At 45.1% G+C, this 67,464-nt stretch overlaps 1 protein-coding gene across 6 annotated transcripts; it reads left to right on the forward strand.

The window, feature by feature from the left end:
- Positions 1 to 25,074: 25,074 nt before the first annotated feature.
- Positions 25,075 to 56,497, forward strand: PAK1 (p21 (RAC1) activated kinase 1; the record flags this gene model as incomplete). 6 transcript variants are annotated; one of them, XM_081997054.1, is made up of 14 exons in its annotated part: positions 25,075 to 25,264; positions 30,458 to 30,558; positions 31,933 to 32,116; positions 33,835 to 33,872; positions 35,816 to 35,932; positions 36,270 to 36,444; positions 40,574 to 40,637; positions 41,554 to 41,602; positions 44,161 to 44,273; positions 50,224 to 50,341; positions 50,797 to 50,896; positions 52,666 to 52,862; positions 54,385 to 54,522; positions 56,411 to 56,497. In XM_081997054.1, the coding sequence occupies 14 exons, from the start codon at positions 25,075 to 25,077 to the stop codon at positions 56,495 to 56,497; spliced, it is 1,671 nt and encodes a 556-aa protein (XP_081853180.1). The 6 variants fall into 6 exon arrangements, with proteins under 6 accessions (XP_081853180.1, XP_081853181.1, XP_081853183.1 ...); XM_081997055.1 differs by having other exon boundaries at positions 31,969 to 32,116; XM_081997057.1 differs by lacking the exon at positions 54,385 to 54,522 and having other exon boundaries at positions 31,969 to 32,116.
- Positions 56,498 to 67,464: the final 10,967 nt, after the last annotated feature.

Below are 67,464 nucleotides of genomic sequence, written 5' to 3' on the forward strand. Positions count from 1 at the left end.
TTTTCTTTGGCTTCGGAGACAGCCAGTGTCTGGAGCTGAGGCACTCTGGTACTTTACTTAGTGTCCCCGAAAGACCTGCAAACTTAGCCAAGCTTTTGGGCTTGAAAGAGATGAGCTGCGTAGCTTGAATTGCAACTGGGTGCCTCTAGTTCTGGGAGGCTGTAATGACTGAGACCTTTTGAAACCTTGTTCAAACTGTTTTTGTTGCATTCAGACAGGAATGTTATGTTCTTTGTTCCACCTCCTAAAAGGCAAACCTTTTTGTATGGGCCGCTTGCAGCTTTTATAGTTTGATATATATGGGTCAGGGGAAGAAGCAGGCATAGTCTGTTAGATGTTTTCAAGCTGCTGAAAAAGTCCTTCTGAATGCATGAAGGAGGTTTTAAGATCCCAGATGAATTTTTGCAAATAACCTCTGTCTTGATTAGGAACAGAAATAAGCCCCCAAATTTTAATTGCTTCCAGCTTCAGTGCACACAAGTGAGTGGGCCAACTCTTCTCTGAGACAGACCTGTGTAGTAAAAGGTTCCATGTTTAATTCTGAGCTCTTCTTTCCCCTGGAAGGAAGCATCCGACATCTCAGTTACCATTACTTAAATGTCATTGTTTTTCAAGCAGAATGAAAGTGTGCATTTTGTAGTTATAGATAAGGTAGAGGTTTGCAGGGCCTCTTGAAACCTTTGGAAGGGCTCCTCTTGATGCCTGTACACCTTTCGGTATGAGTCCTCACAGAATCACAGAGTGGCTGAGGTTGGAAGGGACCTCCAGAGGTCATCTGGTCCAACACCCTGTGCTCAGGCAGGGCTACTCAGAGCCTGCTGCCCAGGAACGTGTCCAGATGACTTTTGAATATCTCCAAGGATGGAGACTCCATAACCTCCCTGGGCAACCTGTGCCAGTGCTCAGTCACTCGCACATCGAAAAAGTGTCTCCTGATGTTCAGAGGGACCCTCCTGTGTTTCCGTTTGTGCCCGTTGCCTCTGGTCCTGTCACTGGGCACCACTGAGAAGAGCCTGACTCCATCCGCTTTGCAGCCTCTCTGCAGGTATTACATACATTGATGAGACCCCCTGAGCCTTCTCCAGGCTGAACAGTCCCAGCTCTGTCAACCTTTCATGCTAGGAGCGATGCTCCAGTCCCCTCAGCATCTGCATGGCCCTTTGCTGGACTCTCTCCAGTATGTCCATGTCTCTCTTGTACTGGGGAGTCCAGCACTGGACCCAGCACTCCAGGTGTGGCCTCACTAGGGCTGAGCAGGGGGGATGGATCACCTCCCTTGACCTGTTGGCAAGACTTTGTCTAATTCAGCCCAGGATACCATTTGTCTTCTTGGCTGCAAGGCCCCATTGCTGGCTCATGTTCAACCTGGTGTCCACCAGGACCCCCAAGTCCTTTTCTGCCAAGCTGCTTTCCAGCTGGGTGACCCTCAGCATATAAAGGTGCCTGGGGTTGTTCCTGCCCAGGTGCAGGACTTTGCACTTCTCCTTGATGAACTTCATGAGGTTCCTGTGGGACCACCTGTAGTTCCCTGGGTCCTCCTTGAAGATTTGGAGTGATATTTTCTTTCCTCCAGTCTATGGGCACTTCTCCCAGTTGCCACCATTGATCAAAAATTGTCAAGACTGGCCTCACAGTGATATCTGCTCCCTCAGCACTCGTGGGTGCACCCCATCAAGGCCCATGGACTTATTTTGAGTCCCCATATGTAAATGTGAACAGTAACTTCTGGACAAGGACTAAGGCCTTGAAAACTGAGCCTGTTCCGCAGTCCTCCTTCCCCTTCCTTTTCTCCTTCCCTTCCTCCATTGCCTGCTGACCTCAGCGACTCAGTTACTGCAAGAGGCAGTACACTTGTGTGAAAAAGCTGTGGGTTTGGCTTTAGATTTAAAGCCTACTGGTAATGTGGCTTTAAAGCCAGGAGACCTGTTTTTCAAAAGTTCTGCTGTGTGGAGGTTGTCCTGGGGTGGTGGTGTCATGCACATATGCAATTTGTGTGTAGCCTGTGCAATGCGTTTTCTGTTACGCCTGGCTGAGGATGCGAGTCTGCTGCACAGACCGACTGTGCCACTTCATCTCAAACTGCCTTAACTCATGCTATTTGCTTTGGAAATTAGAGTTTCAATTGCTGCTGCTAACCCAGCTGATTGTTATGTTATACATTTAGCAGTCTCTTTTTTTAGCTCTTTCCTTAATTACTTATGTAAATAATTTTAGAAGACTTTGCATTAATTTTGGAGACGCTGGCATATCAAAGACCGTGAGGCTAGCAGCAGGTGCTGTAAGTAATCACTTCTAAATTAAGCAACACTTACCAAGGCAGTAGGTTAATTTCTGGGTAAGCCGCCTGCATATAGATTCTTAGAATCAACTGGATTGTGACCCAGCAAGTGACTTAAGGCTGTGTGTAGCTTTAATCGCATGAATTGTCTCACTGAAGCCTTTCATTTTTAGAGGAAACTAGGGGCTGTTCTCTTGGAATAGTGCTGTCACGTCAAAATCTCTGTCACCTGGCTCTGTGCTTGTCTGCATAGCTCAGTCTGCACTGCCATCGGAGTTGCATTTGGGGCATGGGCAGGCATGTCGGCTGCCTGGAGCCCAGAGTATGTACCTGAGTGGCATTTTGCCAATTTTACCACAGATTTATGCCAAAGCATGTGCTGCTCTGGATTTTCTGTAAGTAGTAAAAGAGCAAGCAAAGTAGTGCTTGAGAGCTTTGTGCCATTTCCACCTTTGTGTGTGCAAAAATATTTCCTCTAATACCTCTAGTGGGGTTTTCTTGGGATCCATAAGCAGTAACTGTTGTCCTGCGTCCTGCTCAAGTGACGCTATCATTAACCCATCACCTTTGCATTAGCCCAACGGCATTCTTGCTTAAGGCTAGGAGGTCACCCGCGAGAGTGTGGCCTGTTTCTCAGAAATCACTCTGAGCCCATGAGGCTGATGGAGTCAGCGGCCCTTGTGACTTGATCACTATGTGGTTTTCACAGGTCTTGCAGGGCTCTGAGGAAATTAGTAAAATCTTTATTTCTGTCACTACAGTGTGACTTTGGAGCACTTCATCTCACTTATGGAGTAGGAAGGTGCAGTTCTTAACAAACTCTTTTTAAAATATATCTTCCTGCATGAAGATCTTGCCAAAAAGTAAGGGGAGAGGGGGAATTTCTACTTACAGGGGATCCCATGCAAAGTGGAATAGAGTAGAAATAATGCCCTTCTCCCAGGGGTTCAAGAAAGCAGAAAACTTCAGAGAGCTGGAGGGAAAAAAAAGGGGGTTTGGTGCCTCCAAGTGATTGTAGACTGAGGCTCATCCCTCCTCTGATTTATAGTTGGTGCCTCCTGTGTCTGTGGATGCTCAACCTAGTTATGAAGCTGGTTCTCGGAATCGTATGCCTGCTAAATAGATCTGAAGCCACTCTTCACATTCCTTAGCTTGATTTTTGCTATGGTCAATCATCTTTGGACAAAAATGCTCTCAGGCTTGAAGCTCGATGTTGGGATACAGCCCTTTCATGTTTAAAAAAAAGATATAATCCAGATGACAGGCTTCTGAAGGTTGAGCTCCATTCTTATTAACAGTGTTACAGAATGACATGGTTCTTGTAATTGGTTTAGGGGTCTGTAATCTCTTTAAATAAATCTCTTTTATCGTCTCACTTTCTAAATTAAAACTTTACTGATTTGTTTGCTCTTAAATTTTGAAGACGCACAGTTCACATGCTAGCGCACAGTGTAACAAACTCAATATTCTACTAAAACAGATTCTTACACTATAAGCAAAAATATTCTTTTGGTCTTTGTTTCTAGAGGTGTCTGCTTTGTTTTAAACGAACACCTTGAACAAATCAAGAGTAGGGGTTGAGTCCCCAGTGATGTTCAAATTCTACATTCAGGAAGCCTTCTCTGGTGGAGAAGGCGCTTTCCTCCAGCTTCAAGAGCCTGATTGAGTTCCCTGCTCTATAATGGAAACAAGATGGATCAGCGACTTGGTTTTTCCATAGCTCAGCTTTATGCCGAAACCTGCTATCTCATGTGGCACTGTGAGCGAAAAGTTCTCTTTAAGTGACATTCCAATTCTGTGGGAATAGGGACCAAAATATCTTTTAAAAGAAATGGTAAAGAGGAAATCATACTAGCTGCTTAACACTGACTCCTCGCTCTGTACAGATATTTGGACAGTGGATGCCTTGTGGGTTTAACAGGTGGTCCACATGCATATTGATGTACTCGGATCATCTGAGTGTATTCTCTGTGATGCTGTGAGATGCCTGCGAGGCTTGGAAACGGAGTGTTGCACTGGGCAAGAGCTGGGTGGACAGTGATTTGGTGACAGGAGCATAGAAACGTACTCATCTTGTACACGTTTTCTGGGCAGCCTTTTCAAAATGAGTCAGAACTTGACCTCTCTGAAATACTGATTGGAGGCAGGGAAATCTTGTTTCCCAGATGATTCGGCTCTGTGTGGGCTGCGAGAATTGAAAGCATCAGGTAACACAGCGACCAGATATTCAGGAAATGTTTTGCAACATTTCCTGGCTTTCTGAATGGAGTCCTGGAAGAGAAAGCAGAGGACCAAACATCCTCTGCTCCGAATTTGTGAGGGAGTAGGTCATTTAAGAATACTGCTTTGCATCTTTCTCACTGACTGTCTTAAATTCAGTCTATCCAAATCTTTTTTCCAGGCTGCACAAAGAATTTGTAATGCTTTCTGTTACCAAAAGCAGAACTTGAAGGAGAAGGAATCCCCTCCCTTACCAAAGATATGAATGCTGCGCTGGGGGACTTGGACATGTTAATAACAACAAAATATTACTCCACCAGTCTGTCCTCTGAAATAAAACATGTCAAGCAAATTGCTGTAACATTAGACTGAAACTTGGCAATTATGTTTGTGTGGCAATTTGATTCTGTTCTCCTAAAATACCCCTGGAGAACATCCAACTGTAGCTCTGCTGTGATTGTGAGACTACACCGTGGATGCCCTGAACACTTGCACGTAAGCAGCAAGCTCTGATGATGTGGTCTACGTAGTTGCTGGAAAGCTTCGAAATTTGGTTTGCTCTCAGAGGGCTTTCCATTTGGGAAAGAGGAACTGATACCATCCCAATTTTAACTCTGGAAGAGGAAGGGAAAATAAAAAGCTTCAGAGAAGCAAGCTTTTGTCTAGGCTGTGGAGCCAGCTGGGTGTCTTGTTCAGGCTTGCCAGCCTGCCTTCTCCTTTGGGGCTCTTTCTGAGCGGTCGACAACTGCATTCCCTCTGTGAAAATAAAACCGCTTTTGCTGTGGCCTATGAACCCAGGTCTCCCTTGACCATCCTCAGTCACAGTTGTCCCGATGAGTGCCTTGCTGAGCACTATAAATGCACAATCTCCCCTCTTTGTCCTTTCACAATCATTGTTTGAAAAGCTTTCTGCTGCTTTTGCCTTAAAAATTACTTTTGAAGTTAAGGGTCCCTTTCGTTTTATTGACTGTAAAGCGTGTATGATAATTACGGGACAATTGCTGTGTTAGCTGAGATACTGCAGTCTTTCTGGAGGACAAAGCCCTGCTCCAAGCAGGAGCAGTTCAACTTCTCTCACTCAGGCTCCAGGGGCCAGGGATGAGGAATTTCCTAGGTTTTCTGCTCAGCGGTGACAGTGGTATGTGTGGCTGCTGTTTATTATGCTGTAAGTAATAGTTTAATGGACTTGCATGCAATAAATTGTTACTTCGTGTTGGTGTGTGGTTTTCAATAGTATGTCAGAGAATTACTTATGCCTTTTAACTTGCATCATTCAGGAAGGCAATATTTTTAAAAATGTGATTATGATATCAAGGGTTTGAGAAGTGGAGAGCAGACAGGCTTTTGGTTGCTCCAAAGATTCCTGTGTAGAGAACGTGTCATAAACATGACAACTATGGGATTTTTTTTGCTGCCTTTTTTTTTCTTCCCTTTTTTTTTTTTTTCCTTTGAGTCAGGCTTCTTTCTTTTTCCTGCATTTGGATCATCTTAAAAATGACTAGTTTCAGGGTAAAATGGAAGCATACCACCTAATCTGTGGAAGTCTTGTCATTTGATAACCAAATGCTACTTTTAGATTGGAACTTGTCTTGCCTCTTCAGCAGCACGTGTGCTTAGTTTGACTCTGGCTCCAAACTGAGTCACATTTCAGTCCCCAAAAGACCCAGAGTCCCTTGGCTGTCTTTTAAAATTTTTGTTTGGTTGGTTGGTTTTTTTTTCTTTTTTCTGTTGGTTGTTGTTAGGGAGCTGCTGTGACAAGTAAAGAGGCTGTACCAAATTCCTACATATTGTGTCCCAGTTACTGTATTGATTATTTACAGGGATGCGATCTGACTTGCACCGTACGTGTTCATCCTGTCATGTGCAAGTCCCTGCTGCCTCCAGGGAACCAAATAAAAGATCCATTTAAGAATTACATGCCGCAGACCCTGTGCTGTTGTCAGTGAAATCAGTGACTTCAGTTTGAGCAGGATCCAGGCCCCCTCTGTTCAGAGCAGCAATACTGTAGGAAGCCCTTGGCTCGTGGAATACATCAACTGGCTGTTGCTTGGCTCTCTACGGGATAAAGGTCAGATTGAGTCGAACAGGGCTGATAGCCACATTTCCCTCAGGGGAAACGTTCAACTCGGGCATATAGTTAACTAAGCAAATACTGACTAGATAAGAGTGTGGTACAGGGATGGGAAAGACCATCAACCAGTAGCAAACTGGTTTTCTGAGCATCCATGCTGTTAGATCTGGGTGCAAAGGCACTGTGTGGGCAGCAATTGGCTCTCAGACCTTGATGCTTCCTAGCTGTAAATCCATCCACCGTGTCCCAGGTTGCGCTGGAGGTGGCAGTAGTTCTTCTAGGGCTGCTCTAGAGGTATCTGTGGGAAAAGATGACAATCTGGGATGTGGTGCTGGAAAGAGGTTTTAGAAAAGCATCTGTCTGTTGTTGGTGTTACTTATCTAATCGCCAGTAACAGCAGGGAACCAAAGGTGGGGGATTATTGCACAAGTTAAGTGATGTCCTGGATGCAACTGCTTTGTGAGTTTTTTGCTTTTAAAAGTCTGGTTTGTTCGGTATTGAGTAGCTTTTGGAGTTGCGTTTTTTAGCCCCTGTGCTTTTAAAATTGGGATGCTAAAAACCCTGTTAAGATAGAATTGTGAGAATATGTGCATATGCAGACATGTATTGGTTGAATTCAATCGTTACACAATACACCCTTGGAAACCTCATCTCGGATGTTGTCGGCATGTCCTTCATATTGTGCCAATTTTCAGAAGCTGTCAGGTAGTACTGTGTGGGAAGTGTTACAGGGCATTATGGGATAAATCCCAAAATCCTAATTTGGGCCGAACTCCCACTGTTTTCAGTGGGTGGCTTGCTGGCATTAAGGCCAGGTACCCCTTAGCTATCACAGATGACCTCTCTGTCTTTTTAAAGTCAAGGAGACTGAGAATTGGTGCCTGTATCTTGTATTAGAGATCAAACTGCAGGATTGCAGCCCTTAAAACTTATACATGCGCTTGGATTTGTGAAGAAGAAGTTGGTTAAATAAAAACATTTCCAGTAACTGTTCTTTTGACTCTTAGTAATGCTGGTGAAATGCCAGAGATCTAGAAACAGAAATTAGCTGGTGATTTAGAGCAGCGCATAAAGTTGTCTCTCATTCTGTAGGTGGAATGCTGATGTTCTGAAAACTCTGCTTTTCATAAATGGAGAAAATATAACCACTTTTAGTTTGAAATGAGAATTTTAAATTCTTTCAGAACATCAGCACAAATTTATTGAAACATTGTTCAGATGATTGGATTTTTTTTTTTTTTTTTTTAAGGAAAATGTTTCTATGAAATGTCTGCAACTTTTGTCAGAATATTGCTTTCCAGTAAGAGATACTGAATTGCATATATCTTAGAAATTAATAGTTTGGAAGTAGGTACCTGAAGGTCCTGACTGTCACCAAATAGTTGGGATCATATGTTGTTCTGGCCTCTTCTTGTCTGGGCAAGAAAGAGGAAAATACTGTGTTTGTGTTGGCAATACTCAGAAAACCAAAACAATATCCTAACAGTAAAAAAATAAAAAGGCCCAAAACCCTTTAAAAGACGTTGTTGTGCAAACCCTATCTGTCAGAAAGTCTTCCCAGCCGAAGAAAGAGCTCCCTTCCTACACCTCAGAGGAGCATCATCATTAAAGTCTGCCTGAACCCGCCTTGGTGCCAGCCTTAGGTGCAAGGGCAGCCTAAGAACTTGCTCACCTGCAGGTGAGGCTCTGAAGCCCACGCTTATTTTCTTCCTTCCCCACTGCCCCTTGGGTGGTCTCTGCCTATCGTACTTCAAGCTACGGAGGGCTCTTCTGTCCCATCATCTGGGCTCTGAGGGGGAGGAAGGGTTTTCTCATCCCTCCATGCCCCCCTTTACCTCTGCTCTTGAGTTACCCATCAGGATTGCATACACAGTTCTCTTTTATTTCTTTTTTTTTTAAACTGAGAATGTGTTTCTTGTGGTAACTGTAGTTGCAGAAGCACCTGGAAGGAATTTTTTGGTGCTCTTTGTTCTGCAACTACCTAAATTGCCTTTCAAGTGATTGACTGATTGGAGGAGGGCAGAGCAGACAAGAACTCCCACTTTTCCCACCCTCTCTTGTTCCTCCGAGATCACAGATGAGTTCCGTGTGAGAACTGGGACAAGAACTGCATCTCCCAAGTACCAGCACTGTACTCCACATGTTAAAACTCAAAATGAGGTTGTTTGTAGTCCCAGTCCCAGCGCTCTCACTGATTTTTCTGCTCATGATTCTCACTTATCACTTGTTTTCATTTGTCTTCATCACTAAACTTGAGCCTTGGATGCTGGTGACTAAAAATCCACTTGTTTCAGATAAGTAGTTAGAGTAATGTAGGGTACCTCTCTCCCTTAGAGGCTCCCTGCCGCTTTTTGTGGCTTGTAATTGCAGAACTGGTAAGGTTGGCTGGAATTTCTGGGGATAGTCTAATCCAACCCCCCACTTAAAGTGGTGGCAGTTGGACCAGTTTGCTCAGGGGCATGTGCAGTGGGGTTTTGAGCACTCCCAAAGGTGGAAACTCCATGATTTTTCTGGGCAACCTGTTTTGTGGCATGGTCTGTGTCCCATCGTCCCCGTCATGTCCGTCCCCGTCCCCCCCCGCCCCCCCGGAAAAAAAGGGTTTGGTTTTGTTTCTTTGTTTTGTGTATGTTTGGGTTTTTTCCCTTCTTCTTACATTTAAATGGAATTTCGTGTATTTCAGTTTGTGTCCATTGCCTGTTGTCCTGTTGCTGGATACTACCAAGAAGAGCCTGGTTCCATCTTCTTTACACTCCCATCAGGTATTTATGCACATTGATAAGATCCCCCTGAGCTTTTCCTTCTGCAGGTTGAACAGCCCCATCTCTCCCAGCCTGTCCTTGTATGTCAGGTGCTCCAGTCCCTTAATCACCTATGTGGCCCTTTGCTGTACTCTCTCCAGTAAGTCCATGTGTCTCTTCTACTGGGGAGGCAAGCACTTGACCCAGCACTCCAGATGTGCCCCCAGGGCTGTGCAGAGGGGAAAGATCACCTCCCTTGACCTGCTGACGGTGTCCTTTCTAATGCAGCCCAGATGCTGTTGACCTTCCTTGCTGCAAAGGCGCTTTGGAGGCTCATGGTCAACTTGATGTTCACCAGAACTCTCAGGTCTTTCTCTGCACAGCTGCTTTTTTGCCGGTTGACTCCCAGTCTGTGCTGGAGTCCTCCTGAATGGCAGGGCTTTGCATTTTCCTTTGTTGAACTTCACGAGGTTGGTGTTGGCCCACTTCTCCAGCCTGTCTATGTCCCTCTGAGCGGCGGCACACCCATCTGGTCTGTCAGCCACATCTCCCAATACTGGATCATCTTCAGGCTTCCTGAAAGTGTACACTCTGTCGTCACCCATAATTTGTCCTTTATGAAGAATCCAGAGCTCTGGGTGAAGCGTTTAATGAATCAAACCTCTCAACAGTTCTTGAAAGTACATTGCTGTTCACTGGGGAAAATCAGACAGAGGGTGAGATAGCTTCCTTAGCACTAAAAGAGCCCTAAATACTGCGCCTTGTAGTGAAGGACTTCATCATTATTATTTAAGACTTTAATTCCTTGAATCTATGATACTTCCCACAATACCAGCTCATGCGCTATGCTAACACCATAGCAACCTGCTGTGTGTCACTATATAACGTTGCTTGTTGGCCAAAAGCTGGACAAGGAATGCTTTTCTAGAGTAGGAAATGCATGGGGTGGGTAGGAGAAGTGCAGTAGAATGAGAGAAAAATCCTACTGTAATTTAACAGTATTGCAGAGTGATTTTTTTTTTTTCCAGCTCCCCATAACTGTGCCCCAGAGGAAATAGGGGCATCAACTGAAATGTTCTCAGTGCTTTTTCTATATCCCCCTCCCCCAAAACCTACATCCTAGGCACAGTTTAAACCTCTGGGCTAACAGATGGTGTTGAGAGGGGGAGGGAGGGGGAACAATTTGCATCTAAATAGCTGAAATAAAAAAGGGTCATGTCCCACAGACCAGCCCCACTCACCTGCTGTTTAAATCCCCCTGAGAAACAGGCAAACGCGCTTAGTTTTTTAATGTCTGTGTCAGCTGTACTTATTTTCTGAAGCATTCTACCCTAGAAAAGCTGCAAGCCCATGTATCTTGCTGGATGGCTTGTGTTCTGGCCCCAACTGATGAACTCTTAAGGATTTGGTTCTCTGAATGTGGTTGACAGCCACAGTCACTTCTGTTCAGCCCTCCCATCAGAGTGACTGCTGCTGTCGGCTGTCGTAATTAGTGCCAGCACTACTGGTATAGAAAAGGTTCAAACCCAGTGTTGCCGCTTCCGTCAGCTTCATACTCGCATGGCTGCTTGAGTCGGTCTTCGGAGGTGCTCTTGCCACATGGTCCTGTGGCCTCATGCCGCAATATTCTGCGCTGGGTTTGTGTGTAGGGGTGAGATGAGGTTTGGCCCGAGCAACCACCAAGCTGCAGCGCCGCGCTGATCCTGATCCTGCAGGCCTGTGGCACGGTTTGGTGTCGGATGGCCGTGCTTAATCCTGCATACGTGTGAAGCCAAATTGCTCTGGCTTTCTGACTCTGTACTGTAAACAAAATTTACCAGGTTAAACTAAGACCTTGCTGCCTGGTCGTGATTTTCTTCTTGAGTGTAAAGGTCTAAAAGTTGTTCTGTTGTTCTTTTGGGGGTGGGGAGGGGAAAAGAAACACTCACCCACCACTGCTATATATTCATGGAGATTGCTCTGGGTCTACCCCTGTCCTAGCAGCAGGCAGTGAGCTTTTGTCTCTTTCGGCAGACTTCCTCAAAGTTTAAGGCTGTGGAAAGCCTGTAAGAAGGAAAATCTTCCCAGTTTTTCATTATCACATGCACTATTGACACACTGAAACCATCCTACCTGATTTCCCACCGGTATTTGAGTGATGCAGGCAGTGGAGGAGGCAAGAGGGTTTCACAGCTGAAGTTCAGTCTTACTACTTCTATTGGGTTTGCGTGGCAAGGCTTTGGGGGGAGGGAGGGGGGCACCTGCAGGGGGGGCTTCTGTGAGAAGCTGCCAGAACCTTCCCCTGTGTCCGTTAGAGCCAGTGCCAGCCAGTTCCAAGACGGACTCGCCGCTGGCCGAGGCCGAGCCCATCAGCAACGGCGGTAGCGCCTCTGGGGGAACACAGTTAAGAAGGGGGAAAAAAACCAGCATGCAGCAGTTTGCAACCAGAGAGGAGAGTGAGAACATGTGACAACAACTCTGCAGACACCCAGCTCAGAGCAGGAGGGGCTCCAGGGGCCAGAGCAGAGGGTCCCCGGCAGCCCCGGGGAAGCCCACAGGGAGGCCGGCTGTGCCCCTGCAGCCATGGAGCTCCACGGGGGAGCAGATCTGCACCCGGGGAGGGCCCCACGCCGGAGCAGGGGGATGTCCGAAGGAGGCCGTGACCCCGTGGGCAGCCCACGCTGGAGCCGGCTCCTGGCAGGGCCTGTGGCCCTGTGGGGAGAGAGAGGAGCCCCGGCTGGAGCAGGTTTGCTGGCCCACCAGTTCCTTGGACTTCTACTCTCAAATGCTAAAAATAAATAAAATGAAGACAGTCCAAGTGGTTATTAGTTTTGTCAGTTGGTACCTTATCCACCTCCCCATAAGCTTGAGAGCTTGCAGGACTTGAGGGCTCAGCAGGATAAGGAGTAGTGAAAGAGATGGCTGGGGATCCACCACTGTATTCTGTGTGTTGACCTGGTAGAATAAAAGTCGTGCAGAGGAGGATTTCTTTTTCTGGAATTGGAAGACCTTGAATCTTTTCTTTCTTCAGCACAAGCCTGAAGGCAAGTTGTGAGGTTAACCTTTCCTGAGCTGCCTGGCCCTCCCTCCCACAAGTGTTTTGGCAGAGGAAATGGACTCAAGAAGTGTTTTCGTCTTCTTTTCTCGTTTAACTCCCAAGTGTGTTTCAATATAGTGAGTGGTGGTGGCTGAATAACCTGTATACATGAAGTCAACATGGATTTGGGCAACAACCTTGTTTATATGCCTCTGGGGAGTTGGTTTATTTATTTTTTAAATTAATATGGATTCCAGTTAGTAGAAACAAGATCTGGTGTGTGCATACTTAGAGAAGTAACTAGGCAATGCGTAATACCAAATTATATTAATTCAGAGCTGTCTGTTGTGCTTTATAACTTTTTACAGCTTTTTTTTTCCTTAGTACTTGGTGTCACTTCAGGGTAATTATGTTTTATAAATGGTCATATGATGCATCCTCACTGTCCAGGAGTAGACAAAAGAAGTGAGTTACTTGGATTGTGCAAGTTACATACACACACACACTCATACACACGTGTGTATGTGCATACATGTGTATATACGTGTGTTTATGTATGCACACTCTCCCCTGTGCTACATACTCTACCTCTGCCCTGCTCCTTCTGCCGTCTTTTCAGACCCCAGTGCAGCGATACGTGCAGGTAACGGGCTCCAGCAGCTGTGCCAGCTTCTGCCGCTCCTGTCTCCCGTGGATAAAATGTGTGTAATGCAGCAGGGCCCCGCAGAGCATGTGAGAGCAAATCCAGAAATGAAAGATGATTTTTGAAATATTTCTTTTATCTTTTTTTTTTTTTTTAAATCATGTAAATTGTGCAGCTGTAGAAGAGGCGCATGTTACTTTTTGATAAAGGAGGCAAAGGGTGGAAATACGAGGAAATAAGAGGTGCCCTTTGAGGCAATGTTTGCAGGTAGTGGGATGAAGAATGGGAAAACTGTATTTATTGGCCTGAGATGTATACTTCTCTTATTTTATTGGTTTTCATTTCTTTTTTTAAGTGGCTTAGCAAGTGGCTGACTGACATTGGGACATTTATTTCTCTATCCTCCTGAGCTCTCCAACTGGGAGAGGAACTTGTACAGAAAGGACCATTCTGGTAGTTTACAGTCTTTTTTGCAATCATTTTCTGGATGTGGAACTAAAATATTAAAAAAAGATGTACTGGATTGGGACCATGCCTAAAGTAATCCTCGGGATAATAGGATTATTTGACTGATTTTTAATTAAACTAGAATTCTAACTAGATTGTTTTGAGCATACATTCAGCTCTGGTTTGTTGTTATTGGTCTAATTGCCTCCTAAATTAGAGATATCAATATTCTGATTCACCTTCCCCCTCAGAGGACACTGACATTAAGAGAGAGTGTGAAATGCTATGTAAATGATAAACAGCATGCAAGATAGAAAATGGTCTTTAAAGACATTAGCCAAAACTTAGGTCTTTTTACCTGTGATGTCTTGACAGAGGGAATGATGAATTGGTATTTTTCTGTATTTATTTATTTGTCTGTCCTGACAGGTCTTTTAAATGCTTAGAAATGGAGTCTGAGAAAAATGCCAATAATCTCAGCCTTTGAGGAAGGAGCAGTTAATGAATCTCCAAGGAAATATCCAGAATACAGATGCTCTGTGGGGGAGAGAAGGTTAGGAGCCAGCAAAGCAGGGGCTAGAGACAGTACATCATCTTGGATCTAAGATGTCAGCTGTCTGCTGATGAGATATTAAAATGGCAGACTTGTGGGCTTATTTGCTCAGGGCTGCTTTTTGAGAGCCCATTTCAAAAAAACATGAACTGGTCAAATCCCAAATCTATTTGAGATATCTTGGTTCTCTTTGTCAGAAACAAAGCGTTAGGTTTTTGCAGATTTTTAATTGTGTTAAGAATTGAAACCCTCAGGGGATGTTTCACCTATGGGGATGTAAATTTAAACCATGTTAGAAGTCTAAAGGATATATATTAGGCTCAAATCCAACTTTTATTTTTAAAGCTAAAAGGGACCTAGCACCATGGCAGGCCACAAATTTGGATGTCTGTTTTGTAATATTTTAATAGAGCAACAGAGACTGATAAAACTTTGAGGCTTTTGTTCAAGTAGAATACTTAAGCTCCTCAGATAAAGCTAGATATACATTGAAGAGCACTCACAGAAAAACAAGAGTTATTTCCAGCCTGAAGGGACTTTTCTTAGAAATAAAAGCAGCCCAGTGTGCGTATCTTGGGAGGCTGTGAATCAGCACCTGCAAATACCAGCAGTATGAGAATAACCAGAAATAGAGGAAAACTCAGCTCAAAGGAAACAACTGGAAAGAAAGAGTGGAAGAAGCAACCTCATTCTTGCAACGGAGACGGTTCGCTTAAGCCATCAGGTCGTGCTCTGTTCTGGATTGATTTGCAGGATCTCCTTCCCGCAGCCAGGGCATTTCACTTCAGCGCATCCCTCTGTGAGGAGTGCAAGAACAGGGAAGGGGGAGTTAGTGCAGGTTGTGCTGCAGTGAGTGTACGAATGTGAGCTTCAGTAAAGAGGGAGGCAGTGCTCACATGAGGCAGGGTATAAATGCCATAAAGTGGATGGGGCAAAATTGGTTTAGGAAGTGCAGCCACATGTATTCTTCCTGGGTATGCTCAGGGACCAGCGCCGAGATTTCTTGAGGGCTGTGAAATACCTGTTTCCAAAACTGACGGCCGTGTTTGCATCTGAGTTTTATAGCGCACAGAGCTGTTACTGTAAAGGCAAGAGGTGAAATTTTAGTGTGCTAGCTATGGGATTTAAAATACCTCATTTTACAGTCTCTTGCCTAGGAGTTACAACAGGAGAGAGCGGGAGTGTGGGCAGGTAACCTGGGGTGGATGCTGAAATGAGAATTTGAGTGCCTGAACACTGAGGAAGCTTTGGGGTTATGGGTAGGTAGCAGGACCCTCTACAAGAGCATGCTGGTAGTGAATGTCCTTGATTCTAAATTACTGGAATTAAGGAAGGGCGATAGAAAACTGCATCTTGATCTGCTGCCTGCAGTGCTCTTATAGGGAGGCTAATTCACATGCTGATGACCTTATTGGGAAGTAGCCATGGGACTTCAGCAAGGTGACTTACAGCAATGGGAGGGAATACTATGCTGGACAAAATGCCTTGACTCATACGGCTTCCTAGAGCATAAGTCTTTGGTTGTTTTCTTCATTTTGGAAATCTGGTGAGTTTTGGCTGGCACTTAGAAAAGGCACAATACTGTCTATAGAGCTTCTTGGCTGCTCAGTAGTGACCATAAAATGATTTTTAGCATTTTAAGGACAGAGGGGAGATGTAACCAACCTGACAAAGCAGTCTTGAGATGAATAAATCATGCATACTGGCAATCCATCCATCAGTGAAATCCAAATTCTGCTGAATTTGCAGTTCTTATTGTTGCTAATTTTATGATGTAGATGCTTGTCCACTGGGAATGGGATTGAAAGAAGCAAGTCAGTTGCTGCAGATGCTGACAGGGCTCAATCAGTCTCCAGCGGATTGGGTTTTGTGGCTGCAGCCGATGTTGCTGCTTCGTGAGAAAGAATGATAGGATAAGAGGAAATGGCCTCAAGTTGTGCCAGGGGAGGCTTAGATTGGATATCGGGAAAAATTTCTTCACTGAGGGAGTGGTCAGACATTGGAACAGGCTGCCCAGGGAGATGGTAGAGTCACCACCACTGGAAGTGTTCAAAAAACGTGTAGACATGGCACTTTGGGACATGGCTTAGTGGGCATGGTGGTGTTGGGTTGACAATTTTCGAGGTCTTTTCCAACCTTAATGATTCTATGATTCTAAAATTAGTTTTAAACAGGTAGCAGTAAAGAACCATGCATCCTACTGAAAGCTGCTTTGGTAATCATAGCAAGAACATAGGATAAGAAGATCCATGCCCCAGAAAGACTTGCACAAAGATGTTGAGGAAAACGTTGCCTATTCTTTCTGGTCCTGTTATTAACTCCCAATTACATAGTGCCTTAAAATGGGCCTGCTACTGTAATAAGTGATGTTCTATTCTATTTAATGCAGTAAAAATAGTACAGTTGGCTCATGAGCTTTCTTTACGTGAGCGCTAATGCAGACTTGTGTCGTAATACATTGCAGAAACAGCAGTTCTTTGTACCAGTCCTGTAGAGTTTTCTTTTCTCTACTGACATACAGTGAGTATGAGTAGATGATGTGATAGAAGGCCTGATGGTACCTCCTAAAAACAAACTGCTGCTCATTAGATTAAACAATGATGATTCTTAATGGACTAGCGAATGCTCTGTAGTTTGTTTGATACAAGTAAGGAAGTTTAGGAATGCGAGACTTTGCCACAGTATGCTCGCTACGCTTACTTCTGTATGTACTGGGCTTATAAACTAGGTACAATAGGGTGTTTTGCCAGATGACATAAAATTATAAACACAGAGCTGATGCTCTACCAGCAAAGAAGGCTCTACTGTGAATGCTCAATGAGGTGGAAACCCTAAGCTGCCTTAGGCTTCTTCATTTTGCCTTTTAAATGAACTGCTTTTAGAACATTACATATATCATAATTGAAGGAGTAAACTTGAAGCAGATTTATGTGCAGTTCTCAAATTGTTTGTCTTTACTGATGCTAAATTAGCTCTTTCAGTTCTGGCTATTTGACCGTGCTTTCCTTAATTCAGTTTGTCTATAAAAAGCTCACGTTTGATGCAGAGCTCATTCTGTCTTGGGAGATTTATTCATTCTTCCTCCTTCCCCAGCTCGAAGAAGAACCAAAACTTTAACAGAGCAATGTGAAACTGAAGCAATCTTTGCGATTTTCTTTAATTGAAAACTACTGCCAGTATGAAAATCCTGGCTAGCGATTAAGAGAATGTGACAGCTTTGCCAGTCGTTACAGAAATACTCCAGAGCACAGAGCTTCCTACTGTCATTAGCTGCAGTGAACACAATGGAGCTATGCACAGGAGCAAGTGCTACTCTGATGATAAATGTTTGCATTTCCAATTAGCGCTGAACTGTTGTGGCATTTCCCCCTCAGTCTAATTGAGGCTTTTGGATGGCTTCATCTGCTGACGATGCTTATGTTGTCTTTTTGTTCTTTAGTTTCCCAGCAAGAGAGGAGTTGGATGAATTTTGCTCCTAAGAACAGTGGTTTCCTCTTTGCAGGTCTCTGTCTTGGCGTCTCTTCTCAGCAAAACTCACCTTTTGCAGGTTAATGCAAACTTTCTGCTATTTACATACTGTGGCTTTTTGCTAACCACTGCATTATGTTGTCTTCTGTGCGTGTGGAATATTGTTGACTTGACATAACAATGTTCTAGTTTTCTGACATATTTCTTACCCCCGCCCCCATTGCTAAATGGCAAATGTCAAGTCTCTGCATTTAACAAGGTGCAGTTTTTGCAAATACTTATGTGTATTTAAAACGTGAATACATTGTACTAGGAATTATGCCACGTTAGGGGATAGCGGGGCTTAATTCTGAGCCCTGTGCTCTATGTTCATCTGCTGGATTGGAAACTTTTGAATGGAAAAATTATTAATGATTCAGCTGCTTTCAGTTGCTGTTGCTACTAATGTGCAGTTTGGACTTAGAGCCAAGAAACTTAGGTGGAGAGTAGTGGGGGGCTGTTTAACTATGTGTGTTAATATATTTTCTTTATGCCGCATCTAGTCATTTCCTCTGGAACACAGATTTCCTCCAGGAAACCTGCCTATATATGAGCTTTGGGTATGCTTTAACATAAGAGGCCTTTATTTTTCCCACCCTGCTTAGCAAGCTCTGACTCCAGTCACTCATTTTGACTTGTGCGATTGAAGCCCTGCCTTCCTGTGAGCAAAAGTGGAACCGGAGCCAAGGCTGCTCCGTACTGCACTGGAAAAGGGAGCCTGTCCCGACATCTGCAACAGGGAACCTGCTTGTTCGGGCATGTAACTGGGAGGGGGGAGATGGCACTCTCTCCCCCATCTGGAGATGGGAAAATAAGGATGATGATTTGTGGACTGAGAACTCTTAAAAATTATACTCTTGGTTCCTTCTGTCTCAGCTTGGATTTTCTTTTTTTTGTTTTGTTTTGTTTAATATGGATGCAATTTATTTCTCTTGGACTGCTGAAAAGCACTGTTAGAATGGGATAAGTGCTCAGTCAACATGAGAGCAGGCTGCAGCCCTGCAGGGATGGGAACAGCCAGAGCTGGTCTCTGCAGCTCTCAAAGCTTTAGCTACCCGACTGGAGCACAAGTAAGGCAAGTTCCTCGTGTACTCCAGGTACTTGGGCATAGCTGGCATTGATTGCAAAATGGTTATTGTGTGTTGACACTGCCAGTTATTCATGAAAGGCCTGAAGCTAGGTTGAAGCATGGCAATTTAAGCTGACTTGCCTCTCTGCAGTTTTGGATTCAAGCCTAATCTAGTGGAAAGGGCTTGACCTGCCTCAGTGCTACTGAAGCCCTCTGTGTGTCTGGGTTACTGTCACAGCGGTCATGCATGGGCCCACACCGTGGAGGCTGGTGAAAGCTGGGCCTTGATTATTTAAAACAAAACAGAAGGAAGCTTCTTTAACTTGAGTGAAAGGAGAACTCTTGTTGCTAGGAATCAAGCGGTTATAATTAGTCTGTTCTTCTTTCGCAGCATATCTGTGCGATGTGATGGGTCAGCATGTACATCTGCCCAGGGAGATTTTGCAGCTCTCCTGCCCAGAAGTAGTGCCCGCTGCGGTGGTGTCCGTGTCCTCTTGCACAATATGGGCTAGGGAATCCCACCCAGCAGTTTTTGCGTTTAGCCCAAACAGTTGGGATTGAATTAAACGCTTTTTTAAACAGGACCCTCCAATCTTTTGGCTTTTAAAATGCCAAGCTGTGGAGTCCTCCAGCATTCCTGTTGAGTTGTAACTGGTCAATCATCCCTTGTGTGTGGTACTATGGAAATAACACCGGCAGTGGAGCAAGACTGCAACCAGCAGCTGGCCATCTGCCGTAAGAGTGTGTCTCCCTTCCCCCTCCTCACAGCCACCCGCTCTGGCTGTAGCAGTGGATGCATTCTCTGCTACATGTGTACTTATTTTTAGTGATTTAATTATTGTTTCATTTAATTCAGCAATTTCATCTGCGTCTCTAGGTGTTGGCACCACTTGCAGGGGTCTAACAGGTAAATTCTAAAGGTAGATGAGCAAACACTGCTGTTTTGTAATTCTTCATTAGAACTTTATGAAAACCTGTTTTTTTTTTTTTAAATTCACATGTAAATACTGGGTCTGGGCTCATGCATTGATGGCCATTGACTTTTTTTTTTGTTTAACTGGCACACTTGCACAGCACTCCGATGTGCAGTAACTGTCTGGGGGGACAACTAGATGTTACAGTTACTGGTTGTTTTAATCACGTCTAAATGTGATTATCAGTCTGTCCTCCCTCAGGGGGTGCGTATTGCTGCTGCCTTTTTCTGTGAGAGCATGTGTCCCGGATCCCATCCGCTGTCGGGTGGAGGAAAAGGATACCTCTTGCCTCTTTTTCAGGTGGAACATGTGTGGGGTGCCTTTCTTTCAATGTGAGACTGTGTTTGAGACTTAGTCCCATGTAAAGTAATAATAATAAAAAAAAGAGTATCTTTTCATCCTGTCTTGAAACCCAGCTGGTAAATGCTGCCATTAATTTTCTGCTGGGATTTGGATGAAAGTGTGACATACGGGGAGGGAATCCAGTGCTTGTATTGTGTTTGAACAGAGCAGGGGACAGCCTCTGCTCCTTCCCACCGGGGCAGCGCAAGGAGGAAGAAGGAGATACTAATTGTCTGCGTGCACGAGCAATCTCTAGCCATGGGGTGGAAGGGCGCAGGGATACTGGTGCAGAGGTAAAATGTTTGTTCTGGTCAGGATCAACTCAAAGGTCAAAACTCCTTCTGCGTTTTTGGTGGGACAGACACCCTTTCCTTATCGTGGCAACAACAGAAAAATAGCGTCTTGGAAAAATTTGAGATTTCATTCTGATAGTAGGCAGAGAGGGAAGAACAGTTGCTGCACACCTCCCTCCCTCCTCTCTTGTTTAATACAGTTTATTCATCTCTTACTTGTAGTGAGTAACATACAGCTACTGTCTTGCCAGACTGCATGAATTATAGATGGCTCTTTTATGAGTTTCCGCGTTGACTCCAGCAATTAGTATGCATTGGACATAGTTATCTTTATGGCATCTATTGTAGCATAGGTTTCAGCTCCTCTGACTTTTTAATTTCTTTCTGTTTAGCAACCAGTCATTTGCCTGTCTTGCTACGGAATGCAAAGAAAACACAACCAGCTTGATAGAAACTTATAGTTCAGCATGGCGCAATCAGGTTTGAAAGGTTTACCAGAAGGAAATATGACATAAATAGAAAATATTTGTTCTTTTTTTTTTTGTTTTGTTTTGTTTGTGTGTGGTATATACAGTAGTGCCAGAAGGCCTCACATATTTTGGGGTCCCACTCTGCTAGATGAATGGCTCAGGAGCCTGTGCCTGTATTACAAGAAAACTACAGGGATAAACTTTGTGATTTTTGAACCATATCTACTTAACGCAGATCAGCAGACCTGTGCGGATCTTTGCACGTCGGTCTGCTCTGAACTATTGTTAGCACCTGCGGGTGCCGTCTTCTGTTCAGTCCCTCCACTTGCTCTGTCTTGAACTGCCAAGTGGTTTCCTGAGTCTCTCGTCCCTGTGTGCGTGGTTGTCTGTCACCTCTTCCCGTCTGCAGAAGTGTTTTGTAGGTGTGAAAGGAGAGTTTGTCAGGTCTGCTGTTCAACTCTGAGGCTGGGGTAATGTAATTTAGCTAATGGGCTTCGAAAGTTGATGGGGAGGGGCAGGGAGCATTTGAAGGCCACTGTAACTTGACTTATGGCAAGTCACAGGTTGCAGCACGTAATAAAACTTTTATTTTTGTAAGTACCGTGTGCTGAAACAACCCAAACTTTCAGTACTCCCAAATGGCTGCAGAAACAATAATCCTACATCATGACTATGCCTTCCTAGTGGTGTCTGTGGGGTTTGGTTTGAGTGCTGGTATTTTAATATATATAGTAGTTGAGAATAATTGTGTCTGCAGCTAAAACGTATTCCTTCATCTGACTGCAGTTGAAAAGTTCATGTGCTGTTTCATTGCTTCCACTGTTGACTTAATCATACCGGGGAAGCATAAGATGAATTTCTCAAAGCACAGTCACACTGGTGCAAAGAAGGAAGTAACTTGGTCCGGTGACGCTTTGCATTCCTGTTGGGATGAATCACGTGGAGCAGAATGACTCAACTTCAGTGTCGTAGCGCTGATGTTATGCTGGCTGGTGAAGCAATTGCCTGGTGCTCTGAATTTGAGCAGGGCCCACACAAGGGGGGATTGTTTAAAGCCTGCTTACATGTGAATTGGCAGGAGATTATTTTAGGAAGAAGAGAATTTGCACAGTCAGCTAGGCTATGGTGAGGGAGACTGCTGCCTCTCTAACCATTTGGTATGGCTCCATGCTCTGGGCTCTCAGCTGTGCTGGAAAGCCCTGGAGAGGTGGATGTAATTCTGTCAGGACAGGGTTTCATCCACAGTCTTTGAAGCCAACAGAAGTTGGAAGTATAACGATGCTGAGTTTGGAATAGACTGTCCCTCTGTATCACAGTGAGAGGACTCATGTAAGCAGGTTTTTGGTTTTCCCTTCAAATATGTAATGGGAAAAAGCCCTTGGAACCCCTCTAGGATAGTGCTGCTATTACAGGGGAAAACTTCTGTAGAACCAGTCTCTCAATTTTGCAGGTTGAAGGATTCTTCTCACCCCCCATCTTCAAACAGATTAAATAATTCTTGTAGCTCCAAATGTAAGACTTTGAGGAGGAGGAAAGTCTGGGGGCTTGAACGATGGAGAAGAAAGGAGAGGGTGTGCTGTAGGCTTTGCCCACATGAAAATTGCAGTTATCAAATAGGTGTAAAATAATACTGTTTGTTAAACTACATAACTTCTCAGCAGTTACTTGCTTATTCGGGGAATAATGTAAGATAAACAGGAGCATGTACTGCCAGTGTTTCTAGGCCTGCAGTAAAACAGTAATTCACTTGTGCTCTATCCTTTCTGACTAAGGGGTTTTGAAAAACCCTTTTATTGAAGAAACTGTGAGCAGATGGCCCTGGGGTTTTGCACTGGGAAAACTGAGAGTGAGGATGCTTGACATCCAGCAGGTTTTTTTATGTTCTCATGGTCTTCCCCCCCCCCGCCCCCAGCCCTAGGCCAGCCTCTGACTGTAATCTGGGGGCGGGGGGGTGTTCCTCTTCTCACTTTTTCTCCACCCTGGAGCCACATGCTGCTCTGTTCTGTTCCTTGTACCACCCTTCGGTCTGATTCCATTTCCCATTCCCCAATACAGTAGACTTTACTCTGTCCCCTGCTTAGTCCTGTGTCTCTGACAGTAGATAGCAAACACCGATTCTCACCTGCTCAGCTCTCTGCTCGGTGGGAGAGCGACCCAGCAACGAGACAGTCTCCCGTGCCATCTCAGCCGTGCCCTGCAGCTCCAGGAAGTCTGGCCAGTGGTGGAATTTTTGGATGCAGCTTTATTCAACCCCCTGTGGGGTAAACCAGGGTGTTGCAGCAGCAAATGGGATGCCTGCTCCTGGGGAGGGCCATTTGGCAAGCACAGAGCTGCTAACATTCATTTTCCTTCTGCTTCCCTATTTGCAGCGTATTCCTAGCACCCTCCCAGCTATATGCTTTCTTATGGTTAAATAAGCATCAATGCAAAGTATGCAGCTCTTATGTGGCACTTCTGCTTATGCTATTTCAAATGCTTTATTTGTGTCAGTTCAGCACCAGCCACTGACACTGCGATGTGCAGAGCCCATCAATGCGACCTCAGTATCTTCATGTTGCACAGGATGGGTGTGCAGCAGTGGCTGCCAAATTTACCAGTTGGGTTTTAGTTTAAACTTTTTTCCACTGCTTAGGCAGGGAGAGTAGTCGTTTGCTCCGCTTCATGGCTGGCACTTCAGCTGTCACCTAGTTCTGCTCCGTTTTATACTGGAGAATGGCATGAGGCTGAAGCATGAGTGATAGGGGATGCACAGGGCACATGCCAGAACACGCCCGACAAATGCACAGTTAATTTCCCCCCACCCCTCCCAAATGCCAAAACTGTCCCACCGTTAAAATCAATACCCCAAATCCTAGTCTGTCATTTAGAATTCCATTGCGCAGTTGCGTTGGGAGGAAGTGGGGCTGGGCTCAAACCCCTTACAAAGCTCTCTGTGTGTGAAAGCTTGTCCAATACTGGCAGCCCTCCCGTTTAAGAGCAAGTCTGAAGAAACCAGGAACCAAATAAGTGGAGGAGAAGGTGGAGCTGCAGACTCGCCTCGGCTTGGTAGGCGACAGCTAGGGAACTGCTGCTTTCAGTAAAGTCTAACGTGTTGCGGCTGAGTGCCTTCTGTGGGTAGCATTTGCCTTTCTTAGCTCCCTGTAACCGTGAGAGCAGTGTGCCCCGGGTCCGAATATTTCCAGTTAATGCTGAGCATCAGTAGCTTGGCCAAAGAAGTCTTTGAAGACTGGCAGGGTGGTGTCGTGTGGTCGTAGGACCATTGTGTGGTTGTGGGATCTGTTTGCAGTGTGATCCAGTGTGGTTCCTCTGAGTCCAGCCTATGGAAAAGCAGCTCCCTGGAAGCCAGTGGCTATTTCGGCTTTGTAACCAGATTTCTCACTTGCGGAGAGCAAAGCGCTTTTGACTCTGACACCCAATAATTCTCACTGAGTGAAACATCTTCCCTTACTGCTTGTGAAATTCATAAAGCTGTTAAACTGCTTTTTCCACCCAAACAGAAACTGTTCTTGCTTTGGTCTTTGCTCTGCAGTTAACTCTCAGCTTTCTTTTGAGAACATAATGCAGACAAGTTCCAGTTTCCTGAAGGATCTTGCTGCAGCCAGGCTGTGTCTGGAGTAATGCTGATCTCATTTGGGTGGAACAAGCTAGTTGTTGCAGAATAATCTATTACCCTGTTCCAATGCTTCCTTCTTTAAATCTGCACAGCAGGGATTATTTACTTAAGGATTTATGTGTGCGTTGGGGATCTAGTTTCGTTTGACCCTTTCAACAGAACAAAATGCAGTCAACTTTCTGGCGGTTTGAATTGCGCCTGAAGCGTGGCACTACTGCAGAAAGGCAAGCGCCGGCTTGGGACCGGCAAGGGCCACAGCATTGCGTCTGAGATGACGTGGGTACAGCTCTGCGGCTTCCCGGCCATCTCTGCCCCTGAACCAGTTCAGCAGCTTTTTAGCAAAGGAGTCTGAGCGGCTGCATCGAAACTCTTTGAGTGCAAACTTCAGTTTTTCTGCCTCGTGCTGTGCTGGATACTGGTACAAAGCTTTTGAGGTAGTTTTTAGTGCAACTAGCATGGATCTGAGAGGTCTTATGAGCTCAGCAACTTGTTGGCTCCTCTCAGGTATCCCTGTTCTTTGCTACCTCGTATTTACTGCTCTTCCTCCCCGCACTACACTTCTGTTCCATGGTTTGCTTGAGAATTGGCTGTGTGCTGAAACAGGCTTTTCTTAGCGATCAATGACTCAAACGCTTGAACGTAGTCTTGTTAACAGAAAAAAATTGGAGCTTGAATAGAATTTGTCATGCTGACACTTATCTGCATTGATGTGAGGTTACAGTCTAGTCTGCAAAAAACGGCACATGGTTTATTTGACAGTATGTGATTCTAGTTTACCACAAATAAATAAGGCTTCTTGTTTCTTTTGCCTATTCCTAGTAACGGCCTCAACAACTGAAGATGTCTAACAATGGAGTTGAAACAGAAGACAAACCGCCCGCTCCTCCGATGAGAAATACCAGCACTATGATTGGATCGGGAAGCAAAGACGCTGGGACTTTAAACCATGGCTCAAAACCTTTGCCTCCCAACCCAGAAGAAAAGAAAAGGAAGGACCGATTTTACCGATCTATTTTACCAGGAGATAAAAGTACAGTATTTTGTCTCTTCTTATAAGCCTCCTGTCTGAATGTTGCTCTGAATGACCTTAGTTAAGCACCTGATGCTTAGTAATGGTTTAGGTTTTAGAAAATGTTGTGTGTTTGTTTACTGCATAACTGTCTTGGTCATTTGGGGGAATATGTGGTGCTGGCTGGAGATCTGTTTTTTCTAATGATTAATCCTGCCACATTAATCCATCCCAGTTACTCTGTTTCATGCCTTTAATTATGAGAACAGCATCCCCGAATACTGGGACTAGCCCTGCCACCTCCCAGCCTGACTTGTCCTTAATGGTCTTGAAAAATGTAAATTTTTGCTCCAATTACAAGCTGTCCATTTAACACTGGCACTGGCAATTCCTTTGGTGGGGAGCAGAGGGAGATCTTTTGCTTGTTTGTTGTTTTCAACGGCAAATATTTTGAGTTAAGCATGACTAACAGGCCGTCTCCTGCCAGGCCTGTCATATGTTACTGCATGGGCACTTATTCTGTTCTAGTGTTTGGGTCAGGCATTGTCTACTTGCTCTTAAGAATAATCCATTACTGCAAATTGTTGCACATTTCTTGTGAACGGAAGGAAATTTCTTCTGTTACGGGGACTGTAACAGATGGAAATGGAGATAGGAACTGTGAACTGTACATGAAATTCTAATTTTTAAGATCAGGATATTTTATATTTTTAAAAACCCCCCTCTCTCTCATATGAATCTTTTGAAGTGATGTAAGAAAAAAAACTCCATCCCCTAATATGTGCTGGTTTCTTTTTATATCTGACCTGTTTTTTGGAGTTCCTGTTTCTAATCCATCAGTTTTTGGTAGAGTCTGCATTGCAATGGTATCTGGACACTGGATAACTAAAGTCAAGCCTAGGTATCTTCAACTTCCTGGGCTTCAGGAGGGAGGCTGCCTCCTTAATTTTTGTTAGCGAAAAATCTAACTGAAGTGATACTTCCACTAATTAAATAAGCAAGATCTGGGTTAATTTTCTGCAAAATATTGCAACATTCATTATTATTGTTATAATATGGTATCTTCAGCAACTTTGGATTGTTTTACAAATGTGGATTTTTGATTCTGCAATCCAGAAACCCAAGAACTCCATGTTAAAAGTTTGCTGGATCCTGTTTAAAACTTGCCATTATGAGTATGAATCCTGAAGACCTGCAGGATTTTTGTGTCGGTTTATTTCAGGGAGGTGGGTTTTTAAATCTCTAGGCTCAGCAGTTACAGAAAACAAAGAAATCACCTGAAATTTGTAAGAGAGTAGAAGAAGTATTATCTGAAATGCTAGTTTGAACTGGATTTTAAAGGAGAGCTACAAAAGTGAACGGTTTGGGTAAAATCAGCAGACAGACTGCCAGTGATTTGAAGATGCTTGCGTTTACTGAAGATTGGCCAACATGGCAGATGCTTCGAGACATGAGAGATTTTTGCTTAGCCAAGCCCAGCAGAGCCTTCTGTTGTGATACACCTGCCCGAACGAGAATGGTTGCTTCTGTCCTCTAATTCCATCGAGCAAAAAAATACCTTTAACTCTGTCACCTTCACTTCAGATTGATTGATTTTCATTTTATGAAAACTTTTTCTAATCTCACAATGACAACTAAATTCCCAGTGCCTCCTGCTACTTAAACATTAATGAAATTCCCAGGTGTTCAGACACCTCTCTTTGGTTTGTGCCTGAAATAACTTGGGTGTTATTTGTTAGTTTGGCTGGACTAACAGAAGAGTTGGTTTCTGTTCAGTTAGAGGAATGTAATTTTGGGAAAATGGATATGAATCACTTCCATTGTGCTATGACCCCTTGCCAGGCTGCTCTGGAGGTGTCATGCGCTGCCTGCTAAATTTAGAATGTAATTTATAGTCCTGATTTCCTCTGTCCCAGCCTAAACCCCCAAACTGGTATTGGAGAAGATGTATCGGCTTAACACTAGGTGGGTCCTATGTGAATGGATGCAGCGCTTGAGTGACTTGTTGCTTTCAACAGGAGTTGTGAACATCTGAAGTTTCTTGGGCTCAGGGCTCATCAGTGTCCTAGTTGAGGGTATGAATTTGGCTTGAATGTGGCACGTTTTGGCTTCTCTCAGCTCAGCTGCAGCTTCACACAGAGTCAGAGTTTTACCCGCAAGGTGACAGTTTTCCACGCCTGGGAGCCCTTTCCGTGGTCCATGTTAGCCTTACCAGTGGAGAAGACCTTTCTCATCTCAGTATGCTTCAGGCTGGGCTCACGGGCTTGCTTCACAGTGGGACATTGTGCTTCCTAGTTGCAGCTCAAATTGCCAGAGCATCATAAGAAAACTTTATGGGTGGCTCTTTTAATGGGTGGCACAGCGTCAAACGTGTGAGGTTTTGAATGAGAAGGTGGTAAGGTGTTTGTGGGAATAAAGCACTTGGTGGTAGGTGGGCCTTCTTAATTAGATATATGATTTCTCTGTGGGTTTTTTTATACTTAAGATTCTTCAAGGCTTTTGACTCACTGCAAGGATAATACAATCGCTGTAGAAGGGGATTAAGTGTTTAGAAAGATTGGGAGCGCCTGTCTAATCCTTTTTGTCTTATACCTCCTGCTATGAGGTATAAATATCTGCTGTAAAAAGCAATTACGTTATTAATGGTTTAAATATATTTAGCCTTTTAGATCTGTCAGATTTTTGGATCAAAATCTTCTGAAGTTCATTGTTCTCTGAGGCTGTTGGAGGAAAATCTTTGAATTCATGTGCCAGATTCATACATGATCACATGATGGTGAACTCAGTCTGGGTGCTATAAAACCCTGAGTGTGGCAGGCAGGCAGATTAAAAAAAGTGTACAGAGCAATTACGGTTTCACCAGCTGTAATATTATCACTAAGGCAAAGTGATTTTAGCATGAATTTGTGGTAGCTGTCCCAAAGAGTTGTTGAGAGTCAGGGAAAATGGAAAGGGTTGAGATGCTGTGGGAAATGGTTGCAGGAAACTAAGATAATTGGGAGAACATTAACTGCTTCAGAGGTATGAAAACAACCTAAGTCATAAATGCAGAAAAATCTCTTCCTGTTTCTATATTGCATTGTAGCCATACTGAAACTCTCTAGCTATGTGTCGAACATGAACAGAGAGCTGGAGTGTCGATGTGACAGAGGCTATTATGTTATTTAATCAATCCTTTCAGAACTGTTTTTATTGCTCTGTGTAGGTGAGGCTTGTTTAGGCCATCGTCTCCTGCTTTGGATAAGTTAGCAGTCAGCAGTCATCTCAGTTTGCTAGTTGAATGAATACTGGAAGAGTTGGTTGCAGAGAGGGTTGTTGGGATTTGGGTTTGCAGCAGGGAGCTCGGGCTGTCTTATGTAGAAATAAAAAAAACACTTAAATGTATTGACTTCTGGATAGCAACTTAATCCCCTTAAGCTGTTTTTAGAGATATGTTCAGATCTACTGTGGCAGTTGTCCTGGACCGTGTGGTCCACTGTGCGGCACTCCTGCACAGTGGTGCTAGTACAGGTGCCCTCTTCTTCCTCACCTGAGTGATGGGCTTCTAGGCTGAGCGGACACCTTACTCTTTGGCTTGGAGGAACAGACTGATCCTATAGACAGGCCTATAGAATATGGTGCCTCTGGTGGCTCGCTCTGCCTCTCTTTTCCTCTTGCTTTCCACCCACCACTAACGCATGCAGCTTTTTCTGTGTACCTGCTGGATGCAGCTGCTTGTTCCTTCTTTGGCAGGCCTCCGTGCTGCAGATGCTCACCATCTGCTAACCAGCAGCTGCTTCTGTCTCCTCCAAGCTTCCCCCTCTGTGATGGCTCCTCCAGCACTGCAGCTTTCTCTGCTCCTTCCCCTTGGTAACCGTGTTGCTCTTCTGCGATTCAGCTTTCCCCATCCCCTTTGTTTGAAAGAGGAGTCAAAAACAGTCTGTTCCATCTTCGTGTCCCAAATGGAGCATCTGATCCTTTTCTTTCTCCAAAATTGCTCTGTGCAACAGTAACTCTGTAATGACACAGAGAACAGTGCCAGAGCTGGCACTGAAGGAAACAGGATTCGGTCCTTTGGGACAAGCCCTGATTGTCTCTACATAACAAACCACCAGCAGTGTCTTAAATAATTGCAATATTGAGCATTAGACTCACAGGTTTCTGAAATACCTGCGGTTTGGCATTCATGTTGCCAAAAATGCACTGGGGAATGTCAGCCACGAAACAAATTCTGTTTGGCTTTAGATAGAAAAAGTAGCAGCTAGGAAACACAAGTGGTTTAGTCACCTTCACCTGGCTCTGTTTATTTTATAACAGCAAGCAGCAGCAAATCCAAGTAGAATGTGGTTCTTCCTTAAACCGATCTCAATTTCTTGAATACAGTAAATGTTAAAAGGAAGGTGGAGTCCCTAATATGTCATGAATATGGATGAACTTAATCCAAGGCATAATGATAATCTTGTTTGAAGACTTGACTTGAAAATTTGCAGGGTGCATCTGCTTTGATTTATTTTGTTTCCTGTTTCTTCATGACTTCTGCTCCTCACCTGCCAGATTCTGCCCTCCTGCTCTGTGTCTTCAAAGCTTGTTATTAAAACCACATTTAGTTCATTTTGTGAGCAGAAAGATACAAATGGTTTTGCTCATACAAGATTTTGTAGCAGAAGCACGTTATATTTGGGTTTTTCTCATAAACTCTGTTTTGAGGACGTAGGATGAAGAAAGCTATTTATAAGCAGTATTTGTAGTTATTTTGTCCCTGTCTTAATATGAGAGGTGAGTGTATATTTACCAGCATGTAATGTTTTTTTTTTTTTTTTTTAAAGTTGCTTAAAACAAGGAATAAAAAATGTGTTCAAAACTGCATGGCTCCCACTTACTGCCACTGTAGTGCTTTTGACTCTGACCTGTATAAGTTTGAGTGAATATTTCAGGTAAATAGCTCTTGTGCTGTTGCGTCTAGCCCTACCGGTTGATACTTGACATACCCAGAATATCAGTTTCCTTGTCTTATGCTTGTCCTGTGTTAAAGGGCTTTGATTTTTGTTGCCCACTCGCTGTGGCTAATCTTAAGTGAGTTAACAAAGTTTTTAAACATGCTGTTTGCCTGCCCCAGATCAAAATCCTATAGCTAACAAAAAGGGGGGGTGGTTGGGTAGGTAAATTGGAAGCTATTGGGGACATTTTAATTCTTGATGGATTTATGAATTTTTTTGTTGTTGTTGTCTTTTCCAGCCAATAAAAAGAAAGAGAAAGAGCGGCCAGAGATCTCTCTCCCTTCAGACTTTGAACACACTATTCATGTGGGGTTTGATGCAGTCACGGGAGAATTCACAGTAAGTGAATCTGGAGGAGAAGAGAACTATGTGGTTTGGCTTATTGCTGGGAGGAGCCAGGACCCATTAATCTTTCATATAGTAATGCTGGAAAGGCTATTACCATCATCTAGTTTGATCTCCTTTGAAACACATCTGCAGAGGTTACCCACTAATGCCTGTTGAGAGACTGTTTGTCAAACTTGGCACATCCCAGGAGCCCAGGCTGCCAGCAAACTTTCCCTTTCCTGTTTTTCGGCTGATGTGGACAGCAAAACATGGTGTATCTGTCCTCCCTTTCCCTCCCTTCCTCTTCTAGAGCTAGATTAGTTCTACAGCATACTCTGTGTCAAACAAGTGGGGCTCTGAGAGTTCCCCTTTAGGAGACACACAACTGTGCATAACTATTTATGACAGAATGCATATGTGCTGTCTTAAGGCTAAATGACAGATGCTTTAATGTATTTTTTTATTGACAAGCAAAATACTATGAAGATAGAGTTGTATTTCATGAAATTATTCTTCTTAATTTGATTATGAGATAGGATTTAATAGCAGCAGCACTTGTTTGTGAGCAAGCTGGTTTTAGCTGTCTTTAATATGCTTTTTTTTCAGGGACTTTGCTCTCGTTACCTGAATCATGTGTAAAGTTGTGTTCTGCATGTCAGCCTCTAGACTTGCCTGAGTTAACCTAGATGTACTAGTGGGGCACTACCCTAGTGGTGTATCCAGCCACCTTTTTGAACAGGGAGGGTAACTATTGATAAAGTATTCCAGTCACTTGCCACTTCATCTGTGCAAACTGTTCTTCTTGCTGGTGATGAAAGACACTCGTCAGGTTGTACTCCAGATGTATTTATTTTCTGGCTGAAATGATGTCCCTGTAATGAAATTCTGAGCTTCATCGGTGAGGATAACGTCTCTGCTTTCCCAGCTCTGCTTACAATAGGCACCAAACCGCTATTATCAAAGAACTCTAGTACTACAAGGAGACCCAAATGAATGTTGCATGTTCATTGCGCCAGATGCTATACAGTGTACATTACTTCCATAGACTTTCTTGGATATATGTAAATATGTGTATACAGGTGCATAAAGGGATGGTTTTTTTGCTTGAGACTCTTCCTGAACTGCAGCATTTGGGTCTGCTCCTTTCTGTCTTTTGAGTTTTGGTCTTCAAAAGATGTGGGGCTCACCCAGAGCAGAGTAGCATTTGCACGTCCATGTAAAGAATGTGTGACTTGTAACACAGACGGTGGCTAGGAAGGTATCGATCCACTGCCTCTTCTCCTTTCCTCTCCTCTTTTCTCCCTATTTCCCTCACAGCACTGAGTAACCCCGGAAACTGTGTGGCACAACCGTGACGTCAGGTGTGTGTGCTGCGAGCCACATTAGGCTGACTGTGAGCTAACGAGGTACGTCTCCCCACAGGGAATGCCAGAGCAATGGGCACGTTTACTGCAGACTTCCAACATCACCAAGTTGGAGCAGAAGAAGAACCCCCAGGCAGTGCTGGATGTGTTGGAGTTTTACAACTCCAAGAAGATCTCCAACAGCCAGAAGTACATGAGTTTCACAGGTACACAGTGATCAACTCGTACAGCTCCGTCGTCCAACTTTACATTAGTCACTACATGTGGGGTTTCTTTCGTTTAATCAGCAAGTAGATCTGTCTTTTCAAGGAAAATGTGAATGAGATCTCTGTCTGCTCAAGCATCCTTCTTCCTTTGAAATGCCATTCTGTTAATCCTGATGCCCAATATAGCTGCAAAAGAAGTGTCAGTCAACTGGCTAAATCCCCCAAATGCATAGGTTTTCTGAACCTTGCAGCCAGCATTTGTAAGGCAGATCCCAGAGTGCTGGTCTAGGGTTCCCAGTGATGAAAATCCCTGGAGAAAACAGGCAGCTAAATTTTGCACCAGTTTCGCTTTCCAGCATGGGTGTGTATGTTACTTCATGCACGCTTGGGGTGAGGGTCTCTCTCCCATGTGCTGTGATTGAGGAATATGCCTGTCATGGCTTATCCCCAGCCTGCAGCTAAGCCCCACCCAGCCACTCTCTCAACCCCCCATGGTGGGGTGGGGGAGAGAATTGGAGGAGTAAAAGTGAGGAAACTCATGGTTTGAGATAGGACAGTTTAATAGGTAAAGCAAAAGCTATGCACGCAAGCAGAGCACAACAAGGAATCCATTCCCCACTCCCCATGGGCAGGCAGGGGTTCAGCCATTTCCAGGGAAGCAGGGCTGCATCACGCGTAGTGGTTTCTTGGGAAGACAGACGCCATCACTCCGAACGTCCCTCCATCCCTTCCTTCTTCCCCCAGCTTTATATACTGAGCATGATGTCATATGGTATGGAATATCCCTTTGGCCAGCCTGGATCAGCTGTCCTGGCTGCGTCCCCTCCCTCTTGTGCACCCCCAGCCTTCTCACTGGCAGGCCAGCATGAAAAGCGGGGTAGTCCTTGACTGCTTAGCAACAACCCAAAACATCAGTACATCGTCAGCATTTTCTCATCCCAAATCCAAAACATAGCCTCACACTAGCTTCTGTGAAGAAAATTAACTCTATACCAGCTGAAACAAGGACAACGCCTCAGCTCCTACGTGCTTGGTAACTGCTGTCTGAGTTCCTTTAAAAATCAAAGCTGCCAAGGCTTTGTGCCTTTTTTGTATGGATTACCTGCCCACTGGAGGACTCTTGCAACCTCAACTCCTTTTCCCTTTCAACTCTAATTCCTTCCTTTTCCAAATATTAATCCCTACTTTGGCTCTTTTTGAGTATAGAGCCATGTCACCAGAACTGGTATTAATTAGGAAGGCTTCAGGCAAGGATAAAAACACAAATCTTCCCCATATGTGCCTGGATAGTCAGACAAGAAGCCCACCAGTTGACTTGTGTCCTCTGTTGCTGTTCCAACAAGTTTAGGTGGCTGAGACTGAACATTTGCAGGTCCTGGGCTAGCTGCAGTGCCTCTGCTGGTGATTTAGCCCATTGAAAATACTTTGTGTATATAGATGGAGGACAGTACTCATTCGGTGTTGCTCTGGGAAATTCCACCCTCCTGCAGCAGGGATTTGGGGCCCCTACATTTATCTGCATAACTTCTTACCCTCTATTCCCATATCTGCCCGGCGTCAGCTTGTTCGGGGGAGCTGAAGGTAATGCCTAGATTTGGGAGCAGCCTTCTTCCTGCCTCTTCCGAAGGGAGCTTGTCCCTTTCTCTTCTCCCCACTGCTGTTGCATTTACAGCACAACTTTACTTATAAATAACAGTATTACTCTCTGTCTCTTCCAGATAAATCAACAGAGGATTACAATTCATCAAATACGTTGGTAAGCCTTATATTCACATTCTGTCTTAAGATTGGGGATTTAAAAACTTGCATAAAATAGTTAACTATGTGTAAACTTTTAGTTTGCTTAGTGTTTTAAAATCTGAACTATATATATTTGTTTAGTGAATACATGTTTATAAAAACAGGCATGCTCCTTCTACTTTTTTTTCAACTGGGGAAGAATCAAGTAGGCAGAAGTAGCTTTTATTAGTGAACAGTGAATTAGCGAATAGAAATTAGTGGATTAATGAATAGAAATAGTTCTGTTTTCATAGAAGTTGATCTGTTCCTGTACCTAGAATTTGATAACCACTCTGCTTTCAGGTTTTATATGTCTCTACAAACATCTGTGGTATAACAAAGTTTAATTACTAACCTGCAAGGTCTGATTGACCAAAACTGATGTTGATTAGTGTTGATTAACCAGACTGATCTCCAGCAGAAAAGGAAATAAAATGTTCTCCTCTCTGCTTGACCTTTACTCTGTCCTTACCAGGGCAGGCACCACTCCTGTTTGCTTTGTTAGGAGACATGATATGTTTCTGTATGTCTGTGTGACATGGAGGAAACAAAACTTTCAATTTAAGATGATTCATAAAACCCCACAATTCTCTTGTCTCTTGTTTTCTCGCTGCCATGCCATTATCTAGAGTTGGCTTGTTCTACTCCCTCCCGGAGGCAGCGTATTGAGATCTGGCTGTTTAGGACTCTGCAAAAAGAAAAGGAGAACGTTTCTGCCACTGATCATTATTACATGTCATTATATGTCAATCCTCAGGAGTTTAGAATATCTGAGGCTGTTGGATTTTAACATAAATCCTGAAAATAGCAGTAACCAGCTTACTGAGATAGCCCGATGTTTTTGGAAGACACTGGGTAACCTTTTAATTTTGGGGATATTCAGGAAATTCCCAGTACAAAGATGGTTTTACTTGTTGCTTTTAACAGACTAAGTTTTGGTGTTACGTCAAGTGTCCTGTAGCAATTATATGTCAGGATGCTGTGACTTCAAGTATTTTAGGTTCAGTGAAATACTACATTGTTCTCCCCCTCTTTCAGAGAACTTTATTTTAATACTTTTTCCCCTGCCACTCAGGGAACTGATGATGCACAAGCAGAACTGGTCTAGTGGGTTGAGGATCCTGTCAAGTTTATTTTGAAATGTTTATAGTGTAAAGGATGCCATGAACTACAAATCCAGTTTCAAATTCAAAAGGTTAAAAGTGACTTTGATTTCTAATCACAGTAGTGCAAAAAATTCCAAGTAATTTTTTTAACCACTTACAAAATTTTTTATTTAAAAATTATTTTCCTTATTTATCATAAAATTTTCTTTTAGAAAGCAATTTTAAAAGGGTTTTGAAAACATTTTACCAGATTCTTCTTCCAAACTCTCTTATTACTTAGTTCTCAGTCACAATACTGAAGCTGATGTGAACTTGACCTCCTAACTTTTAGAGAAAACATTAAGATTTTGATGCAAATTAAAACATTTGAAGGCTGAAGTCTTCAGTTTGCATTGATCAGGGTTTGAAGCAAGCAGCAAAACAAAAGAGGTAACGTAAACAGGGAGAGATATTTCCAAACCCAGACGTTGTCCCCAGAACTGCTGGGTCTGCTGTGTGGGTGTTGGGAAGGCAGTGAGAGAGCCCAGGTGGGTCTCAAGTCCTTGGGAAGAGGGTTGCCATCCTGCAGGCAGGCAGGCTCTGTCTGAACAGTTGTGTCAGGCAGTGCTTGACTGCCCCTCCATTTCCCACAAAAGCTCAGGATCTTTGGGGTTTGAATTCTTCAGCTATTGTAACTTGCTAGTCTTGTTCTGATTATTATTTTTATGCACCTGCTTCAATGTGGTCTCTGTTAGGAGCTTAATCCAATGTCTGTGATTTTGTTTATAACAAGAGATGGGGTTTTTATTTTTGCTATTTGTGTAATCACATGCAGAATGTGAAGGCTGTCTCTGAGATCCCTGCAGTGCCCTCAGTGTCTGAAGATGAAGATGATGAAGATGATGCAGCTCCACCCCCCGTGATAGCTCCGCGACCTGAACACACAAAATCTGTGAGCAGAAATACTTCCTTCAGCCCCCACCACTGCAGTCACGGTCGGGTCTTGCCTGTGACTCCTCATCTACACTGCCTGGCATGGTGCTGAGCCCTTCTTGGGAGCAGGAGGGAGGAGGTGGAAGCCATTCCTTCTGGCAGAGCACCTTCGTGTTATCACCTGCCTAGTTGTGCGGGGGGATGAGAGAGTCCTTGCATAGTGACATTAGTTGTTAACAGACTAGCTATAGAAATGCACCCTGACAGTAACAAGAACAATAACGAGTAAAGTGTTTTAAATCTTCATCTGACTTGTATTAATATGTATGTTTTTCTCAATTTCTTAACAAAATTAGATATACACTCGCTCTGTGATAGACCCTCTTCCTCCTCCTACCAGAGATGTGGCCACCTCTCCTATTTCCTCTCCCTCGGAAAACAGCACAACGGCACCTGACATGCTGGTCAGGAACACGGAGAAACAAAAGAAAAAGCCAAAAATGTCAGATGAAGAGATCTTGGAAAAATTAAGTATGTCCTTTTTTAAAAAAAAAATTAAATTCCAGGTCCTGCTGTGTTGATTTCTCAAAATCTTAATAAGCTGAAATGTTTTGACATTCCCTTACTGAAGGCATTGTGTTGTGACTGTGTGCCAGAATTGGGGGCAGATGGAAGGAGGGAGCATAAATGTAAGCTGAGCACCTGTGATGCCAGCTTAAGTCCCTGGGGAGTTACAGATCCTCAGGCTCTGCAAAACAAGGCCTGGTTAAGTAACATCTGCTTAACTATCAAGTCTGAGATTGTTCCACATCTTGATATTCTGTAGCTCTGGAGCATGGATGATTATATTCAGTGTTAGACCTAAGGTGAGCAGAGCTTCCTACTGTATCTAAAAGATGGAGAGAAAATTAATGCATCCCCGAGTTCACCTTCCACAGTACCTTGATGTAAAGTGACTTGGTTATTTTTAAGTGCCCTGACATTGTGTGGGTACCCAAATTAGCAGTTGTTTCTGAGAAACATGTCTATCTATTGTGTCCTAGTGACTTTAACCCCCAGTTCATGGGTCTTCTTAAGTGCTCCTCTGCTGCCTGGTATTTTTGGGTTATGCTGTGGCGTATCCAACAGCTGAAGCAGCTCTTCTGTGCAACTGCTTGTTATCCTCAGCCTGGGCCAGTTTTTATTTGGGTGGAGCATTTCTAATTCTTTGAACTACTAATCCTGTATTAATGACTTGCATGCCTTGCTTGTCAGTTGATGTAAATTGTGTTAGCTCCCCTGTGGTCAGACTGGTCTCTGTGGTTGAGAGTATGCCCCTAAAGGTCAGTATTTTAGTAAGCAAAGACTAGTAGCTAGTAAAGGAAAATCTAATCTGAGGGTATAACTTAAAAAAAAGAAATTAAACTGGCGTCTGAGTACCTCATTCCTCTAAATAAAGCCTAAATTAAATTGATAGCATGTTAACTGGAACTGCTTGCTATTGGAAAACTCATACCCATAGTTTCAAAACAGCAACTTCACTCACTTAATTAGCGGGACCTTTGTATCATTAAGGATTCAAGCCATTTTTGTGACCAGGTAGGGCAAGCGGGGACTGTGGCAGGAAAAAGGTGCTATCCTAATACAAATAACACTTTCTGTCGTTGTTAAGAGAAATGTTCTGCTCTTAAGAGTGTCAGGTGGCAAATGTGCCTTCTGACACCTTTTTTGCTCCAGCAAGTGGTGTTCAGTGCTGAACTGATTCTTTAGCATTGAGAGGTTTTGTTATAAATACGGGGGGGGGGGGGGGGGGGGAGTTGGGGTTAGAGAAGTTCAGTGGCCACTGTTAGATGTTAGCTTCCCAGAAGCAGGCTAGTCAGAAAGATGTGATGAAGTTTAATCCTGTTGTAAACTGATGTTTTTCCATTGAGGACAGTGGAACTTGTGCAAAGACACACAACCTTTTCATGTTTTGGTTTGACCTGTGAATAAAATAACTAAAATCTTAAAGCGTATATATATTTACATATACTGAAGATGTGCAAAGGTTAAAAGGAAGCCGATTAGTCTCCACCTCTTAGAATTAACACAGCATTGGTGCAGACATTAATGAATCCTTACCTGATTTTTTGGGAGGTAGGAAACATTACCCCATTTTACAGATGAGAGCATTAAACAATGCAAGACTGCCAGTTGCCTCTTGGCACTGCAGCACTGTCCTGTCACTGCTGCGGGGAAACATTTGCCTGTCTCACAGTCTGAAATTGTAGCCTATGTTAGGCTTTGAGGGAAAGTTTATGAATATATGTCCAGAAATGCTTGTCCTCAGGGCAGACAGCATCGCTTCCGTAATTGTACAGTGGCGTTTATATAGTGAGATTTCTCTTCCCTCCCTCCTCTCTAAACACGGACCATATGCCCTTCCCTTACCTCTGTGTGCCCCAAACCCTGTGGGTTTGGCCGCTCTCCAGCGGCAATTGAAAATAGCCTGCTTTTACTCTGCTTGCTACTGAATTTCTTGGCCTAATGACCATGAGCAGTTTCTTTGCCAATATACATCTGTTTAGGCTCAGCCCTAGACCCCTGTGGAAGCAGCACCATATGTTGGCAACTTGAGTGACTTGCAAACACCAGCTCAGGTGCAGCTCTGCATCCCTTGATCCTGTTAGCCACTCTGGTGCTGTTAGAGAGGAGACTTGCTCCCAGCTGAGCTCTAGGAATTGTGGGCTTCTGATTTCTTCAGCCTAAAAAGGGTGCAATTCCTGCCTGCCATAGAGGTGTTATGAATATCAGTTAATGTTTGAAGGGAGCACTGAGTTTCAGTGATGCTCCTTTTGTCACCTTCTCCAATTTACCCTCTGGCAACCCGCCTTATAATTCGCAGGACTTCAGTGCATCTATGCAGCTTGCCAGCCGCCTGCCCTTGTGCTGTGAGCTTCCTGCCCTCATACAGAAAACGTTTTCCTCGTGGATACCAAATCCACCTTGTGCCTCAGTGGCCTCTCACTGCACTGTGTTACAGAACACCAGGCAAAGTGCTTTTCCCTCTGAGGGATGCAGTAATACACTTTGTTCTGGCTGAACAGCCACATTAGGGGAGAATGAGCTGAGATTGCCTTGGGTTGCTCTCCAAAACCAGAGCAGTGCTGCAGTCACATGGCAACTGCTGCTAAAACCTGCACTGACTGTTGGGTTCCTAGAAGAACAACTGAGCAATGCCCAGGCCAAGCCTGGGGAGGTTTGGCTCTGAAGGGTCTCTCCAGCTTCCTCCCTGAGTCTTGCAGCCCAGTCATTCGGTTGGTAATGGCTACGGTCCTGCTGATATGGAAATGTTGTAAATTACAGAATCACAGGATCATTAAGGTTGGAAAAGACCTTTAAGATCAAGTCCAACCATCAACCCAACACCACCAAGCCCACTAAACCATGTCCCGAAGTGCCATGTCTGCACGTTTTTTGACTACTTCCAGTGGTGGTGATGACTCCACCACCTCCCTGGGCAGCCTGTTCCAGTGCTTGACCACTCTCTCAGTAAGGAAATTTTTCCGGATATCCAATCTAAACCTCCCCTGGTGCAACTTGAGGCCATTTCCTCTTGTCCTATCGCTAGTTACTTGGGAGAAGAGACCAACACCCTTGTCGCCACAACCCCCTTTCAGGTAGTTGTAGAGAGCGATAAGGTCTCCTCTCAGCCTCCTCTTCTCCAGACTAAACAACCCCAGTTCCCTCAGCCGCTCCTCATAAGACTTGTGCTCCAGACCCCTCACCAGCTTCGTTGCCCTTCTCTGGACACGCTCCAGCACCTCAACATCCTTCTTGTAGTGAGGGGCCCAACACTGAACACAGGATTCAAGCTGCGGCCTCACCAGTGCCGAGTACAGGGGCACAATCACTGCCCTGCTCCTGCTGGCCACACTATTTCTGATACAGGCCAGGACGCTGTTGGCCTTCTTGGCCACCTGGGCACACTGCTGGCTCATATTCAGCCGGCTGTCAGCCAGCACCCCCAGGTCCCTTTCCGCCGGGCTGCTCTCCAGCCACTCCTGCCCAAGCCTGTAGCGTTGCATGGGGTTGTTGTGGCCCAAGTGCAGGACCTGGCATTTGGCCTTATTAAACCTGATACAATTGACCTCAGCCCATTGATCCAGCCTGTCCAGGCAAAATTACTTTTATTTTTCCAGAAATTGCCGTGGTGTAGGGAAATCTTTGGCTAGATTTGTAAGAAGCTGTTGGCTCTAAGATGAACGAGGCCCCAGCCTCCAAATTCAGAGGACTTTGCAGTGTGGGGGCATCTTGGATAATCCAGTGTATTGGAGCTGGGGGCGACTTTAAGTTGCAGGTTTACAGCAAATAATTGTATTTACATGTGTGAGGTCTATGTATACCCATCCTGTGCCTAGCAGTGTGCAGTCACCAGCTGCTAGTGAAGATTAAAATCCGCTTAATGTCTGTGTTCCACCATTTCTGTGGGGAAATACTGTGAGAGCGGAATGCCACAGCTGGTGTGTGTATAAATAATAGAGGACTTCCTTGGTGTTCGTGTGCCTCTGGATTTCTGGCAGGTGGCTCATAAGGCTCAGCAGAGCCCACGGTGGCCTTGGGGCTGCTCTTAAAGTACAGTTGGTTCTTACAGCCGTACGACACAAGTACTTAAAAAATCCCTTTTTTTTTTTTTTGGTAGGAAGCATTGTGAGTGTGGGCGATCCAAAAAAGAAGTACACGTGTTTTGAGAAGATTGGACAAGGGTTAGTATATGTTCCTTCTCTGTCCTATACCTTATGCTAAGAAGGAAGCACTGAGAACAGGCTAAATTAGTTTGCTGGAAAAGCTGTTGGTGATGCTTTGGAGAGTTTATTTCATTTGGTTGGTTTTGTTTTCTTTTTGCAGGTTTTTTGGTGTTTAGGTTGCTTTGGTGGGTGTCCCCCCCCGGCTCTTCTCCCTTTCCTGGCAAAGTCTTGAGTCACAGGGATTGGGTTTTTTGTGGGATTGTGTTTTAATATATGAAAATATGTCATTAGATGATCAGGTTGCTAAATATAGCTGCAAGCAGGGAAGGAACTGCTTATTTTCAGCATGCAAGACAATCTTCAAATTACAGATTTTCTTTCTGAATCAACTCTCCTCGACGTGGGTGTTGTGCCCCTCTTAGCAGGGTAGGGGGAAAGTAGGGGTTGAGGGGGAGGCTGTAGTGAGGCAGATCACTGAGATCTGCTGTCAGCTCCATGTGCTGAGGCTGAAGCTCCCGTCTCCCTCACTGATGCCACATTTGTTTACTTTAGCTGATCCTATCTGCTCTGTGATCATGTTGGACACTCTGCAAGCCGGGGGCGGTGCAGTCATGCCGGTTTAAATGTGATCAATTCATGGTCCTACAAGCTGTGCTAAGTTGCTGGTTTAGCAGAGAGGGTTTGGATGACCACAGTGTCCCTTATTAGGAGCTTTGTTCCCCATAAATTCTCTGGCTTCTGCTCCAACAGCAGTCTTGGCTCAGAAATATTTCAGATGTTATTTACCACTGGAATTATTGCATGAAAAGGAGTGGGACTGAGAGCACTTCAAAGAGACAAGTGGGAAGGGGCATGTGGTAAGCATTGAATCTTGCTATGAGACATTTAATAACTGTTCGGGGGTTTGTTCTTTTCTTTTCTCTTTTTTGTACAGAGCCTCAGGTACAGTTTACACGGCAATGGATGTTGCTACGGGACAGGAGGTGAGTGCTACCAGAATGCCACAGCAGTGGATTTTGGATTGTGTCCTAAAAGTTCAAGTTGATGCTACAAAATAAAGACAGTCTTTCAGGGGTTCATGACATCTTATTTTGAATGAGGTATTTATTTACTTACTAATAATGAGGAATGGTTGAGTGGTCCGAGCAGAGAACTGGAAAAAATTATTTCCCAAGTTTTGATTCCTGAATCATTTCATGTTTGTAACGAATCTTTCTGTGAGCACAAAGGCTAGAAGCAAATGTTCAGACTGGATAGTTCAATAGAAATTTCTCTTCATCCCCCAGATTCCTGCCTGTCCCCATTTAAACTCTTTTATATGCCCTCTGCTCCTTTCCTTCCTACGCTTATACCAGTTGCCTTGCATAGGAATAGTCCCTTTCCCACCCTTTGCCCACTTGCTTTCTGCCCTTGAATTGAGAGACTAGGGATGTCTGTCTGGTTTTTCTCTCCCTCCCGAATATTGAAAAGTGCTCTGCGTATTGCATGCGTGTGTAATAAACTAGTAGTGACAGATATGCAGCATCTGTGGAAACCACTATTGCTAGATGGAGGATTTTTAAAGAGGAAAGTTTATGCATTATTCCAAATATATTTATGGAAGTCTGCAGCAATGCATGTTTACTTTGCATTTCGACAATGCCAGGGTTATCCAGCAGTAAATTTCATAATTGTGCTTTTTGCTGAAACTCCTTCACCCTCTTTTTTTCAGTTTCTGAAAAATACAGTTTAATTGCAGCCTCTGAGGAAGGAGCATTGCATTTCTTTTGAAGCAATGAGAAATTTTATAGGAGGAAGAACTCCTTTGATGGTTTTTTGCTTTCTTTCTGGTCCCATTTGGTAATTCCCTTGTGAATATTTGAACCCTTATACTACAACAGACTTTTAAATCATTCCCATTGCACTGGTGTGATTTGGCTCTGGAAGTTTAAATTTGCATTTGGGATCGCTGTAACCTTGGCATGCTGTTGACCTTTCCTTTCTGTGAAGCGCGCTGCTACCAGTCCTTTGAGCTCTGGAGCTAAGTGAACAGCAACACATTTTGGAAGCAGCGGAATGAAACTCATTCATTTTGCACTATACAGGAGCCTTGGCAGCTCCCAGGGCTAAGAATACTGAAGATTTTCACTGATAATGGCTATCTAGTATAACTACAGCTGCTTATTTTCTATTTTAATGCACGGGACAGTTTTAGGTAAGGAAAATGCCCCCATGTGCGCTTGGACCATGGGTCTGCCTCGGAAGAGGAGTGAGGAAGTACAGGAGCCTCTCTGAAGCTCCCTCAGTATTGGTCTGGGATTTCTTTATCTGCATCAAATACCTTCTCTCTCCTCTTCATCCTTCATTCTCCTCTCTGGTCTTGCGCAAAGAACGGCATGGAGTTTTTGGTTTTGTCTTCTTTAAGTACTGTTTGGCAGTCCTCATGAATACTGTGGAAAAACAGCGTGGTGTCTGTCTGTTCTTGCCTTCTCATGTGTTGGGTTTTTTCTTCCCTGCTATACCATCAAAATAATAATTGTATCCATCTATACTGGCACTCTGTGGCTTGTCTCTTTTAATCCTTGCTTTTGTGAGCTGGAGTTACTGGCTCCCATCCTTTCACCTAGGCCTCTTTTTCTGCAAGTAGCAGTTTGGTAAAGGCATAATTACATTTTGTCCCCTTTGTCTAAATATTGTACCAAATACAGTTGGGTTGTAATGCCTATGGGGTGTTTCTGCCTCCTGCTGAGTAGTCTTACTGATTTGAAGGCTTGCCTGAGGGCCAGGTGCTCTCATGAAGTACTGCTAGCATGGAGAGTTGAACCTAAGAGTTAAAAACATGTTGTATCCTCCTCTTTTTTGTGCATATATGTGCAAAGTTGGTACAATGAAGCAGGCAGAAAACTGCTAAGCCAAAGGGCTGCAGCTGATGAATCTGCCCCTATTTTCCTTCAGTTATGACTGGGGAAAAAGCTAAATACAAGTAATTTATTTTCAGCCTTTTATCTAAACACTGGTGCTTCTTTCCCCCAGGTCTTGCTGTGACAAAACAAATTACCACCATGAAGTACTAAGCTTAGGCTATGTTATTTACCCTTTCATGCATGGCCGCCCTGCTGTATATTGCTAGAAGCACAGATTCGCACAGTAGCAGGGGAAAAAAAAACCCACCAAAAAACTTCCAGAAACATCCAATCTAAAATAAAATTAATAAGAATGGTTTAAGAAATAAAAAGTTTTTGACATACCGGTCCGTATTCGTAAGGGGATTTCTTCCTTCTTACCAAGAAGTTGTAGTGGAGATGGCCATCCAACTGTGACATAAAGGTCCAGTATGAAAATAGCAATTCCCTTTGTCCTTTTTGGCATTAAGTATCCTCCAGCATGTGTGGAAATTGATTGTCTGCAATAAGTCACAGAGGCTGAGCAGCCCGTGATGAAAAAGTGTTTTCCCCCTTCACATGAATGCAGGACTAAAAGCGACTAAATAATCGACACTGCTACTGGCAGGTTTCTAGGGGACTCCTGTAATAATGCTTTACTTGGTCTTTCTTCACTGCAGGTTGCAATCAAACAGATGAACTTGCAGCAGCAGCCCAAAAAAGAACTGATTATTAATGAAATCCTTGTGATGAGGGAAAACAAAAACCCCAACATTGTCAACTACTTGGACAGGTATGTCATGATTTGAAGAGTTTGCAAAGGGACTCTGGAAAACACTTCCTTGCCTCTATCTTAAGGGATACTGTCACAGCTTAATGCAGGTATACGACAACCTTGCGTTGTTCAATGCACGTGGCAGTGTTGGGGTGTGGGTGGCTTGGTGATCTCTCTTCCATATCCTGGGAGAAACAGGTGTCTGAACTGGTTTTAGTGGGGTATCTAGGCTGCTGGCAGCAAAGGCATTAACAGTATGCTGTCAGGACTCTGTTTTTCAGCTCTCTCCTTTGGCAAATTTGACACAATGTGCCATTTCCTTCCTGCTACTAGAGGAGAAATAGAAGTAGTTTGAACTGTGTTATTTGTATTTGCTTTTGTCTTCTTTCCTCTTCCACTGAGCAATGCTGACATTCTGCTTGTGGAGGAGCAAACTCCTTCCAGTGTTAGATGTAATCTTGTCCCTGCGGTTGTCCGCTGAGGTTTTTGGCACAGCAGCATAACAGTGACGGGGGTGAATGACATGCGACACAGAACCAAGCAAGGCCACTTTCTTGTGGGTGTGAAAGAGCGTGAAAAGGAGACCTGGTACAGACGTAAGAACTCTTTGGAAGACAGAGGGAATGGGGTCATTCCTTGCTTAGAGCTGGACTTTCTGGGCTCATAGATGTGCTGTGACTCTCCTGCTCAGCTTTCGATATGTCATGTCCGTATGTGACTGCTCCTCCTTGAATCCCTGCTTCTCCTTACCGCAAGAGCTGCGCCTGATAGCTTATCTATGCACAGACTTGCTCTGCTTCTTGAGCCGCTGTCCCTTGGACTATGACAATAACAGAGCAGAAGCAAGCAGCACAGTGGCTGCTGTGCTGAGGGTAAACTGTTTTGAAAATAAACGTGTAGCCATGAAAATTCTGATCACTATAGCTCAAGGCAGTAAAATCACAGAATCACAGAATCATTAAGGTTGGAAAGGACCTTTAAGATCAAGTCCAACTGTCAACCCAACAGCACCATGCCCATAAACCATGTCCTGAAGTGCCACGTCTGTACCTTTTTTGAATACTTCCAGTGATGGTGATCCCACCACCACCCTGGGCAGCCTGTTCCAATGTTTGACCACTCTCTCAGTAAAGAAATTTTTCCCAATATCTAGTCTAAACCTCCCCTGGTGCAACTTGTGGCCATTTCCTCTTGTTCTGTTGCTAGTTACTTGGGAGAAGAGACCAAAAATGCCCAAGTCTGCAAACAAACATGTCTCTGAGAGCTCTTCCCCACAGGATGTTAATGGTGTACAAAAGGGTTATGGTAGCAGTGCTGCCATCATCAGCTGTTCGGACGTTGACTGCTTTCGAAAGAGCAACTGGTAAATGTGCTGCTTTGGGGGTAGGGAGCTGCCTTTTGAACGTACAAGAAATTCTTGCATCTCTCTTGTTTGAATTCCAGGAAACAGTCACAAACTGTCAGCACTGAATTCTGGGGTGTACTGAAAGCCCAACAGGCAAAAGCATTGCTTCACCATCAACATAGCATTGGTGTGTTGTGTCAAGCCTGTGTCATTCACCGTATGTTAAAGATATAGTTAGTTCCAGGGAAGCTGCAGCAGGATTTTCAGCCTAGTGGTCCTTATGAACTACAGGTTTGGCTTTTTGTAGAGTAAAGAGTGCCTAGATAGGGTGAGCTGCAGGCTTTAATCTTGGCAGCTCAATTTTTTTGAAGATGCAATGGAGGGATGTGACCTAGAATCTCTTTTGGAAATCTGAATGTGTTGCACGCTTGTTTGCTCTGCATGTATATCAAAATCCTATCAGCTGTTTAACAGGCTTTTAATGTCTTAGCCAGAAAAAGTGCTTCTTGCATACTGCAGCATCAGTTGTGATGTGAAGTTATGTGGTGCTGTGTCCTGTGCATGGCTGTAAAGAGCTACTTTGTTGAAGGGATGGAAAGACTGCTCCTGAAATTTTGTGGAAGGGTTGTGGGCACAGGGAAGTGATGCTGGGCAGACGCCCTCTTCTTACAAAGAGCAGAAGGATGTTAACTGTGTAAAATGAAACAAGTGGTAAAGAAGAGTTAAGAATTGAATCTGGGCTGAAACTGTTTATTTCTTCTGGCTGATTAGAGGCTTTGTTTTGGCAAAACTGTTTGAGACACACATTATTCCCATTGCCTTGTCTAGCCAGTACATCCCAGCTGTAGGGTAGCTGCATGTCCTGCCGTCTTGTTCAAACTTCCAGCAACAAAAACTGCTGCTTTTGTCCTCCACTTTCAATAATCTTTTTCAAAGGGATTAGCTTTTGTTTGAGTGCTGCAAATGGGCAGAGTGGCAACTAGGATGAACGTGGGGGTTCTTGTGCCTATTGTGCCACTTCAGCTTTGCAACTGCAGGATCCTGTTGCTGGGGACCTGCATCCCTCCTGCCTGGCCTAATGTGTCTGTTTGCTTCCTGAGCGCTGATTTAAGCTGATATTTGAATGCCACTTGCTGCCTTCTGCCTACTGCTGTTGCAGAAGGAAGTGCGAAGGAGGATGTGCTTGCCACTGTGGGACCCGGTTTCTTTTTTGCGGTTCTGTTTTTGACAGTGTCTCCCCTTCCAAGTCCCTAATGGGAGCTGCAAGATAGTCATCAGTATAAACCAGCTCTCTCACTTCTCTTTGCCTCAGCTCCTGCCCTTATGCAAGGGTTTCCTGTGCTTTATCCTCTCTTACCTGCATGGCCTACTTGCTCGTGGTTAAGACAGCTTTTCCGCTGCAGTGTAAGTGGCCAGTATTGCACAAAGGTGTGCTGTGACATTTAAGATAATGACATGGTCTAATTCAGCTCTACTTAGGAGCTGAATTTAGAAGTGTCCAGCTCTGAAGACAGTGACACTAGTTTTCCTGTGCAGACAAGCAGCCACTTGTACTGAGTTACCTTCTGGAGGTGCCAGTTTCTTTCTACTGTGTGATGGAGGCCCTCAGAGCCCTGCTTCTATCCTCAGGCATCTAAACACAGTCATCAGATGCCCAGTGTTAGGCAAAGCAAAATCCTGTCCTTTGGTTTCTTTCTTTCTGAAGAACTCTCCTTAACCTAATAAACCCCACAAATCCTCACTTTAAGTGGTAACCACTGTTACCTTTGCCCCAACCCCAAACTTAACTAGGGCTAGAAGGTCAATGAATAAAGCTGAAGATCTATGACAGTCATGCTACAAGAAAACACTGTTTTCTTTCCAAGCTAACTTCATGTTTGCATGTTGGAGGCATGTTACTGGTGCAGAAATCTATAATGAACGATCTTGCTTTTCTGGGCAAAAACAAATTTTAGAAAGTTTATCAATGAAAAAGGACTATGACTGACTGGTGTGTGCTTGTGATAGGAAGGGCTTGGTGGACGCCTTCCTAAGGTATCTAAGTGGAAGCTGAGGAATACCTTACAGGAGCAGACATTACCTGCTCCTGCAGATGGATGAAGAGAAAGCTGCAGACCACCTCCTTCTTCCTCAAAGACTTTCATCAGCTTGTTTTTACTGCCAGACTTGTTTTGGAAGGTGACTGTGGGTGACAAGGTGTGACACCATGCTATGCCTGACATCACATGGAGAGCAGCACGTAGCTATATGGACTTTCTGGTGGTGTCTCTGGAACTGCTGACAGTGGTTTTGAGGAACACTTACAGCAGGCAGCTCAGTGACTGAAAATGGCCTCTGCTGTGGCAAGAGAGTGAAAAGATACTCGAGACGGTATACCACCCAGTCTTCTGAAATGACATTTGCTCGGTGGCAGCTGGCGTGGGGCCACCGTTAATTCCACCTTCCTGTGTGTTGTCAGATCTATCAATTACTGAGGTTCCTGGGTCTTGGCACATGCCTTTGGCTGCTCATGGCACAGCTTTGGTTCACAGTGTAGTTCTTGGCTCGCTGCATCTCTTTTGGCTGCAGAGAGAGACCAGCTTGCTCCCAGCATGTGCAGTCTGAGATTGTCATGCAGGAGCGGTGGAGCCCATTCTGCCCCCATCCTTACAGTCAAGTGGATTTGGGCTGCAGAGGGTGCTCTTGGCAACGAAGGGAAGTGTTGTGATGTCTGGGGTGACACTGGTTTGTTGAGAGGGTGCTGATAAAATCTGGAGAGAGCCTGGTTTGGCAAGAGTGATGAAGAAGCAGCAACAGCATAGGGGCAGGAAGGAAAGGTGTGGATGGAGTTGGCTTTCAGAGTCTGTTAGAAAGTAGATGACCCTGCAGAGTTGGCAGGAGTACTTCTGAAAGCAATTCTGCTGCTCCTTTGTCACTCCTAGGGGCTGCTGTGCAGGTGATATTGCTCCTGCTGGGGTCTGTGGTGCCAGGGGAGAAAACTGCCTGTGCATCAGCTTCTCTTCCACGGTGGAGTTGGAGACCATCTGCTCCAGGAGCGTGGCCCTGTGTCCTCGAGCTCTGCATCCTAAAAGAAACTCCAGCCTCTGCCTCCCTGCGTAGTCTTCAGCATCACTAGGCCAAGATACCATCTCTGTCTCCAATATTAAAAGCTCTCCATAACTCTAACACTTCTGTCACACAGCTCAGACTATAGTTCTTATTTTGTGGGAGTTTTTCATCACCTCAGGTGTTGGCACTGTGTCCTTTTAGGGTTAAAGCGTGCCTCCTGCCCACTCCTGTGATGTCTCATCTCTGTCTACTTTCCATGCCAAATTGGATTTAATAACTTCTTTCTCCTTCACTGTTGCTTTCTGGCTAATTGTCCCTAGAACCTGTCCTGCTTTTTGCCTTTGGCTCTTAGCAAATTCACTATTCACTCTTCAGTAGGATCAATGTTTCAGAGCAAAGCAAACATCTGCTTGATGAACTCTAATGCCAGCAGAAGCTTTTAATTAGATTCTCTGCCCTCTCTCTTGACTCATCTGTCCCTCACTTTAAAAGTGGAGGCTAGACTGGGAAGGTGGATTTTCAAGTTTTTAAGCTGATGATTCCTTCCTTCAGGAATGTGTCATTCTGATGTATCTGTTATGGAAGATTGTGTTGATGTTTTTCCTGGTGGACCCAAAGAGGCAGAAGTGGTTAGTGGTTTGGGTTTGTTGTTTGTTTTGTTTTTTTAAATGAGTTAATGCTGAAGTCTTCATCCCAAGTCTTCTGCTTTTAGACATGAGTGCACACACTCCTAGCAGAGAATAATATCCCCAAATGGCTGAGAAAACTCGCCCTCATCTCCACTGTCTCCTCCCCATCTTCCTACAGGCTTTTTTGGACAAGACCTGCCCTTTTGGGCTTTCCTTTTTTATTTTAAATCTTTAGAATTGTTGTCACATCCAGTAAGATGTTCTCATTTGCCTTTATGGGCAAAATGGTTCTGAATTTTTCAGACAAAATTCCAGACTGGTTTGGTAGCCTAAAAAAGCTTGAGGTGATTTTCAAATGCATAATGCTTAAAAACGGGTGTTCTGTCTCCGTTGTTCGTGGCCAGCCACCCATTGTATCACCCAGGATTGTCCCTGGGCCTAGGCAAAGTAGGCAGTTGCTTAGGACAGCAGGATGCCAGTGGTGACAAAGCAGCCCCCAGCCACCTCTTCTGATGCAAAAGCCATGCTATATTCCAGATGCTGGCTGCTTAAGCTTCTTAATCTTTGATTAAGAAGCTCTTGCCCTTCTCTCCCAGCAGCAGCAGGAATTCTAAGGTTGTGTCTCTGTCTTAGTCTGGGCCCTTTCCATGGCAGAAAAATTCAGGCTGCCTTTTATGGCCAGGAAACTCGTAGCCCACTCTCCCATTATCTCTTTCCTCAACTGTCTGCGCTCGCCTTTCCCTCTGCTCGTTCAGGTTGTGATCAGGTCATCCCATGTAGAGAAGGTACCATGAGTACCTGGTGCCCTAGTACTGTTAAATACACTGCTTAAGCCTCAGGGTTTCTCTGCACTTCTAAGACAGCTTTAAAACCCAGTGCATTTTGGCTGGGTTAACAGTGGCATGCTCATACTTGCTGATTTTAAAATCTGTTTTTGGCTCTTCAGTTACCTTGTAGGAGAAGAGCTGTGGGTGGTTATGGAATACTTGGCAGGAGGCTCCCTAACAGATGTTGTGACAGAGACCTGCATGGATGAAGCACAAATCGCAGCTGTGTGCCGAGAGGTAAAGCAGCCCTCACACTCGGAGGGAGCTGTGATTGGGAAGGGGACATGGGCGTTCCATGACCTGGCACTGGCTCCACAGCAATAGCTGTCTCCAGCTTCTATAATGCAACAGTTATTCTTTCAGAGGATGGACTTCCTTTGGGAGGTTGCAGCATACAATCCCAATGCAAGCTTAATATGTTTCATCCTAGAGGGAGGACTGGAGGGTTGATTATGCCTGTTTCTGGGTCTTTTGGGACTAACCTGTCCTCCTAGGACCTGCTGATCCCAGTGGGATGTCTCTTTGCAGCCCTGCACATATGAAGGTGCACAACAGCTAAACCACGACAACTCTTAAGATGCTAAGCCCTTGCTACTCAAAATGCACGTTGTTAGAGTCCATTAGTTGGCTAATTGTGACTGGTGGATAATTTCATGCACAGTAAGAATATCTCAATTTTTTTTTTTTTTCAGTGTCTCCAAGCTCTGGAATTCCTCCATTCAAACCAAGTTATTCACAGAGACATCAAGAGTGACAACATCCTGCTGGGAATGGATGGTTCTGTCAAACTAAGTATGTGGGGAACATTGCTGGTGATGACCAAGCCTATTGTCTGTTATGGGCCAGGTCTCCTGGGGACGTGGGTGTTTGAGATGCTTGATGCTGTGGCAGTGAAGAGGCTGTAGCAATGCTGCTTTAGGTATTTTTGTAGCATTGGTTTTAATGGAGATTGGCAAGCATGAATCCTTGTGAACTGCTACCAGACTCAAAGTGAGGTTTGGGGTTCGTTTAGCTTTGGGCCATCTGCTTTTGTGGACTAAAATAATAATATTTTAATGCTACTCCAGTCTAGAAAGCTGGGTTTGAAGGTGTAGGGTCAGAAGTCTTTATTTGTGAGCAATCTCTTCTGCAAATAAAAAAGTCTGCAAAATACTGCTGGTACTTGTGGGGCAGGGGAAGTGGAGGGAGAATTGAAAACTGTAACTAGAAAATCTTAAAACCCAGACTAAATGTTGTTTCCTCCTTGTGTTATCACCAGTAATGAAGACCTTGAGACTGTTATGCCCCTCAGGTGCTAAGGTAGCTGATGTGCTTGTCATTGCCCAGGTGGAGATAAGTCTGGAAACTACTGAATTATTACCTTCTACCTATAGCTTTAACAGAATTGTGCTCCCTTTCTCTTCCTCTCAGTTCCGTTGGCTAGCACCCAAGGCATAAATAAATCTATTTTTGTCAGCAGTGACAGCAGATATGACTCAAAATTCACACAGTGCAGATATGCTGAGTAAGAAGGTGGGGTTATTCTGCACATAATTGCTTTTTAGACTAAAGCTGTACTTTGGTACAGTCAGATCTCTGGAGTGTTAGCGATGAATAGCTGATGAGGGCCAAAGTGCTCTGTTCTTACGGAGTAGCTTCTTTGAGCACAGTATGCAGGTACCAGGCTGTAGTTTAAAGTTAGAAAAGTCTCTGTGGATATGATGCAGTAACCTTCTGGACCTGAGCTGCTTATTTGCTCTGCTGGAAATTTGCTCTGTTTATGAACCATATGTACCTTGCCTGGTTGTTAGCCTTGATGAAAACTCAGCTAGGGATCAGTTTAATTTTCATCATTCTGCCTAAAATTAAACCCACGGTGCCACAGGGGTCAGGATGGGCAGTGCATCTTGCTCTGTTGATTCTGCTGGGCTTACAAGAACAAAATCGGTTTTCTTTTGGTAAGTCAAATACGAATAAGACATAGGGCCCAGCAGTCTTTGGGTGAAGGCTCTCCATCTTTATATCTATTTGAAGAAAATAATCAGTATAAATTTAGATACTTTATTCTGAACACCATTTCCTCTGTAAAGCAAATCCTGTTTAAGGGATGATATATGTACTGGGGAAGTAATATCTCTGGGACTGAAAATATCACCAGATAATATAGTATGTGGGCTGGAGGGTGTATCTGGATCAAATTGCACATTAATGTCTACTTTCACATACCCAGGAACAGTCTTTAGACCATATATTACATAGTGTATTACAGCTGCGTAATGCTGCAAGCACAGTCAAGTGCCTCAACGTCCATATAGTTATTTACTGTTCTCCATCGTTCACGTAGACAAGTCAGCAGCTCTGTAATCCTCAAGGCCTCAGTGAGTCAGATTTAGAAACTTACTGCTCAACACCATCTTCTGTATTAGCCACAAGCCCACCCCCCTTTCCAGTTGCAGCAGCAACACACCAAACAGTGCAGCAGGGTAATTTGTACTACAGCTCTGGCATCAGTAAGGATTATTTTTGGAGAAACTTGCTGATTTCTAAGTCTGTTTCTTTCCCCCCCTCCCTTAATTTTTCAGCTGACTTCGGCTTCTGTGCCCAGATCACTCCCGAACAGAGCAAACGCAGCACCATGGTGGGAACCCCATACTGGATGGCACCTGAAGTGGTGACGCGGAAAGCGTACGGGCCCAAAGTGGATATCTGGTCACTGGGGATAATGGCCATCGAGATGATCGAAGGAGAGCCCCCCTACCTCAATGAGAACCCGCTCAGAGTAAGCGAGTATCTTTTGCCTGTAGGTTTTTGCTGTGCCTGTGGGAAAAACTCTGCTGTAAAGGAGGCAGTGCAGTTTAACCACCTGCAGCCCTGTATTTCCTTAGCTGTTATAGTGAGAAGGTTGAGATCATCTTAGTTAAAAGCCATAGCTGGCTCTGGGTGGCAGAGGTGTGGGTTCTTCCTGTGCAGACCCTCTGATCAGCACAGGAATGATGATAACACATGATGAGTTAGATAATGCACACTTACAATTTCTCACTTTCTGGAGATGCCGATAGATGCAGAAAGAGTACCTGATGGCACCAAAGCAGCTGACTTCTTGAATCCTTGTTCCCTGTGAGTGCGGAAGAGTTAAAAAATTAAGTTCAAAAATCTCCTTAAGTTCAAAAGTACAACACGTTACTATTCTATAAATGGAGCTTTTCCCTACTGGTGGATTGTTCCTCCTTGCATGCTCCAAATAAAGCTACAAGCTTAATAAGTCTTTAGACGGGGATTAAACCTCCTGATGTCTTTCTCTTGTTTTGTTTTAATGAAAGGGGAGGTGCTGTCAGTTTGTAGGGATGTAACTGCTCTTAATATAAGCCAGGTTTATGGCTTCTCCCTCAGGTACATAGGATGAGGGGATCTAGAAAAATTCTGTTTAACTTTTGTCACCATCTCTTGCACTGGAAGTGATTTTTGGGAGAAGAGCAGCAGCAAAGAAAAGTGAAAGAAACTGGGTGTTGAGGGTGGTTAAGTAACAGTACTTTGGTCTCATTCAACTCAACTTATGCCAATTCCCAGGCTACCAGACTGCTCCCATGGGACGTGCTGAGTGATGTGCTCAAAAGGCCTGCATATTAACAAGTGTCTGACAGGTTTCTGTTTCCTTTGAAAATCCATCCAGGAAGTTTCTTGCATGAAATCCTGAAATGGTTGTATTCTGAGTTCCTTGGTTCTCGGGGGTGGGGGGTGTGTCTGGGTGTGTGTGCGAATGCTTCATCCCCAGGCAGTAGCAAAACTGCTGCTTTCTGTAAGATGTTGAAAGCTGCTTGAGGGTCTGCTGGACATCTTCTGTAAGGAGCCAACTGCATCTTTATAGTTACTGACTTTTTAGGCTTGTGCACTCAGGCAAAGTACTGACAGAACAAAATCTCCTATTTATTCAGGGGTACCTTCCCATGAGGATATAGTTATTGCAGGAGTCTGGCACTGGTAGAGTCATGCCAGTTAACTTCCCTATGTAAACACGGTCTGGAATGTTGTTTTTGTCCTCCTAATCCCTTGAGAGGGCTGCAGGATCCAAACCCAGATTATGAGGGTAAAACAAAGAATTGGATCCCATCCACATAAAAATAGGGCTGGCAGCTATTCTGTTTGCTGAAATTTAAGCATTGGTTAGTCACCCTGATAAAGTGGTTGTGTTTTTTCTCCCCATTGAACTGGGAAGAGGGAGAGGAAAAACGAGTGTGTCTAATTCAGAGATGGACTCTAACCTACATAACCTTCTGTTTCTTTGGTGCTTGTTTTTACTTTAGGCCCTGTATCTCATTGCTACTAATGGGACTCCAGAACTGCAGAATCCGGAAAAGCTTTCACCCTTATTCCGAGACTTCTTAAATCGCTGCCTTGAAATGGACGTGGAAAAGAGAGGTTCTGCAAAAGAACTGCTACAGGTGGGTGATGGGGAACAGGGCTGAATCAATGTAATCATGCAATCCCGAGTGAGGCTGTGTTTATGGAGAGATCTTCTTTGGGGGTCTTAAATACTGCATCAGCTGAAGGCACAAGCACAGCTAAGGTAACCTGCCAGACAAAAACCAACCAACCCCCAAACCTAAATCGATAATGAAGTGTTAACAGACTACTCATTTTTTATGCTGTACTCGCTACTAGCAGCAGCTGTGCAGCGTGTTCTGTAACCAACCTCAAGTAATACCTGTGCCCCAGGCCTGCCAAGTGCTGAGCCCCTTAATTTCCATGGCTTCTTCACACAGCTGGCGCTGACATCTGTATGTGTTGTCATGGTCTGGCCGTGCTTGTTCCAATTTGGACAGCAGGAGGGCTTCTAGCTATCAGACGTTCTGGTTGTCTCCCTTCTGGTGGAGGGAACACAGAGCTCTTTGGAATAGGCATGGCTTGCATTAACTGGAGCAGTTTGGCATTACCACATTCTTCTAGATACTACTCCTTGCAGAGGTGATGGAACAAAGCTTGTGAGACATCTTAATCATAGAAGGTTTGGGTTGGAAGGAACCTTAAAGATGCTGTAGTCCAACCCCACTGCACTGAGCAGGGACATCTTCAACTAGATTAGGTTGCTCAAAGCCCTGTCCAGCCTGACCTTGAACACTTCCAGCAGTGAGGCATCCACAACTCGTCTGGGCAACCTGTTCCAGTGTCTCATCACCCTATCATCAATTATTTCACTGAAAACCTGGTGTCTTAGTCTGAACTCCTGGTGAAAGGGGAAGGCCAAGCTGCCAGGCTTTTTACACACATGGATGAGAGGAGAAGTTTGTGTGTTCCTTCTGTCAAATTTTCCATGGGGGTGGAAAATGTAGCTGTTTGTAAAATAAATCTCTGATCAGGGCACTCAGACCTCAACTGTGAGACAGTTCCCTTTTATGTTTTCCTTTCTTTCCACTAGTTTGTCTAGTGGTTGTGTTGCTGCCTTCTGAGACTGTAATGTAGCATTAATCACTGGCAGAGTGGCGGTAGTTGATAGATCATTTTTTCTCCTGGACTTTCCAGCCCCAAAATACTGGAGAGCAGTAATGTTCCGTTCCTTGGAGCAGGGAAGAACATACTGACTGTAACATTTCTGCATGTTTTTAACTACCTTTTGGCCTCTGATTTCCCCCCCTACCCCTGCCATCTCTGAAGCATATTTCCCTGGGTGATTGATCCCTTCTGATGCTCAGAAGTTCTATGGGATATAGTTGCTTTTTGTTTTTAGAACAGCTTGTGAACTTGCCCTACATGCCTTCAGTCTCCTCTGAGAGCTGTTTTGATAATCAATACTGTTTTACTTAACAGAGCACCTTGTATAGGAGACTGACTGAATGGTTCTGTGTTGCAAGTTCTGTGCTGCTCTCCTAAACTCCAGCTGCTTTGCAAATTTCTAATATCCTTAGAAGACCAAGGCAATGCTTTTACCAGACCTGTGGTGATGGGGAGGAGAGAAATGAGAGGCGATTCCCACAGGAAGCCCTGCACCTTGTGTTTGAACCGCACAGGTTGTTTTTGGTACACCTTCCTTCCACGCAGAGTTTCACTATAGATTTTGCAAGACTTTTTCCCCAGGGGAATTCGCTGAGTTTTGCTTGTTGAACATGGACGAACACCGGAGGGTTTAGCATGTGTTGGGTGCAAACCTGTTCATCACTTCAGGCAAGCCCCAAAAGTTTGTGGTGGTAACAGACCTTTTGGTTTCACTTGTTCAGAGATCAGAGTAGGTTGTTGGACTTCATATGGGTCTAGGTGCCAATATTTTGAGTAGACACAAGACTTCTGGGATATGTTCTGAAAAGTTTAACACTTTTTCTTTTTTCTTCTTCCTAGCACCAGTTCCTGAAAATTGCAAAGCCTCTATCTAGTCTTACTCCTCTGATTATTGCCGCTAAAGAGGCAGCCAAGAACAACCATTGAAGTAGGGGAGTCAACACAGTCGTCGTGTCAAGACTTCTAGATGTTCATTTCGAAGACTGGATTACCTGCCCCTCTCCCCTTCTGCTCCTTCTTCACAGGGGTGTTCTTAAAACTTTGATCTGCCCTGAAGGGTGGCAGAGGTATTGTTCACTGAAAGTGGAAGGACACGCAATAGGGACATTGCTGATCTTAAATAGTGAACTGTTGTTCCATCCTCATGATAGGGGTGAGAGGAGAAGAGTATTTTGTATGGTTGAGAAGATCTTTCTGAGAACATCTGAACCTAACCTACACGTAGCAAAGCCAGTTTGTTTTCATATTTCCTACTGTGTTTATTTTTAAAAATAACGTGGAGCCTTAGATCATGTTTATCTTAATAAATTAAGTCTTTTGCTGGCTGGACTTTTCCTGCTTCTGCCAAGCTGCTATTACACCACTGAGGCTGCTCTGTGCTTTGGATGACTTGGGGAGGGAAGGAAGCAGGCAGCAGAAATGTGAACAGCTGTAACAACTGAGAGGGGAATGAAGGTGTGAATCCACATCCCTCCCACAGCACTGCTGGATGCCTCGAGGGTGCATGGAGAAAGCCTCTGTGTGCTTCCTGCAGCCCTTGGACAACATAATTCAAGGATGATCTTTTTGCCAAATTGTGTGACTTGTGTCCCCCCACCTTCAGTTTCAACTCAACTAGTTAAACAAATCTCAAATGTTTCTGATGTTTTAGAAGGTAGATCACAGCAAAAAATTGACAGAGAGTTCTTTCAGGGTTATTTTATGAGCGCTGTGAGACTTGGAGACCCTTGCCCTGTATGATAAAGCAAACAGAGCAATTAACTATTATAAAGATAAGCTTTGTCTGCAAAATGATGTTGAAAACTCTTGTTTCATAGAGCAAGTCCAATGGAAAACAAACTGATTGTGGATGCTGCTTTCTTGGAGATGTGGGGACGTTAATTTTTTTAAATGAGTCGTTTCTTTATGCTACTGATTCCTTTCGTTGCTGATGGTCTGTAAAACAACAGGAAACCTGGAACTACTAGAGAGATTGGTTGTAAACACTGGGCTTATGTTCAACTGTATACTGATTTTTAATAAAATCACTGCTGCATTTCTTAACTCGGGGCTGAGGGAGGATTGGAGACTTTCCTGTCACCAGACAAGTCTGTCGGGTGGGATTACTGTTCATGTCGTCACTGGTGTTGGATGAAGTGATATAGTCTTGTCTCTTACTCCTTCTTCTGTAGTCCTTTGGGATATCAAGTAGCTCTCAAGGGAGTAGCCTTACGCATAGTGAAAATTGATAAAAGATCTGATTATAACTGGGGGAGCTGCTTTTGCCATTTATGGGGTGATTCTGGAGTAACCTCTCATGTCTCTCCAAAGCACTGTTGTTGCACAGAAACTCATTCCTTTTTCTTGCTGAGACCTGCTGCTGGCTCAGCACTTTCCTCCCTGCACCTGGATTTTAATTCTAATATATTTTTCCTATTCGCTCCACAATACATGACAGCTCTTACACTAGTTTTAATGAGCGTAGATAAGAGTTTGTGAGGTCTTTTGCTTCTATGGTGCCTTCTCCCATCCTTTCTGCTCCAGGGTGTTTGACACCAGGCTGAAGTCTGAAGTCCATTGCGAAAATCTGCAGCCTCTCTCCCTTTGTGTACATATATTTAATCACCCTGTAATACTAAGAGTTTTCCCTCACAAAGCTCGTGTCCAAGGATGAACTCCTTGGGCAAAACAGTAAAGCTGCCAGCCTGGAGCAGGATATGATCTATTGATGAGCATTTCTGCTTGGAGCTTAGGTGGAGATTGCGAAATGGAAGGCCACTACCCTTGAATAATTCCCTTTGATAAGGACTGACTTTGTTTATAATTCCTCTGGAAGACTCAAGATGGCATATGTGGGAAGAAAGGCATTAGAGGCTAGATCTCACTTGATCTAAACCCTCGTATGGCTCTCGTCTTAGAGATTTGGCAATTGATTTTTTTTTAAAATACATGATTTAATCCACATGATTAAATCTGATCCACAAATGTGTTTAATGTCTCTGACTTCACTTTAACTTCCCCACTCCACCCTCTGCATCCCATTGAGAACCTTAATGCAGATCTGCCCTATCTGCTAGCACGCACATGAGCTTATTTTTCTGCAGAGGATTTCTGCTAAATTTCCTCAAAGAAGTAGCGAAGGTTATTTATATGTGTTTAAGTTGCTCTTCTGGATTCTCTGCTGCATAATGGAAAGGAATCGAGACAAACGACTGTTTATCCCTCTTCTTACGCTAGTGATGTGCTTCTGGCTCACTGACTTCTACTTTGAATCGGTCCTGCCTGGTTTCTGTTAGCTGCTTGAGAGGGAGTTTGCCAAAAGCCTTTCGTTCTCCACTGGGAAGCTGCAGGACTGTGACCATGGGTGTGTGTCACCTTGTCCCAGGGTTTTTTTCCTCCCCCCGTCATGGGTGGGGACAGGAGGTGACTGCTACAGTGTGCCCGGACCTAGTTTCAGGTTATGACTTGGGGAGGGAAGGAAGCAGGCAGCAGAAATGTGAACAGCTGTAACAACTGAGAGGGGAATGAAGGTGTGAATCCACATCCCTCCCACAGCACTGCTGGATGCCTCGAGGGTGCATGGAGAAAGCCTCTGTGTGCTTCCTGCAGCCCTTGGACAACATAATTCAAGGATGATCTTTTTGCCAAATTGTGTGACTTGTGTCCCCCCACCTTCAGTTTCAACTCAACTAGTTAAGTCATGTTTTTACGTTCCCAGAAAATCTTAAATTTTGTAACTACCCTCAGCTTAGGAGAGTGGTATTTTGTTGTCGTTCTGAGATACATCCTTGCCTTCACTCTCTCTTCATCTGTGCATCGCCCGGCATCAGCACCTATGTTAGCTTTCCTGTAGCCATTTACAGCACCTTCCTGTCTAAAGAGACCTCCTAAGTAGCAACTCCAATGTAAAAATTAACCTCTGGGACTTATTTTTTCTGACAACATAATGACTGCCATGATTTGAAAGCAACTCCAACTAGAGAACTTCTTCGGTGGCTTTGCTTTCTTTTTTTATATACTCTACTCTTTTTTTATATACTCTATGAACTGATTTGCCTGTGTTGAAGCCATTTTTAATCACAGCCCTTAATTATTTGTTTGTCTATTAGTATGAAAGTCTCTCTTCTATATTAGAATATAAAATATTCAATTGTTTGAGTATCCTTCCAGAAAACTGGCTTCCTTTTTGAGGGATCTCAAGCAGTCCTATACCAGAAATGATATAACATGCTACAGCTTACAAAGGGCTTGGTTGGAGGGAGAGGCTAAAACTCATCTCTTCTTTTCCAAAACACAGAAAGTGATTGTCTTATTTAAGAAGCAACTAGTAGCTTTGACAAGACGCTTCCTATATTTCATGAATGGGCATTGGGTTGGATTACTTTAGCTCTAGGTTTTCTTTAAACAGATGGTTGATTTGAAGTTCAGCAGGGTCGAGAGTTTGTGCATGAGAGGGGTACAGAGACCCCGTCTGCCTTGAAGAAGCCGGGTTGTGAAGCTGAGGGTGAAGATCCAGGGCAGGGACGGCGAGGATGGCAGAGCTTGCTAGTTGAGTTGCAGCAGCGATAGCAGACCTTCAGCCAGCCTTAAAAAGTGTTATTGAATTGTTGTGTTTTTAAAGGACGTGAATCTGGCTGATGAGTCGTCACGGGCTCTTCCCTAGACAGGCATTGTGCTCCTACCAAACTGTGTTCCCCTTTTAAACAAAATGGATGCGTGGTTTTCTCCAGCAAGGAGGTTCCTTGAGAAAGGAGGTTTCCATGGAGACACTTATTTGACTTAAACGATCTGGTTAAGGCTTGAGAAGAGGCTTGGGGGGTAAACACCACCTCAACACAAAAAAACTCTACTTTGCGAAGCAGCTGGGGTTGCAGCAGTGTTTTGTTTCCAATTTTTCAGAGGTCTGGTTTTGAGAAAGTGCCAAAAATGTGGTCTGGTCAGAAACGTGAGGTTTGTAAAAGGCTGTTGCTTCTTAGCAGAGATCTCTGCTAGTATCCTCATCCATCTGTCTCTCAGAATGCCGCAGGCTGGTATAAGTAGGGCACGTTTGCAGCAAAATACTGTGCAAGAAGGGATTGCAACAGCCTGTAAGTAGGTATTTGCTTCCTTAAAGCCCACCATCCTTGTCTGACAGTGAAATTGGTCCACACCAAAGTCCAAGAATAATATTTGAACCTTATTCCTAATTAATAGCTTGAATAATCCATTTGTGCAGTGGATGACAACATCTTCAATTTTAAAATTGTTAAAGGTGAAGTCTGATTCTCCATTCATCTTCCCACCATAAAATGGTGGCTGTAACAAGACTTTTTAACGGCTTCTTATTTCAACAGTACTGGAGAGCCTGTAGATGTATTTTGGGGTCGTAAGCCCAACTGGACCAAGCGTATGGATAATTGATGCTCTAGGATCTCATCATTTGTTGCTAATGACAGCTCACAATGTCAAAGACTGGATCTTAAGAGAAGTAGCTGCCGACCTGGACAGGGAATAGCCAACAGTAATGAAACTGCGATACAGACGGGAGCTGGACAGAAACTCGCTGGCAAAATGGGTGCCTGCAGAGAAGTGATGGGAAGAGCATCAGAAGAAGATGGAGTTGGTCCCAGGGATGCTGGAGTGGGATGAAGCAAAAGGTAGAACTTCAACTACACAATTGCTGTGGAAATTCAGGGAGTGCCACAGCAGCCTGCTGCACCTCAAGGCAGCAGCGTCTCTGAAGGAGGAGAGCAGAAAGGAGCCTGGGGAAGGAAGAGGTGCTGGAAGGGAAGCCCGGAGCAGCAATATGGCTTTGAGTCCCAGCCCGTGCTAAGAGCTGGGGCTAATCCAGAAGGTTCACAAAAACAACAAAATTCAGCTGGAGAGCGGGAGCTAGAACGGAGGAGACGGCCGTGATGTGCCAAGGAAGTGAAGAGAGAGGCCGGATTTCACGGGTATGTGAAACGGCAGAAGCAAATTTAACGCAGGCTTCTGTGGATGATGAGCAGCTCGTTCCCGCTTGCCTTGCAGCATCCGTAGTGTCTTTTTGCAGTCAGCGCTGCTTTGGGATCGTGTCGGCAGCACCGGGCTGTGGCCTCGTGTTTGTAAGGAAAACTTTTTGCTCTGCACCTACCGATTTTTGACTGCAGCTTTCATCCGTTGGCAGATGTCTTTGTGTCGTGTCCCACCTGCAAATGCAGGGGCTGTTGCCGTTGTAAAATCAGCTAGATAATGTGTTTCTCTTCATACTGCCTTGGCGTAACTCTCCTGTAGCGCTGGGTTTGTTTGATGTGTGAGGTCAGCTCAGCCATTTTAAAAATAAAATTGAAACCTTAAATAAAACTTGAATGAATTGCTTGGTTCTCCTTCACTTGCTGTTTCAGGAACCCTTGCTGTGACAGTAGACGTGAGTGGGGATGCTTAAAGAAGACGTTGTGTTTCTCTGACCTGTTTTAGATTAATCAAATCTTACTTGATTGAGCAAAGTGACTACACTCAAAGCTGTTGCAGCAAGTGTGATTTTTGTTTTAACTTGTTTGGACACAGTTAATGCTCTGAGAAACTGGCTGGAAGTTTCTCCAGGCTGGAAGCAGGATCTGGACCACAGCTTGAGGAGGAGGTGGCTGGAGAGGGAAATCGCTGCCTTCTGGATGCTTGTTTTCTCCCCAGGCAGAGCTTGGTGTCTCACAGGGTCCATAAATATGCTCCAAGGGCTGGAACAGCTCTGCTGGGAGGACAGGCTGGGAGAGCTGGGGGGGCTCAGCCTGGAGCAGAGAAGGCTCCGGGGAGACCTTCCTGCAGCTGCCAGGGCTGAGAGGGGCTGAGGAGAAAGATGGGGACAGACTTTTTATCAGGGCCTGTAGCGACAGGACAAGGGGTAACGGTTTTAAACTGAAAGAGGGCAGATTCAGACTAGATCTAAGGAAGAAATTTTTGACAACGAGGGTGCTGAAATCCTGGCCCAGGTTGCCCAGAGAGGTGGTAGAAGCCCCATCCCTGGGAACATCCCAGGTCAGGCTGGACGGGGCTCTGAGCAACCTGCTCTAGTTGGGGATGTCCCTGCTCATGGCAGGGGGTTGGACTGGATGGCCTTGAAAGATCCCTTCCAACCCAAACTGTTCTATGATTCTATGATCATTTTTGGTGGCCTCCTCTGGCCCCGCTCCAGCAGGTCCATGTCTCTCCTGTGCCGAGGGCTCCAGAGCTGGACGCAGCACTGCAGGGGGGTCTCCCCCGAGCGGGGCAGAGAGGCAGAATCCCCTCCCTCGCCCTGCTGGCCACGCGGCTTTGGGGGCAGCCCAGGACATGGTTGGCCTTCTGGGCTGCAAAGCACGTTGCCAGCTCCTGCCCAGCTTTTTACCCACCAGGACCCCCAAGTCTTGGTGGACTTGTTTGCACAAGTGCCTCATTGCAGCAGGGAGCAGGAACACTGGGATTTGGGGAGGAGGCCTGTGCCGTCACACCCCGCCTTCTGCAGTTCATCTCTTGCTTGTAAAACATCTGACCTGGGTGTCTTACTCTGAAGTCTGAGAAAGCCACCCCAATGCTGAGAGGACTTTCTGGGTGGAACGTGGGGGTGAGGAGCTGTGAGAAGCTCTGCCAAGCTCTGATGACTCAGCTGGGTGCTGAGCCAGATTTTAGAGAAGGTGCTGGAAGAAAAGGGAACATCTTGCACAGGGGCTATTAAGTCCAACTCTTACAACCAACTAGGATAAGGCAATTGCATGTTAGTTCATAAAATCCCCTCTGCCCAGAACACATGCTGTAGCTGAAGACTGCTTTTCAACAGCTCCTTTCCAGGAAAGCCAGAGGAAAGACCTGTTTCTCTGTTTTTTGTGAAAATGAGGGGCCCCATCACTTGAGCAAGAGAAACATTGCAGTCCAGCTGGCTGGGACTGTGGGTGATTCTCTTTGCCATGATGTGGTAGCACCCCATGTTGGATGTCCTTGTCCCATTAGAGAAAGGAAACCTAACTGGGCTGCCACCACCTCCTTCTCCTCTGAAGCTTCACAAGGCAAGGTACCAGGCAAACTTATGATTCCAGTAATGTACCCCTGAAAGTGCCTCTAAAAATGCTACTGGGTTGGTGTTTGGTGGCTCTACCTCCTGCCCCGTGGAGGATGCACTGTCTTTCTCTAACTAGCTACCATTTTCCATGATTTCTGGGGAGACTTTCTGTCTTAGAGGCCTCTTCCCTTGAGATGAACTTGGATGAATTGCCCAGCAGTTGCTAGTGGTGGGAGCTGTTGGACAATGAATGATTTCAAGGCTTTAAGAAATGGTTGATGTTGATTTCAGTGAAGTATAACTCATTTGAAGGTCTTTCACAGCCCTAGGGAGCTTTCCTCAAAGGTGAACTCGTAACCAAATTTAAAAATAAATATTTAGTGGAGGTTTCTTTGATAGCTGAATCAGCTTTGGAGTCAGATAAATAATTCTGAAGATTTCAGCTTTTGACCAAGCATCTCTACAAAACTGAGGTCTCAACACATCTCCACTTAGGAAACCCCTAATGAAGTTGGCCCAGGCGCGGGTCACCCTTTCAAACCTTGGTGCCTGTCCGTTGCGGGTGCATTTCTGAGGTCCAAAACAGCAGAATATGATGTTCAACAGTGCTCTCCTCAGCTCCTCATGTGTCTGCAGCAGGTTTGTGGTGGCATCTTTTAAATAGAGAAAAGGAAGGACCTACTCAGCTGTGCGTGGGCAGACAGACACATGGCAAAGGGGATGAGCTTCTGCAGTGGTCCTGGTCAAGATGTTGTGTCTGCAAACTACATCCCAGCCCTAATTCTCTGTTCCCAACACCTCACTTTCTTCCATCTGCACCGGAGGGAAACCCCCGTGTGATGATCTCAGAGGCATGTCCTGAGGCTACAGGTGCAATTATTGCATTTCTGTGGCACCTCCTTCAAATCTTCAAAGTTTTACTTCTTCATTCCTAAATTTAGTTCCTTGTCCTCCCAGCTCCTGCGTGACTCTGGGGCAGGTTGTCCAAGGAGAGGCGATGCCTTGTGTTAGACCAGCTGATCTGCGGAGGGAGGAGAGGGGAGGAAAGACGTGGAGGAGCTTTGGGGAACACCTTCAGGTCTGAGCCAGACAGAGCAAAGTGGCAGCTAAATCCTAGTGGGAACAGTTATTCTGTGTGTAACGGCAGGGTAAGTCGTTTATTTGGGAGCAAAATGGGGGAATTGGCGGTAGGAGCAGCGATACGCTGGCAGGTACAAGAGAAGAGCCGTTCCTTCACACGTGCTGCAGGGCGAGCCGCAGCACCCCGTGCAGATGATGCTTCTTCCGAGTCCCTCGTTTTTAGCAGCACCCAGAAGACTTCCAAATGTCTGTTCCCAAGCTCTGCTTTTAGGAGGACCTGTAGCTCGAGCGCGGCGAGCAGGGAACTTGCCGGGCTTTGCCGGCGGGTCCTTGCCCATTCCTGGGGCTGTAATGCCCTCTCGCGGCAGCTGAACTGGGGAATCCTTTCCTCTTACGCTGCTCAGCTTCCATGAACAATGTAAAAAGAAGCTTTTTACGTTTCTCTTGGAGGCTGCGCGCTGAAGACAGCCAGCACGCACCAGCAGGGACGAGGAGATGGTCGTGACACGGGATTTGGTGCCCGGGTATGTCCGTTCCCCTGCCATCACCCCATCTCCAGCGTTGCTCCTGTCACATTTTTAAGTTATTATTTACATTTGGCAGCCTCCTAAGGCAAAGGTATCCCTCCCAGGCCAACGGTTACGCGTGAGCCATCGAGGACAGGCTCTCTGCTCCCATCACAGCACAGGTCCCCGATGCTGGGTCTGCCGCCTGCATCAGCAGGGTGGGAGCTTGCAGACGCCCCCATGCTTCCCCCAGGTCTGGTGGGGCTTTCTGGTGGGCCAGGTCCGTGCTGATGTACTGGCGAAGCCTGATAAGGCAGAAGAAACATGTCCCCGTGGTGCCGTGGCAGCTGGTGGGTTTGGGGAAGGCACAGCTGAGCGGGGGCTCATCCCCTCCAAACTCAGCCGTGGGTGAAGTGAACCAGGACCCGTCCCTCATTCCACGGTGAAGTGAACCAGGACCCGTCCCTCATCCCACATCTTGCGCTCCAAAACCCACTAACCTGCTTAAATCTGGGGCTGGTGGCTCTGCTGGTAGTCAAGGCTGGGGTCCCACTGGCCACGTGCGCAGCTGTAATGGTGTACAGGACTCAAGCGCACCTGGATCGTGCCGTGCAGGGCAGTGGGCAGGTAACAGCCCTCTGGTTTCTCACCAGTGGTGAGCTGAAATGCCCAAAGGCTGTTCCTGGCGGCCAGACTGGTGCAGGGGGGCAGTGAGCTGGGGGCAAACCGCTCCCCCAGCCCCACTCCTCCTTTTTGTTCCCCAAGTTCATGGCTGGGTGGATGATGGTCCCCTGGGTGGGAAGCATCCACCGCTTTCTTCTATTCCCTCTGTTTCTCAAACACGTCAGGCCCTAACACCACTTCTCACCCAAGGTCTTCTTTGTGTTTTGTAGGCACACCAGAGCTTTGGCAGCAGCCCAACCCAGGGACACTGTAAGTTGTCCCATCTCCTTTGCCACTATGAAGAAGCCAGCAGATGGGTCCCAGCCCACGGAGGACCAGCACAAGGTCAGTGGCTATGCTAGAGCAGAGGGAGATGGTGGTGTCCCCACATTGGGCACCATCCATCTTTGCTTTCCCCTTGCACTGGGGAGGGTGGGATGGGTGCACCCAGATGGGTACAAGAGCTTTCGGCAATGCCACCGCCCGCGCTGGTGTGCTGGGGAAGGGATGTCTCATCGCCAGTGGTTCCCCCTGGCCAGCCTGGCTCTGCTTGCCTGGACCATCCACCCATGCAAAGGATGAGAAGCACCCGATGAGGTCTCTGTGCTCATCCTGGTGACGACAAGTGTCACCGCGAGAGCCCCTGTGGTGACAAAGCTGCAGTGCAAGCATCACGGCGGAGGCGCATGGGGTGCAACATGGGTTTGAGAGCCCGAGTGGTGGGAAACACCTTTGCTGACCCAAAATGGAGCATCAGCTCTGAGTCCCCATGAAGCTCATTGGGGCTCAGGAGCATCACGCGCCGCGTGGTTCCCCGAAGGGCAGTCCATGTGGTTTATAATCCCGGGGTCGGAGGGCACCTGGCTGTGACATCCCTGCCAAGGAGCAGCAGGTTGTCCCCACCACCTGTGTGGGGACCATCAGGGAAGGGGCCAACGTGGTCCTCCAGATTCACCCACCAAAGAGGAGGGTGAGGCAGGAGGAGGCAGCACGGAGCGGCTGCCCTGGCACTCACTCCATCATGGTCCCCCTGCACCCTTTGCCACATTGCATTGCTTGGGCGCAGAAACATTTGGCCAAGGGCTGGTTTATCGGACCCTCTTCTTCCTCACCGGTCCTTGAATCTGCTTTTCCCCTCTGAGTCTCCCTTGGCCCTTTGGGGTGACTCAAGTTGCATCCTGCCGGGTGCATCGCAGCCCCCTGATTTCTGCCAGGAAAGAACAAAATGATGCCATTTCATAAAGGACAGCCATAAAATAAAGAAGAAGAAAGGTGAGGACCGCCTCTTCCCCGCTTTTCACAACGGTCCGTGGTGCCAGCGGTGGCCAGCCCCACCGCAGAGAGCGGGTGGCGGAGCCGCTGCAGCAACGGCTGCGAGAGGCAGAGGGTTTGGCGCTGCCGGACGCTTTGAAGGGCGATGTGAAAGCTGCCGCGGCCGCCCTCCACCCACACGGCACAGCTGGTACCTGTGCTGGGGGGCCGGTTCCCTGCGGTCGTGCTGCAGGGTGAATCCCTGTGGTCCCTCCTTGCTGCCCACCCCAGGGAAGCGGCTCACTCAGAAACGATGCTCAGAGTCCGTCTCTGAGCCCCGGGACTCAGCAGTAGCCGCTTGGCAATTTCGGCTGCCTGAAGTTGATGTTTTGAGTTTAAATTCTGACGCTTGGGGTAAGTTTTGCACC

This window comes from Phaethon aethereus (assembly GCF_964289735.1).
Source record: "Phaethon aethereus genome assembly, chromosome: 1".
Taxonomy (NCBI): Eukaryota; Metazoa; Chordata; class Aves; order Phaethontiformes; family Phaethontidae; genus Phaethon; species Phaethon aethereus.